Consider the following 66712-nt stretch of genomic DNA (forward strand, 5'->3'; position numbering starts at 1 on the left):
TGGGCTATCTGTGGATGGGGGGGGGCGGGGCAATGGGCTATCTGTGGATGGGGGGGGGGGCGGGCAATGGGCCATCTGTGGATGGGGGGGGGGGCAATGGGCCATCTGTGGATGGGGGGGGGGGGCAATGGGCCATCTGTGGATGGGGGGGGGGGGGCAATGGGCCATCTGTGGATGGGGGGGGGGGGCGGGGCAATGGGCTATCTGTGGATGGGGGGGGGGGGGGGCGGGGCAATGGGCTATCTGTGGATGGGGGAGGGGAGGACAGTCTGTGGATGGGGGCGGGGAGGGGAGGACAGTCTGTGGATGGGGGCGGGGGGGAGGACAGTCTGTGGATGGGGCGGGGAGGGGAGGACAGTCTGTGGATGGGGGCGGGGAGGGGAGGACAGTCTGTGGATGGGGGAGGGGAGGACAGTCTGTGGATGGGGGAGGGGAGGACAGTCTGTGGATGGGGGAGGGGAGGACAGTCTGTGGATGGGGGAGGGGAGGACAGTCTGTGGATGGGGGAGGGGAGGACAGTCTGTGGATGGGGGCGGGGAGGGGAGGACAGTCTGTGGATGGGGGCGGGGAGGGGAGGACAGTCTGTGGATGGGGGCGGAGGGGAGGACAGTCTGTGGATGGGGGCGGAGGGGAGGACAGTCTGTGGATGGGGGCGGAGGGGAGGACAGTCTGTGGATGGGGGCGGAGGGGAGGACAGTCTGTGGATGGGGGCGGAGGGGAGGACAGTCTGTGGATGGGGGCGGAGGGGAGGACAGTCTGTGGATGGGGGCGGAGGGGAGGACAGTCTGTGGATGGGGGCGGAGGGGAGGACAGTCTGTGGATGGGGGCGGAGGGGAGGACAGTCTGTGGATGGGGGCGGAGGGGAGGACAGTCTGTGGATGGGGGCGGAGGGGAGGACAGTCTGTGGATGGGGGCGGAGGGCGGTCTAGTTGACAACCCTGAAGCTCTATTTGGCAGTAATATTGCGGCTCTACCACATGCGGTCTCATCTTGTTCTTCTTGTCTCCAGCCCGGCCGGGAATGTTGGACTTCAAGGGTAAAGCCAAGTGGGACGCCTGGTCGGGGAAGAAGGGTAAGATCTGTCACTATATACACATATATACATCTCGGTGAATACCTGGAGCTGGACCGTCCCTGTAATGAGATGGAAGGGTCTTACCAGATCAGGAGACGTCCGTCTGTCCGAGTCCACACGGATGACTGGTGTGCGGTCAGGCTCGTATTGCTGAATGGCGTCCTCCATGGGACAGGGTGCTGCCTCGCCCTGGGTCTAATCCCTAATGGATTCCCTCTCTAAGGTCCCACTATACGGGGACTCCTCAGGGGAGATCTGTAATCTTAGGCTACTTTCACACTTGTGGCAGGACGGATCAGACATGCTGTTCACCCTGTCGGATCGGTCCTTCCGTTATTTCGCCGTGCCGCCGCTCCGTTCCCATTGACTATAATGGGGACGGGGGCGGAGCTCAGCGCAGTTCGCAGTGAGAGGCCGCTGGACTAAAGTTGGACATGCAGGACTTTTAGTCCAGCGGCCTTTCACCATGCTGCGCCGGAGCTCCGCCCCCGTCCCCATTATAGTCAATGGGGACGGAGCGGCGAAATAGCGGAAGGACCGATCTGACAGGGTGAACAGCATGTCTGATCCGTCCTGCCACAAGTGTGAAAGTAGCCTAAGATTACACCTCTCCCCTGATGAGACCCCGTATAGTGGGACCTTAGAGAGGGAATCCATTAGGGATTTAGGCCCCTTACAGGGACAGGTTCCTGACGGGGTCGCCCCTATCGGGGCGTGGGCTCTACATTTCTGATAGGCAGGGTATAATAGCCCCTATCCCAATACATGGTTTAGGGATTAGACCCAGGGCGAGGCAGCACCCTGTCCCATGGAGGACTCGAGCCTGACCGCACGCCAGTCAGCAATACGAGCCTGACCGCACGCCAGTCAGCAATACGAGCCTGACCGCACGCCAGTCAGCAATACGAGCCTGACCGCACGCCAGTCAGCAATACGAGCCTGACCGCACGCCAGTCAGCAATACGAGCCTGACCGCACGCCAGTCAGCAATACGAGCCTGACCGCACGCCAGTCAGCAATACGAGCCTGACCGCACGCCAGTCAGCAATACGAGCCTGACCGCACGCCATTCATCCGTGTGGACTCGGACAGACGGACGTCTCCTGACCTGGTAAGACCCTTCCATCTCATTACAGGGACGGTCCAGCTCCAGGTATTCACCGAGATGTGTGTGTATATATATATATATATATATATATATATATCATCACTGTTCATTTTGAGCATTTCTAGTGTTTCCCCATAATTTTGAACGCAGCGTAGTAAGTTCGGTTGTAGTTGCGCGATGGTCCTTCCTGCTGTTCTGATATTTGCTGGGGCTTATTAGTTGTATCCAATACAATCTACAACACGGAGACTTTCCTTATCTGGGGGATCGCAGCTCGGTGACGCCATTCCCGTGGATAAAGCGAAGGCGAGGCGCACGTCGGGGGTTGTCGTGTCCCCCGATACCGGGGTCAGTGGGTGTCTGGTGACATCTCATTCGGACGGCCGTATACTGGGGTTCGCTGTCGTCCCGTTCAGATTGCCATTAATGATATTTACTGGGAGATTCCCAAGTTGGAACCACTGTTTTGGACCAAATTGTGTTTGGGACCTTTTTATAATGAAGTTGTCGATCTGTGGGGTCGGTTCCAGTGCTGGCCCGTCAGCTGGTGCTGGATGTACTGGCCCTTTAACATGGGGGGGGGGGGGGGGTTATTGTCGGGTATATACAACTACCTTTATATGCTATTTGCTGACGGCATTGGGGGGGGGGGGGTGTCCTGGTTCTCACCCGCAGATATCAGGTGTTTGTGATATTTGGTCTTGATGTGATTATGTCCCATAAAGCTCCTCTCTGTACGACGCCTGCGCTGTAGTTGGGCTGTAGGTGGTTGCTCTGCTTCCACACGTGACATTTACGCTCCGTTTTACAGCCTTTGTTATTTGCTGTTCTCTCCTTTTTTGCAGGGACCTCCAAGGAGGATGCGCAGGCGCAGTACATCAAGCTGGTGCAGGAGCTGAAGGAGAAATATGGGTGTAACTGAAGGGTTAATGGTGCGGCTGAACGGTTCCTTGTGATAATAAACCGCCATACTTCTATTCTCATGTGTTGTTTATTTATCACTGGATTTAGAAAGAGGCGGGGGGAGGCGATCCCCGGGGGAGGGGGGTGGAGGGCGGGGGGAGGCAATCCCCGGGGGGGGGGGGGGGGCTGGCGATCCCGGGGGGGGGGTTGGAAGGCGATTCCCCCGGGGGAGGGCGGGGGGGAGGCGACCCCCTGGGGGGGGAGGGGGGGGGGGGAGGCGATCCCATGGGGGAGGCGGGGGGGGAGGCGATCCCCTGGGGGGGGGTGGGGTGGAGGGCGGGGGGGGAGGCGATCCCATGGGGGAGGGCGGGGGGGGAGGCGATCCCCTGGGGGGGGGTGGGGTGGAGGGCGGGGGGGGAGGCGATCCCATGGGGGAGGGCGGGGGGGGAGGCGATCCCCTGGGGGGGGGGGGGGGGGAGGGCGGGGGGGGAGGCGATCCCCTGGGGGGGGGCGGGGGGGAGGCGATCCCTGGGGGAGGGCGGGGGGGATGCGATCCCCCCCCCCCGGGGGGGTGGAGGGCGGAGGGAGGCGATCCCCCGGGGGCTGGAGGGGGTGTAATATGTGGTCCAGGAGAGCAGGGGGCGATCTCTCGCTGCTCCGTCGTACGCAGTATCTCCCTGAACGTTACCGTATCTGCCCTGCACCCTCTGACGTTCCTGCTATTTCATACTGATCAGCTCTGGCTGGGAACGATCCTGCTGTTTCCGCAGCGCACAGAATAACCAGCCACTGGCGATATGACCGCGCGCTCTGCACTCTACTATAGTGGATCCGCCGCAGTTATGTGCGGGCACTGGCCTCCACGACTTCGGCGCATCCACTGTCGGTGTAAATCTGCGTCGGCTCCTTGGTGTAGATTTAGATCATTTTCAACACCTAAAACAGGTGAAGGAAATGATCCCGGGCCGCTCCTTTCATCCTCCACGAGGGCAGTGCCATGAGATGATCCATGTCTTCCTGTCCCTTCCCGGTGGGGAGAGGTCATCTGTCATGGAGGTAGATGGTGGCTCCTGGTTAGTTCCTGAGGTGTGAGCCCACCTGATAACCAGACGCACAGGGAGTCCCACCGGATTAGGTTCGGCTCTGGCAGGATACCCCGGAAGAGGCCTGAGGACTTGAGACGAGACCGCCTGCATCCAGGACAGGAAACGGGAGCTTTCATGGAGAGCTCTTAAGGAGGAGCTCTGCCCCTATAGCACCAGTTCCTGCCCTATGGATAGGATGTCTGTGTGCAGAGCTAGGGTCGGGCTGCAGGAGCCCCTGAGGTGTGACATCTATAGGGGTTACCTGGTGCGGCAGAAGACAACACTAGGAGCCGCCTGCTAAGTCTGGGGCCAATCCTTCTGGGTCCTGGGTGTGTTCTGTGGGGCCGGTGGTCCTGGGCAGTCCCAGCATAACCGGGAAGTGATGCTGGATCCTCCTGGCGGTGTGCGGGAGGTCTGGGGCCCTTTCTGCCTTCCTCCCAGCCTGGAGTAACTTGGTGGGGGTGCTTAGCATTTTCTCGGCGTGCTCTGCAGTCCTGCAAAGTCCGGTATTTGGAACGCATGTGGCTCCAGTGAAGGAGCGTTCTGGAAGTAAGGGAGGGACATCCTCTGCTGCAAGGGCCGCATGGGAATGCCGGCAGGGACCCGAACTAGGGTGCGCAGTCAGAATGATCCCAGCCTGCCTGCATTTGTGGATCCACTTATGGAAAACTATCCCTGTCTGGTACCATAGAGGAAGAGGGTAGTCGGCGGGTCATGACGCCAGACCAGTATTCCTGGTGGGGTAAAGTGGGTCAATCCACACCTTTTATTCTATTAGAATAGCAGAGGTCCTAAGAAAGCTACCACTAAATCTAAAGGAAGAGAGTGTTGTATGCAAGAAAAGACTGGCTCCATCTTGGGCGTTCTGTCAGCATTGTGTGAACAAGGTGGTAGAGGAGGAATCCCCGTCACTACTTCAGAGTATCAAAGATATTGTTAAATCTGAAGTTTCAGATTCAATGAAAATGTTTAAAAAGTGCCCCCCCCCCCCCCCAGGGAAGCAGGGTCACTCTGATATAGCATCCGACTGGGAGTCTTCAGACGAGCAAGCAGAAATCCTAGAAGATTCGCACTCTTCCTCGGATGAAGAAACCAGGGGGAGACCTTTTATTTTCCTCTGAGGATGCGGGTTCTCTGCTCAAGGCTATTGGAGCCACTATGAAGGTGGATGAATCTAGGGAGCACAAATCTATTCAGGATATAATGTTTGGTGACCTGGGGCACAGAAGACGGTGTCTTTCTTTCTGGCCTATGACCGCACCCCTGGGGAGACTCTTCCACCTCCTCAGGACAGGAACCAGAAGCTCCTTTTTAAAGGAGGGATCATCCCCTCTATCTCCAGTTCTGTTTCCTGTCCTAAGGGGCAGGAGGGAATCAAATCCGCTGGAAGAAAAGGAAGCAACACGAGCTGCGGGGGCCCCAGCTATTGATGCAGTGTGTGGAGGGTTACACCGTATGGCGTAAGTTCTCCGAGAGCCGCTGCAAAAGTCTGGGCTCCCTTCTCTATCCTTGCCCCTTCCGTCTCTCTTCCCGGTTCCTGAGACTGTCCTGGGCTCATGCAAACCTCTGCGGCCGTGTTCGCATGTTTGGCCGCCGGCCCGTGCGTTTACTTCCGGGCTGCAGCGGTGGGAGGAAGCTCCGTGCCGAGGAGAAAAGCCCAGCCAGCTCACTGATACGGGTGAGACGAGCGTGTACTCTACCTCCATTCGAGCTTGTTGGCTGTGTGATACATGGAGCAGGCTCAGCGAGCAGAACCCTCTGACCACCAATGATACATCGGTACCAGGGTGGGGTAAGAGGGGTTTGACCCCAGCATGAATATTAATTATTTATATGCTCATGGGGTCATTTTTGTTGCTTAGGTATCAAAAGAGTCTTCCAGGAAGACCTCTAGAGTAAAGGAACGGGGATGTGGTGTATGTAAGAAGAAGCTTCCTTCTGCCTGGGAAAACCCCCTATGTCGAGCATGTATCGGCAAGTTAATGGAGGAGGAAGCTCTATCTTTAATGGGCAGCATTAAACAAATGATATGTGAAGTCAGAGAGTCGGTTAGCGGTTTAATAAACCACCGTCCCGGTACTTCTGCTGCGAAGGACTCTCCCTCCAGTGACAGATACTTTCGGGTCTGGAGAAAGGAGAGTAGGGGTCATCAGACGATTCTTCTGAAGACGAGGCCGCAGGGAGACCACTTTTTAATGTGGAGAACACTAGGTCTCTAGTAAAGGCGGTTAGGCCTACAATAGGGTTGGAGGATCAGAAGCCCCAGCATTCAGTGTTTGAAGGGTTAGGCCCCAAGAAGAGGAAGATATTTGACTATTGGTGATTGCCAGAGAATGGACAAGACTGGATAGGAAATTCTTCGTTCCCTCTTCAGTGAAGCGGAAGTATCCGTTCGATGAGGAATTGTCTGCTCCTTGGGATAGAGCCCCAAAGCTGGATGCCCCTGTAGCAAAAATGTCCAAAAAGGCTGTGCTCCCCTCAGAGGACATGGGTTCACTCAAGGACCCAATGGGCAGAGGTTTATTTAAAGAAAAATCGTGAAGCCTCTGCGGCAACTTTTAGACCTGCCATTGCTTCTACATCTGTTGCCAGGTCCCTGAAAGTGTGGATGGGGGAGCTAGAGGCTGACATTAAAGGGGGTACCCCTAGGGAGCAATTACTTTCTTCCTTCCCTATTATAAACCATGCCTTGGATTTTTTAGCTGACGCTTCTGCGGATACCTTGAGGTTTTCTGCTAGGGCCTTATCCAACTCTGCCCGGCAGGCTATTTGGGTAAGGGGCTGGAACGGAGACACCAGTTCCAAGGCAAAATTGTGCACTATCCCTTGTCAGGGAGAATTCTTGTTTGGGCCTGTTCTTGATCATTTATTGGAAAAGGCCTCAGACAAGAAGTGGAGCTTTCCCTCTGATAGTCAGCCACCCAAAAGATCTTTCCGTCCCAGATTTAACAAAGGGTCCTTTAAGGGGAAAGAGAGAGCAAGACAGTTTGCAGGTCCGTGCAAGAAGAATAGGGGATTTCCTTTTTTCCGGGGGCCAAAAAAAAGCAGTCCCAATGACGCCAGGGCACCTGTTGGGGGTCGTCTGTCCCTCTTTGTACATCAATGGCAGAGGATCTCCAACAGCCCCTGGATAAAGTCAGTAATAGGGGAGGGCCTAAAACTAAAATTCCAGAGTGTTCCAGTAGGAAAATTTGTAATTATAGATTTCCGGTCAGATCCCGCAAAACATCCCTGATAGAGAAAAAAGTGCTAGTAAGTGTCCCAGAGCAGGAATTAGAAGAGGGGGGTGTGTGTGTGTGTTTTATTTATTTTTTACTTTTTCTGGTCAAAAAAAACAAATTGCTCGTTTCAGACCATAATAAACTTAGTGTTTGAACCACTTTTAGCAGTACGAGAGATTTCGTATGGAATCCATCAAATCTGTAGTGAACAATCTTTACCTGGACTGCTTCATGGCCACAGTAGACCTGAGAGATGCATACTATCATGTCCCCATTCATCCCAGCCACCAGAGGTTTCTGAGGGTAGCAGTCAAGTTAGAGAAGAAAATTCTGCATCTTCAGTTCCGAGCATTACCCTTCGGGCTCTCTCAGGCTCCGAGGGGCTTTACAAAGATTATTTCAGAAATGATGGCCCACGTCAGGGAGCAGGACATCATCATTATACCATACCTGGACCATTTTCTGCTGGTGGCCTGGTCAGATCAAATTCTCCTGGGTCCGATTGGCTGGTTGAGGGAAGTTCTAGAGAGGCTGGGATGGGAGATGAACCTAGAAAAATCCAGTCTATGCCCAAGCCAGAGATGCAGTTTTCTGGGAATGATTCTGGACTCCACTTCCCAGAAGTGCCTTCTACCCCTGCAGAAAGCCTTACTGATCAGGTCAAGAGTTCAGCTTCTTCATTCGTCTGTCACTCACCATAAGAGAGGCCATATCGATGCTGGGTCTCATGAGCTCCGCTATTCCAGAAGTGGAATGGGCCCAGTACCATTCAAGGTCTCTTCAGCTACAGATCCTGCAACACTGGGACTGGAGTCTCCCCTATCTGGACATGGAGACGTCTGTCCTCCCAGACCCTAGATTCCTTAGGCTGGTGGATGGATTTAAAGAACTTAGAGGGGGGAGTTCCTTGGACCAGGGAGGCGGTTCTCCCCTTAACCACGGATGCGAGCCCCTCCGGTTGGGGAGCCCATGTGGAGTCCCTGCTGTTGCAAAGCAATTGGGATAGCAGATCTTTCCCAGTCACACAATTTCAGTGAGCTGGGTGCGTTCAGGATAGCCTTGATACAGAGTCTTCCGGTCATCAAGGGCAGAAATGTAAAAGTTAATTCGGACAACATGACAGCAGTGGCCTATATCAACCGACCGGGAAGGGCCAAGAGCTCAGGGCCTAATGTCTCTCACTCAGCAGATTTTCAACCTAGCAGAAGCTTCTTTATGATCTTTCTGCGGTTCATCTAAAAGGTTCAGACTATGTGAAAGCAGACTACCTCAGTCGTCATCCGCTATACCAGGGAGAGTGGTCCCTAGATCAGGGGATTTTCAACCAAGTAGCAGCTTTGTGGGGTACTCCGGAGATAGATCTCTTTGCCACCAGGTCAAACAGAAAAGTAGAGGTCGTCTTTTCTCTCTCCGGAGGAACATTTGAGAGCGGTGGATGCTCAGTCTTGGAAGCAGGGTCTTCTGTATGCCTTTCCCCCCCACTAAAGCTGCTTCCAAGGGTCCTCACGAAGATCAGAGAGGAGGCCACGGTAATAGTGATAGCCCCCTTGTGGCCGAGAAGGGTGTGGTTTTCATGGCTACGCAAAATGTCAATAGCAACACCTTTGGATACTTCCAGAATCGCAGGAGCTTCTATTTCAGGGGCCAGTTTTTTTACCCAGAGGTGAGAAATCTGCACCTGACTCCCTGGTTATTGTAAGGGAGTTTTTAAAGAAAAGGGGTCTCTGAGGAAGTAGTAGACACTGTTAGCCGATCGTAAAAGGGTCCCTTCCGAGATCTACCTTTAGGGTTTGGAGGACCTTTTTCAGATTCGCCAAAAAACCTGTGGATGTACTAGAAACGCCCGACATCCTGCTCGTGTTAACTTCCACCCCTCTTGTAGGAAATCTATCAGTTCACCCCTGGATTAAAATATTTGTAACAGCGGTGTCTAAATTATCTCTGGTATGTAAAAATAGTCTCCCCCCCCCCCCCCCCCCCCCCCCCCCTGGGATTTAAACTTGGTCCCCTCTGCTCTCACTTCTGACCCTTTCGAGCCGATTGATAAAATCTCCCCGAAGTTGCTCACCCTTAAGCTTGCCTTCCTTCTGGCCATTACCTTAGCTAGAAGGTTCAGTGAGATCGCTGCCCTCTCGGTTGACCCTTCCTATTTGGTGATCCTGGATGATCGGGTAGTGATTTTGCCTGATCCTTCTTTTTTACCAAAAGTCTCTTCACGTTTTCATCGTTCTCAGGAGATAGTGTTACCTTCCTTCTGTGCTCCCCCAAAGAATAAGGAGGAGTCTGAATTCCACGGTTAGGAGGTGTATCTTGCAATATCTACAGATCACTCGGCCTTCGAGATCCTCCTCACGTCTGTTTCATTTTGTTTCAGGAAGCAAGGAAAGGATCGGCAGCCTCCTCTCAGACTATTGCTAGGTGGATTAGACAGGCCATTTCTTTAGCCTACTCTTCTAAGGCCTCTTGCACACGAACTTGTGCGCCCCGTGGCAATGGGGCAGCGGATCGCAGACCCATTCACTTTAATGAATCCGGCCGTTCCGCAAAAAGATAGGACATGTTCTATCTTTTTGCAGAACGGAAGTACGGGACGAAAGCACTCCGTAGTGCTTCCATTCTGCACCATTCCACATCTCTCAACAGAATGCATACGGAGTACATTCTGTTTTTTTATTTTTTATTATCGCTTTAGCCTATTCCTCAGCGGGGGAAACTCCCTGGGATTTGGTGCTCACTCAACCAGATCCATTTCTACTTCTTGGGCACAGAGGGCTGATGCATCTCTAGAACAAATTTGTAGGGCTGCTGTGTACTTTTTTTCATCAGTACTGGTTAGATTTAGACTAAGGATGCACCTTTTAGTAGAATCTCCCAAAAAGTGACCCCATTTTTGAAACTACGGGATAAGGTGACAAATTTATTGATATTTTGGGGTTCATATGATTTTTTTAATATGCTCTATATTACGCTTTTTGTGAGGCAAAGTAACCAAAAAATGACTGTTCTGGCCCAGTTTTTGTTTTTTTACAATGTTCATCTGATTGGTTAGATCACGATATCTTTATATAGCAGGTCGATACAGACGCGACAATATAAAATATTTCTATTTGCTTTGTTTCACTTTTACATAATAAAGCATTTTGGAAAAAATATCATGGTTTAGTGTTTACATAGTCTGAGAGCCATAGTGTGTGTGACGGACTGAACCGTCACTGGGGCTGCTGGAGAAGCCTGAGGGATAGCCTCCTTCCTACGGACTATGGACCCAGAACTATGGAGACTCCCACTGATTGTGTTAGTGATGGGATTAAGATAGCTGACTCTAGGAGCAGCCGACTTCGGTGTAGATGAGTAGATCACCCTATGATACACTCAGGAGATGATCCCATCACATGTGTCTCCTCTCTCCCTATTCATTCATTATGGAGGGGGGGGGAGATGTCTGTTTGCATGTTGTTCATGGTTGATTGCGTTATGTTGTTAGACTTCTTGAACTGTATATATATTGAGTTGATCTTCAATAAAAAGAGTTCCTGTTTTACCTTCAACATAGAGCCTCGTCTCATGTGTGGGGGAACAGCTATATTTACTCTGGGGATTGCTATCGGTATTATACTCCCCTGGGATTACAACACTGTTCTACCTACTGGAAGTTGGATCCTGGTCTTGGGCCCAGGGTGGGTGGAAGACGGCGAGACCTCAACCAAGCTGCGGCGGTTCGTGGCAGTGGTTATGGTGTGAAGTGGAGTGCTTGGAGCCCTCAGGAAGCACTAGGAGCATCCATCAACATTTTATTTTATTTTTATTTTTTGTTGATTGTCTTAGGCTTCTTTCACACTAGTGGCAGCCTTCTCACCCTCTGGAACAGCCTGCTGGATCCGTGCAGCTGCTAGTGCACCTTCCCGCCAGAGGTCCGCTCTGGCCCCTTTGACTATAATGGGGGCGAGCTGGAGGTCCAGCGGCAGCACAGCAACATGCCAAGAGGTGGCCGGAATACAACTGACATGTCCGCCTCTCAGCATGTTTGCTGCGCTGCCGCTGGACCTCTGGCCTGCCCCATTATAGTCAAAGGGGCCAGAGCGGACCTCCGGTGGCACATGTGCACTAGCAGCAGCACGGATCCAGCAGACTGTTCACCCGCCGGAACAGCCTGCTGGAGAAGGATGCCGCTGATGTGAGTAATTTTATGTAAGGGCTCATTTTTTGTGGGATGAGGTGTTTGGTACTATTTTGGCGTGCACACTACTTTTTGATGGCTTGATCTTGCACTTTTTGCGATGTAAGGTGGCAATTTTGGCACCGTTTTTTTTTATTTTTACTTTAATACATTGGCTTTACAGCGATGTCGGAGGATACAGCGACTGCCGGACACCTTCACTGATCATATGGGTGCCCACCTGATCAGCACAACGTAATAGTATGTCAAATTGCGGGAAGTCACCTCCCGCTACGACGTACTATTACGTCATTGGTCAGGAAGGGGTTAATGAAAGGATCCTGAGGGGAAACTTTCACCCCCAGAACCATTAAATGTAAACTTCCATTTAGTGAGGAGGACGAGACGTTACAGACGTTACCGCCCCAAGGCGAACACATCTTTGACTAAGCTGGAAAAACAGTAACGCTCTTCCTTTTTGAAGACATAAGATCATTAAAAGATCCCATGGACAAGAAGGTAAAGGATTGCCTCATAAGATCTCGGGATGTGGCGGCGGCATTATTTAAACCCAATTTTGCTGCAACCTCGATCGCAGGATCTTTGAAAAAATGGTTGTCAGTTAGAGTCCCTCCTAAAGAACAGTACCCCCTTAGATGTCTTATAGGACTCTCTTCCTTTACTCCTTAAAGCCGGAGATTTTTTTTCTGATGCTCCGCTGCTAGAAGGGCGCTCTGGTTAAAATCCTGGGCAGGCGATCTATCTTCAAAAATGAAATCGGGCAGCATCCCTATCACGGGGAAATGTTATTCAGGCAGAATCTTAAAAAAAAGATCCTTGAAAAAGCTTCCGATACCAAAACATGCTTTCCTACTGGAAAAGGGAAATTTCCATTTGCCTAGTTGTCTCCGTGACGGCAGGTCTGAGATGACCCGGCTCTGCCACTAAAGACCCCCTCCCGCCAAATCCAGTGTGTTTCCTGTCCCTGTCAGGTGTTTGGATGATGGGATGTACAGCAGGAGGTCTGGCATAGCTTAGCGGTACCTGCTATGTCGCCGACACTTGTCATAACTGGGCCCTTAGATCCATTGTCGACTGTGTGGACTTCTCGGTAAGTAGAAACCTGGGTAGCGGGAGCGTGTGGCTAGCGTCACTTCAGTGGAACGCACATCAGTCCTATCGGCAGGAGATCATCATTGGTGGCGGAGGGGCCGTGCTCTGTATTCCTCATCCACATACCGCGGGTATTTATTCCAGCTGAAGTGGGGCGGTTCTGCCAGGTTCTCCTAGTTCCCCCTGAACACTCCGCGTGGAGGACGGTTCAGTAGAGCAGCATCTGCCATCAGATCTCCCTGCTATTGGAGAGATTTTCTCTTTACTCCTAGTTTGATGTTTTTTTACTCTTCTCTATCATTCAGTCTGAGAAAGTGATGGGCCCAAAGTGTAAATCTAAATGTGCCAGAAATTAGTGGGACTCCTCCTATAAGAAGCCGCTTTGTCCTGGCTGTAAGAGTGTTCATGAAAGACATCAAGTCTTTAGATGAGATTCAGTCGGCCATGTCTGGATTATCTGCATCTTTCACGTATCTTCTGATTCTACTATCTCCTCCGAGTCTGATTTTTGGGAAGAAAGAGGAGGAACAGGAGGATTCTTCTTCGGATGAGGAAGAAAATAAGTATTTTTATTTTTTTCTTCAGACAATATAGAGCAATTACTTAAAGGCTATGTACACCTTGGAGTAAAAAAAATAATTATGATTGCATTTCTTATTTTTGGATAAAAATATATATTTTTTTTAATTGGCCTTTATTGAAAATATTGAGCTGTTCAGTCACAAAGGGTTAACAGTTTTTCTAGCTGTGTGACTGGTACTTTCCCTGTGTGCTGTCATCTAAACCCTTCTCTCTCTAAACTGCTGAGCCACATTCTTAACGGTAAGAAGAGGACTGAGCTATAATGAGTGTTTATAATGTCAGAGAGCAGAGATAAGGAGCCCGTCAGCTCCTCAGATGACGGAAAGGACAAAAAAATCCACAGGCAGCTACTACAGCATTTCAGCTCTGTGCAGAAAAAAGGGCTCCAGATTGTTAATAAAGACCAATTGAAAAAAGATTTTTAGCTCAAAATAAGTATAATGCAATAATAATAATAAAAAAAATGCCCCCAAAAGTGTCCATAGTCTTTAAGGCTGTTCGTAGCACTATGGAGAATGAAGATGTTAGTATCTTGTACCGATCTGGGTTTTCTAGGTTTGGTGGTTTGGGTCCTGTTAATGAAAATATTCATAAAATGATTCAAAATGAATGGGACATAAGAACCTTTTTACCTAGAGGACTAAAAAGAAGATAATTAAACTGATGTACAAAATTGATGCTGCAGTTGCTAAGTTAGTCAAAAATACTTCTATTCCCTTGAGGATTCCTCCCAGCTTAAGGATCAAATGAAGAGGAAGGCAGAGGGTATAATTAAGAAGACCTGGGAATCGGCAGCTGCAATCCTGCGTCCTGTGGTTTCCTCTACATGTGTAGATCCCTTTGTCTCTGGATGGATCGGTTAGAGTCCCACCTCGAGGGAACAGATCTTGTCTTTTCCCCTTCTTAAATCTGCAGCAGGGTTTCTAGCAGAGGCTTCTGCTGAGACGGTACGTTTGGCAGCTAGAGCTTCTGGTTTTGCCAGCTCATCTAGGAGAGTATTATGGCTGAGATCATGGAAAGGTGATGTGGCATCTAAGAGTATTGTTTTAGACCTGTCGTTAGGGCTGCAGCTATCGACTATATTTGTAATCGAGTATTCTATCAATTAATTCAACAATTAATCGAGTAATAACAAAAAACTAATTAAAAGAAGGTTTTTCATTATAAAAACTCATCAGCTGTCCCCCCCCCCCCCCCCAGTGCCATCAGCTGCCCCCCCCCCCCGAGTGCCATCAGCTGCCCCCCCCCCCAGTGCCATCAGCTGCCCCCCCCCGAGTGCCATCAGCTGCCCCCCCCCCCAGTGCCATCAGCTGCCCCCCCCCCCAGTGCCATCAGCTGCCCCCCCCCAGTGCCATCAGCTGCCCCCCCCAGTGCCATCAGCTGCCCCCCCCCCAGTGCCATCAGCTGCCCCCTCAGTGTCATAAGCTTCCCTTCTAGTGCAATCAGCTTCCCCCCCTAGTGCCATCATCTGCCTTCCCAGTGTCATAAGCTTCCCTTCTAGTGCAATCAGCTTCCCCCCCCCAGTGCCATCAGCTCCCCATTTTGGAAAGAAGACACCCCAAGGTATTCAATAAGGGGCATGGCGAGTTCATAGAAAAAAAAAATTTTTGGGCACAAGTTAGCGGAAATTGATTTTTTGGGGTTTTTCCTCACAAAGTCTCCCTTTCCGCTAACTTGAGACAAAAATTTCAATCTTTCCTGGACTCAATATGCCCCTCAGCGAATACCTTGGGGTGTCTTCTTTCCAAAATGGGGTCATTTGTGGGGTGTTTGTACTGCCCTGGCATTTGAGGGTCTCCGCAGTCATTACATGTCTGCCCAGCATTAGGAGTTTCTGCTATTCTCCTTATATTCAGCATACGGGTAATGAGATTTTTTTTTTCCGTTAAGCCTCTGGGCTGAAAGAAAAAATGAACGGCACAGATTTCTTCATTCGCATCGATCAATGTGGATGGAAAAATCTCTGCAAAAAAAAAAAAAGGAGGGGAAAGGCGTCTGCCAGGACATAGGAGCTCCGCCCAACATCCATACCCACTTAGCTCGTATGCCCTGGCAAACCAGATTTCTCCATTCACATCAATCGATGTGGATGAATAAATCATTGCCGGGATTTATTTATTTTTTATTTTTTTTATATACAAAGTGTTTGCCAAAGTATATGAACACCGCCACCTCCTCAGCTCATATGCCTCGGCAAACGTATCTTTTACTGCAGAGGAGAAATCTCGTCTTGCAGCGCCGCATACACCGACTTGCGTGTAATCTGACAGCAGCGCAATGCTTCTGTCCGAATGCACATCAGTGCTGCAGCTGGTCGATCGGTTGGTCCACCTAGAACAGTAATGCTCAACCTGCGGCCCTCCATTTGTTGTAAAACTACAACTCCCACAATGCACTTCTGTAGGATGATAGCTGTAGGCTGTCAGGGAATGATGGGAGTTGTAGTTTTGCAACAGCTGGAGGGCCGCAGGTTGAGCATGTCTGACCTAGAAGGTAAAAAAAAAAAAAAAGAAAAAACCAAGCCGCAACGCAATAATTTTATTAACTTTATAATAACTTTTGAACGGAACATATAAACTTTATTTAACTTTTTGAACTGAACGTTAACTTTTTTGTTTGTGTTTTTTTTATTTTTTTTTACCTTTATAGAACAAACCTCTCCTTCCCCATGGGACAATGTGCAAAGCGCAAATCGCCCAAAGATGTGGCGAAGTACGTTATGCACTTTATTCCAGGTGAAAGGAGAGGTTTGCAGCAGCTGTGAGAGAAAGGGCCCTAATAGCCCTGTGTGCCTGTCCTGGTGAGATGTGATCCCTATGCTAAGTGTACCTGTGTGTGGTACTTCCGGAAACACTCTCCATAGCATAGGGCAGGGTGGTCAGGACAGTCAGGACAGAAATAGCGGGTGTCACGCCTTATTCCACTCCTGCTACAGACACAACATCTTTTTCGGGGTGGCGCTTGGGTTGAGGTACCAGGAACGACACTGGGGAAATGTCGCTCGTGTAGACGGCTCACTACACTGGTTAATGGGGCCACGGAACCTTCTGGATAAAGGAGGTTCTCGATGATCTCTTCCTGAAATTTGAGGAAGGATCCTGTTCTCCCAGCCTTACTGTAGAGAACAAAACTATTATATGCAGCCAATTGAATTAAATATACAGACACCTTCTTATACCAGCGTCTGGTGCGTCGGGAAACTAAATACGGAGACAACATCTGGTCATTGAAGTCCACCCCTCCCATGTGAAGGTTATAGTCGTGGACTGAGAGGGGCTTTTCAATGACACGGGTTGCCCTTTCAATTTGGATTGTCGTGTCTGCGTGAATGGAGGAGAGCATGTAAACGTCACGCTTGTCTCTCCATTTCACCGCGAGCAGTTCTTCGTTACACAAGGCAGCCCTCTCCCCCCTTGCAAGACGGGTGGTAACGAGCCGTTGGGGGAAGCCCACGCGACTAGTTCGCGCGGTGCCACAGGCGCAAATCCGTTCTAGAAACAAATGCCTAAAGAGGGCCACACTTGTGTAGAAATTGTCCACATAAAGATGGTACCCCTTGCCGAATAAGGGTGACACCAAGTCCCAGACTGTCTTCCCACTGCTCCCCAGGTAGTCAGGGCAACCGACCGGCTCCAGGGTCTGATCTTTTCCCTCATAGATCCGAAATTTGTGGGTATAGCCTGTGGCCCTTTCACAGAGCTTATACAATTTGACCCCATACCGGGCACGCTTGCTTGGGATGTACTGTTTGAAGCCAAGGCGCCCGGTAAAATGTATTAGGGACTCGTCTACGCAGATGTTTTGCTCTGGGGTATACAAATCTGCAAATTTCTGGTTGAAATGGTCTATGAGGGGCCGAATTGTGTGGAGCCGGTCAAAAGCTGGGTGGCCTCTGGGACGGGAGGTGGTGTTGTCGCTAAAATGCAGGAAACGGAGGATGGCCTCAAATCGTGCCCTGGACATAGCAGCAGAGAACATGGGCATGTGATGAATCGGGTTCGTGGACCAATATGACCGCAATTCATGCTTTTTAGTTAGACCCATGTTGAGGAGAAGGCCCAGAAAAGTTTTTAGATTCGGAAACTTGGACGGGTTTCCACCAGAAAGGCTGGGCATAAGAGCTTCCCGGGTTGGCGGATATAAATTGTGTGGCATACCGGTTGGTCTCTGCCACGACTAAGTCCAAGAGCTCCGCAGTCAAGAACAGCTCAAAAAATCCCAGGGCCGAACCGATTTGAGCCGTCTCAACCCGAACTCCAGACTGGGCGGTGAAAGGGGGAACTACAGGTGCGGCTGAAGTTGGTGACTGCCAATCAGGGTTTGCCAGCACCTCAGGGATTCTAGGGGCTCTACGGGCCTGTCTGTGCGGTGGCTGCGACGGGGTAACTAGTGCACGTGCCACCGTACCAGCTTCAACTGCCCTTCTGGTGCTCGCCACGTCACCATGTTGTACGGCAGTGCTGGTACTAGGTCCAGGAAGGGCTGCGCTGCTGGTGTATGCCTCACCACGTGATCCGGCAGCGACAGCCCCACTCTGCTGCTCTTGAAGCGGATCCTGCATAACCTGTGGTCTAGCGACATGGGGCCGGGTACGCCTGGTGCTGCCAGGGACCTCAGCCTCCTCGTCCGAACTTTGGGTCAGAGAGCCACTGCTTTCCACAGGTTCATATTCTGACCCGCTAGATTCGTCAGATGAGGGTTCCCACTCCTCATCCGACTGGGTCAGAATCCTGTAGGCCTCTTCAGAAGAATACCCCCTGTTTGACATTTGGGCAACTAAATTTAGGGGTATTCCCTGAGACTACCCAAGAAAAAAAGCAAGCCTGTCTTACAAAGGGGAGGCTAGCGAAGTACCGGAGGCCGCTGCGGTTGATAAAAAATATCAAAACTGATTTTTTTATCGCCGCAGTGCGTGTAAAGTGATTGTGCAGTGATCAAAAAAAATAATAATTTTGTCACTGCGGCGGGGCGGGCGTGGGTGAACGCACGTGTGGGCGACCGATCAGGCCTGACGGGCAAACACTGCGTTTTGGGTGGAGGGCGAACTAAAGTGACACTAATACTATTATAGATCTGACCGTGATTAGTTCTGATCACTTACAGATACTATAAAAGTACAAATGCTGATTAGCGATACGCTAATCAGTGACTGCGGTGCGGTGGGCTGGGCGCTAACTGACGCTAACTACCTAACCAAGGGGCCTAAACTATCCCTAAAACCTAACAGTCAATACTAATGGAAAAAGAAAGTGACAGTTTACACTGATCACTTTTTTCCTTTCACTAGGTGATTGACAGGGGCGATCAAGGGGTTAATTGGGGTGCAGGGGGGTGATCTGGGGCTAAGTGTAGTGTTGGTGGCTACTCACAGTGATGTCTGCTCCTCTGCTGGGACCAACCGACCAAAAGGACCAGCAGAGAAGCCATTTAACAGATCATATTTACTAATATAATGTGTTATCTGGCTTCTGATTCGATTTTTAAAAAATCATCAGCCTGCCAGCGACGATCATTGGCTGCCAAGCTGATGACGTGACCCCCTCTAACTTTTGCCGGCCCGCGATGCGCATGCGGGCTTTGAGCAAAATCTCGCGTCTCGCGAGATGACGCGTATATGCGTGACTCTGCGCAGGGCTGCCGCCTCCGGAACGCGATCCTGCGTTAGGCGGTCCGGAGGCGGTTAAGCGTTCCCTTTATTTTTTTGAGCAGTGTACATTTTGAAGTGAGGAAATGACAACCTGAAATCCTTTGTTGTCTTCTTAAGCCTCATGCAGACGTCCGTGGAACGCGGTCCGTGAGATACTGGACTGGCATTGCAGGAGGGCGCGGCGTCATAGCAACCAATGATACTGTGCGCTCCTGCAATGCCAGTCCAGTATCTCACGGACCGCGTTCCACGGACGTCTGCATGAGGCTTTATAGCCTTCTCCTGCTTTGGGGGCCTCAATCATTTTCAGAGTGTTCGGCAGCTGCTTACTAGAAGCCATGGCCGCTGTTCTTGGGGACAAGGCTAGAGGAATGGGGGGATTTATAAAGCTTTGTGGCCTTACCTAACGATGAGTGTGAACAAGCCGAAGCCCTAACAGGATATGGAAGGTCACAGACCTCAGTTATCTGAGCACTCACATCTCCTGAGGTTCACATACTTTTTCAAGATTCTCCTTTACTTTTTTTTTTACTGGTACAAAACCCAAATAATCCACTGATAAGTTGAAAAAGTTCAGAAGTGTCTTTAATCTTTAATTTGGTCTTCTGGAGATCATTTCATCTTCAACTTGCTGAACTGTTCACAGGAAAAGGAATTTTAACAAGGCGTGCTACTGTATATACTACAACTGGCATTATGTATACACTGCAGATGTATATACAGTCACCACTAGGGGGAGCTCCTCACATACAGATGTATATACAGTCACCACTAGAGGGAGCTCCTCACATACAGATGTATATACAGTCACCACTAGAGGGAGCTCCTCACATACAGATGTATATACAGACACCACTAGGGGGAGCTCCTCACATACAGATGTATATACAGTCACCACTAGGGGGAGCTCCTCACATACAGATGTATATACAGTCACCACTAGAGGGAGCTCCTCACATACAGATGTATATACAGTCACCACTAGGGAGAGCTCCTCACATACAGATGTATATACAGTCATCACTAGGGGGAGCTCCTCACATACAGATGTATATACAGTCACCACTAGGGGGAGCTCCTCACATACAGATGTATATACAGTCACCACTAGGAGGAGCTCCTCACATACAGATGTATATACAGTCACCACTAGGGGGAGCTCCTCACATACAGATGTATATACAGTCACCACTAGGGGGAGCTCCTCACATACAGATGTATATACAGTCACCACTAGAGGGAGCTCCTCACATACAGATGTATATACAGTCACCACTAGAGGGAGCTCCTCACATACAGATGTATATACAGTCACCACTAGAGGGAGCTCCTCACATACAGATGTATATACAGCCACCACTAGAGGGAGCTGCTCACATACAGATGTATATACAGTCACCACTAGGGGGAGCTCCTCACATACAGATGTATATACAGCCACCACTAGGGGGAGCTCCTCACATACAGATGTATATACAGCCACCACTAGGGGGAGCTCCTCACATACAGATGTATATACAGTCACCACTAGGGGGAGCTCCTCACATACAGATGTATATACAGTCACCACTAGAGGGAGCTCCTCACATACAGATGTATATACAGTCACCACTAGGGGGAGCTCCTCACATACAGATGTATATACAGTCACCACTAGAGGGAGCTCCTCACATACAGATGTATATACAGCCACCACTAGGGGGAGCGCCTCACATACAGATGTATATACAGACACCACTAGAGGGAGCTCCTCACATACAGATGTATATACAGCCACCACTAGAGGGAGCTCCTCACATACAGATGTATATACAGACACCACTAGGGGGAGCTCCTCACATACAGATGTATATACAGTCACCACTAGAGGGAGCTCCTCACATACAGATGTATATACAGTCACCACTAGGGGGAGCTCCTCACATACAGATGTATATACAGTCACCACTAGGAGGAACTCCTTCTACCTCTCTCTCAGGGTCCATTCACACGTCCGCAAGAATGGGTCCGCAATTTTGCGGACCCATTCATTTTTAATGGAGCCGGAAAAGATGCGGACAGCACACAGTGTGCTGTCTGCGTCCGCACTTCCGTTCCGCAAAAAAAATAAAAACATGTCCTATTCTTGTCTGCAGACACAGACAAGAAAAGGCATTTCTATTAAAATGCCTGGCATGTGCGGTCCGCCGGTGTCCGTGTTTTGCAGATTCGCAATTTGCAGACTGCAAAACACTTGCGGACGTGCAAATGGAGCCTCAGTCAGTGGAGATTAGAGATATATATATATCATATTTTGAAATTCGTTCACGCTTCGTTTGGTGGTAAAAGCAGAATTACGTTATGGATTCCGTTATAATAGAAGTCTATGGGCTGCAAAACAGATCCGTCCCGTTTCCGTTATGCAGAAGAGGACTCTCTGTTTTGCAGCCCATAGACTTCTATTATGACGGAAGGAATAACGGAAAGCCTCTAAAGGCATTCCGTCATAGGATTGCGTTATGGTCCGTGGTTACGGAATCCATAACGTAATTCTGCTTTTACCACCAAATGAAGCGTTAACGAATTTCATAAGCAGAAATTCATTCATCTCTAGCGGAGATATAAATAGTGTTCAGTGCGCTCCCCCTTGTGGTGGTTTCAGGTATATCATGATTACTACATACAATACATGCACAGGTCTCATATGTTACAGGTGTACGGACAGGGGCCAAATGGGGATCTATAGGCTGCTAGGGTAGGTGTCATTGTCAGGCTCATGTTAATTGTCAGCTCTTGGGTCGAGCAGTGACATCTCACACGGCTCCTCCTCCAGTCCCGGGTGAGCTCTCCGGACATGATGGCTTTAGGTGTGCAGGTAATAGGGGGGTCCCGGGGGGTTACATGATCTCTGTGGGAAGGGGGGGGGATGACAGAGGAAGGGTGACCTGATCCCACAGGGTGTGGGGAATCCTGTTGGGGGGGGGGGGGGGGGATCCTGTAGGGGGGTGCCCATCCTGCTGGGGGCAGCCTCCTGTAAGCCATGTTGACCACATCCTACATACGCCTGTGTTTTGGGGTTGACACCCAGGGCCCCTGTAACATCATCCCGGGAACAGCAGCTGAGCCCTATTAATGTACCTCGTCCCTGGGGCCCTCGTTCAGACCCATGGGGTTCACTGGTTGTGTATTGGTACCCCTCCCCAGCACACTCAGGGTTAATGGCTGTCGTTTACAGCCTCAGTGCAGAACAATATCTGCTGGGGAAAGGTCACCCATAAAATAAGCCCAACCCCCGCCCTTTGTACCCTAACCACCCTCCCCAATCACAGCTCCGTCTCACTGATTATATTCACTGACATCAATGCAGCTGCTAGGTTCCATGTACAATACATGGAGGTGTTGCAGGTAAGTACAAAGCAGTGCGGAGGAGGTGGTGGGTGCACAGGTCAGTGCAGTGGAGGAGGCGGCGGGGGCACAGGTCAGTGCAGTGGAGGAGGTGGTGGGTGCACAGGTCAGTGCAGTGGAGGAGGTGGTGGGTGCACAGGTCAGTGCAGTGGAGGAGGCGGAGGGGGCACAGGTCAGTGCAGTGGAGGAGGCGGCGGGGGCACAGGTCAGTGCAGTGGAGGAGGTGGTGGGTGCACAGGTCAGTGCAGTGGAGGAGGTGGTGGGTGCACAGGTCAGTGCAGTGGAGGAGGCGGAGGGGGCACAGGTCAGTGCAGTGGAGGAGGCGGCGGGGGCACAGGTCAGTGCAGTGGAGGAGGTGGTGGGTGCACAGGTCAGTGAAGTGGAGGAGGCGGCGGGGGCACAGGTCAGTGAAGTAGAGGAGGGGGCGGGGGCACAGGTGAGTGCAGTGGAGGAGGCGGCGGCGGCACAGGTCAGTGAAGTGGAGGAGGCGGCGGCGGCACAGGTCACTGCAGTGGAGGAGGCGGCGGGGGCACAGGTCAGTGAAATGGAGGAGGCCACGGGGTGGGGGGGTGCACAGGACAGTGCAGTGGAGGAGGTGGTGGGGGCACATGTCAGTGCAGTGGAGGAGGCGGCGGGGGTGCACAGGTCAGTGCAGTGCAGTGGAGGAGGAGGCACAGGTCAGTGTGGTGGAGGAGGCGGCAGGGGTGTACAGGTCAGATCAGTGGAGGGGGCCTCGGAAGTGTACAGCACAGTGCAGTGGAGGAGGCTGCGGGGGTGCACAGGTCAGTGCAGTGAAGGAGGCAGCGGGGGCACAGGGAATTGTGGTGGAAAAGGAGGCGGCTGGGGTGCAGAGCATTATGTTGGAGTGGGCAGGGGGCAAAGCGCAGTGCGGTGGAGGATGCAGCGGGGGCACAGGGTGGTGTGGTGGGGGTGCGATGGAGGCAGCCAGGGGCACAGTGCAATGCAGTGCGGTGGACGGGGCACAGGGCAGTGCGGTTCAGGCGGGGTGGTCACAGAGCAATGCAGTGCAGGTGGGGCACAGTGCAGTGCACCAGCACAGGGGAGTACGGTGCAGGTGGGGGGGCACAGGGCAGTGCGATGGAGGAGGAAGCAGGTGCACAGGGCAGCGCAGTGTAGGGGGGGCACAGGGCAATGCGGTGCAGGCTGGGGGAGCACAGGGCAGTGCGGTGCAGGCTGGGGGAGCACAGGGCAGTGCAGTGGGCAGCGAGGGCACAGGGCAGCGCAGTGTAGGGGGGGCACAGGGCAGCGCAGTGTAGGGGGGGCACAGGGCAGGGTGGTGCAGGCTGGGGGAGCACAGGGCAGTGCAGTGGGCAGCGAGGGCACAGGGCAGTCAATGCTGATATTCTGTCCTGTAGTTTCCTTCCTAATGACTGACGTTTTGTCTGCAGATGGAGAAGACCTCGATGCCTCGGCCCGGTCCCCGCTCGTTCTTTGAGACCTTCCTCCGGGTCCTGATCACTCTCAGCGCAGGATCGGCAGTGGTCTTGTCGTCCATCTCGGTGTGTGACGGTCACTGGGTCTCCTCGCCCGGGCAGCAGCTTCTAGGTGTGTGGGGCACATGTGGGGCGCAGTCAGCGTGCAGCCCGGACATGAGCAGCATCAGCAGAGCCCTGGTGGGGGTCCGCACACCGCTGACCCTGGCCGTGGTGCTGGCCATCTTTGGGCTAGAGCTGCTGATGGTTTCCCAGTTGTGTGATGACGGACCATCCCCGAGGCGGTGGTGCATGGGCTCCGTGCTGCTCCTCGTCGCCTTCCTCCTCTCTGCGGCCGGAACCCTCACCTACATCTTCCTGCTGAGGGGATTTGCCCCCGCCTTCACCCTCACCTTCTGGTGTCAGTTCTTTGCCACTTTCCTCTTCTTCCTCAATGGCGTCAGCGGCCTGTACCTCCACCACCTGAGCCGCCGCAGGCTGGAGCCGCTACAGCCCAACCACAAGGGACCATAGGGAGACTGTGCGGCCTCTAAACATGGAGGACACAGCGCAGAATGGAGCACATGGTGGATCCACATCATCACAGACTGGATATTTGCCCTATAGGCCCTGTCCCCCCAGGGTGATGAGTGGGGGGCTGTGTGCACTGTATACAGAGATACTGTGATCAGTCTGTACAAAAAGTGAAATAAACCTGTTAATGGGAGCGTGTCCTCGCCCTGTGGGACCATGCCCAGAAGTGCGTCCCTAGTGCCGGGGTGAACCATGCACTTACCGCTGCGGAGCAGCTCGATGTCAGGCAAGGGCCGCACAAAGATGGGTCCTCAGAGCCCCCCAAAAAAACATACAGATCTGAAGCAATGGCCAGAGAGGCATTAACTGGTGTCACGCAGCGATGTGCGGGGGTCAGTGACGCTCCTACCGTGACTGCAGATATGGCGGTCACTGACGGCAGCGGATCTGATGGGGCATTCACCCTCACTTATTATCTTCTCGGCTCCTCTGCCCATCACTGGTAAATACACCACCATCTACTCGCCATTTATGCCGCTCTGGTCACTGCCGCCGCTGGGCCATTTACATCTGAAATCAGGCTGGTCTGTAGTCGCACTGCTATGGGACCTCCTCAGGTGCGATCTTCTGGCAGTTGTAGTTCCCCTGAAGATCAGGTTTCAGGAAAAGCCGATAATGTCCTCGTGCAGCTGGACGGCGACTTCTGCTTTCCAGAAAATTATTTTTAGTGAATTCTACAAAATGATGGGAGTTTGTGTAACAAGGCAGAAAACATGAGTCACACCACCGATACAGCATCACATTATATTATGCAACAGACGAGGCGTCACTCATCAGTGTATATATATATATATACACACAGGGCGGAGGAGAACATAAACTGCTGTATGAAGAAATACTACGGCCGCCACTAGAGGGAGCTCCTCACATACAGATGTATATACAGTCACCACTAGGGGGAGCTCCTCACATACAGATGTATATACAGCCACCAATAGGGGGAGCTCCTCACATACAGATCTATATACAGTCACCACTAGGGGGAGCTCCTCACATACAGATGTATATACAGTCACCAATAGAGGGAGCTCCTCACATACAGATCTATATACAGTCACCACTAGGGGGAGCTCCTCACATACAGATGTGTATACAGACACCACTAGAGGGTGCTCCTCACATACAGATGTATATACAGTCACCACTAGAGGGAGCTCCTCACATACAGATGTATATACAGTCACCACTAGAGGGAGCTCCTCACATACAGATGTATATACAGTCACCACTAGGGGGAGCTCCTCACATACAGATGTATATACAGTCACCACTAGAGGGAGCTCCTCACATACAGATGTATATACAGTCACCACTAGGGGGAGCTCCTCACATACAGATGTATATACAGTCACCACTAGAGGGAGCTCCTCACATACAGATGTATATACAGCCACCACTAGAGGGAGCTCCTCACATACAGATGTATATACAGCCACCACTAGAGGGAGCTCCTCACATACAGATGTATATACAGTCACCACTAGAGGGAGCTCCTCACATACAGATGTATATACAGCCACCACTAGGGGGAGCTCCTCACATACAGTGGTATATACAGCCACTACTAGAGGGAGCTCCTCACATACAGATGTATATACAGCCACCACTAGAGGGAGCTCCTCACATACAGATGTATATACATCCACCACTAGGGGGAGCTCCTCACATACAGATGTATATACAGCCACCACTAGGGGGAGCTCCTCACATACAGATGTATATACATCCACCACTAGGGGGAGCTCCTCACATACAGATGTATATACAGCCACCACTAGGGGGAGCTCCTCACATACAGATGTATATACAGTCACCACTAGGGGGAGCTCCTCACATACAGATGTATATACAGCCACCACTAGAGGGAGCTCCTCACATACAGATGTATATACAGCCACCACTAGGGGGAGCTCCTCACATACAGATGTATATACAGCCACCACTAGAGGGAGCTCCTCACATACAGATGTATATACAGTCACCACTAGGGGGAGCTCCTCACATACAGATGTTTATACAGACACCACTAGGGGGAGCTCCTCACATACAGATGTTTATACAGACACCACTAGGGGGAGCTCCTCACATACAGATGTATATACAGTCACCACTAGGGGGAGCTCCTCACATACAGATGTATATACAGTCACCACTAGGGGGAGCTCCTCACATACAGATGTATATACAGCCACCACTAGAGGGAGCTCCTCACATACAGATGTATATACAGTCACCACTAGGGGGAGCTCCTCACATACAGATGTATATACAGCCACCACTAGAGGGAGCTCCTCACATACAGATGTATATACAGCCACCACTAGGGGGAGCTCCTCACATACAGATGTATATACAGCCACCACTAGAGGGAGCTCCTCACATACAGATGTATATACAGCCACCACTAGGGGGAGCTCCTCACATACAGATGTATATACAGCCACCACTAGGGGGAGCTCCTCACATACAGATGTATATACAGCCACCACTAGAGGGAGCTCCTCACATACAGATTTATATACAGTCACCACTAGGGGGAGCTCCTCACATACAGATGTTTATACAGACACCACTAGGGGGAGCTCCTCACATACAGATGTATATACAGTCACCACTAGGGGGAGCTCCTCACATACAGATGTATATACAGCCACCACTAGGGGGAGCTCCTCACATACAGATGTATATACAGCCACCACTAGAGGGAGCTCCTCACATACAGATGTATATACAGCCACCACTAGAGGGAGCTCCTCACATACAGATGTATATACAGCCACCACTAGGGGGAGCTCCTCACATACAGATGTATATACAGCCACCACTAGAGGGAGCTCCTCACATACAGATGTATATACAGCCACCACTAGAGGGAGCTCCTCACATACAGATGTATATACAGTCACCACTAGAGGGAGCTCCTCACATACAGATGTATATACAGCCACCACTAGAGGGAGCTCCTCACATACAGATGTATATACAGCCACCACTAGGGGGAGCTCCTCACATACAGATGTATATACAGCCACCACTAGAGGGAGCTCCTCACATACAGATGTATATACAGACACCACTAGGGGGAGCTCCTCACATACAGATGTATATACAGTCACCACTAGGGGGAGCTCCTCACATACAGATGTATATACAGTCACCACTAGGGGGAGCTCCTCACATACAGATGTATATACAGCCACCACTAGAGGGAGCTCCTCACATACAGATGTATATACAGTCACCACTAGGGGGAGCTCCTCACATACAGATGTATATACAGCCACCACTAGAGGGAGCTCCTCACATACAGATGTATATACAGCCACCACTAGGGGGAGCTCCTCACATACAGATGTATATACAGCCACCACTAGAGGGAGCTCCTCACATACAGATGTATATACAGCCACCACTAGGGGGAGCTCCTCACATACAGATGTATATACAGCCACCACTAGGGGGAGCTCCTCACATACAGATGTATATACAGCCACCACTAGAGGGAGCTCCTCACATACAGATTTATATACAGTCACCACTAGGGGGAGCTCCTCACATACAGATGTTTATACAGACACCACTAGGGGGAGCTCCTCACATACAGATGTATATACAGTCACCACTAGGGGGAGCTCCTCACATACAGATGTATATACAGCCACCACTAGGGGAGCTCCTCACATACAGATGTATATACAGCCACCACTAGAGGGAGCTCCTCACATACAGATGTATATACAGCCACCACTAGAGGGAGCTCCTCACATACAGATGTATATACAGCCACCACTAGGGGGAGCTCCTCACATACAGATGTATATACAGCCACCACTAGAGGGAGCTCCTCACATACAGATGTATATACAGCCACCACTAGAGGGAGCTCCTCACATACAGATGTATATACAGTCACCACTAGAGGGAGCTCCTCACATACAGATGTTTATTCAGACACCACTAGGGGGAGCTCCTCACATACAGATGTATATACAGTCACCACTAGGGGGAGCTCCTCACATACAGATGTATATACAGTCACCACTAGGGGAAGCTCCTCACATACAGATGTATATACAGCCACCACTAGGGGGAGCTCCTCACATACAGATGTATATACAGCCACCACTAGAGGGAGCTCCTCACATACAGATGTATATACAGTCACCACTAGAGGGAGCTCCTCACATACAGATGTATATACAGCCACCACTAGGGGGAGCTCCTCACATACAGATGTATATACAGTCACCACTAGGGGGAGCTCCTCACATACAGATGTATATACAGCCACCACTAGAGGGAGCTCCTCACATACAGATGTATATACAGCCACCACTAGGGGGAGCTCCTCACATACAGATGTATATACATCCACCACTAGGGGGAGCTCCTCACATACAGATGTATATACAGCCACCACTAGGGGGAGCTCCTCACATACAGATGTATATACAGCCACCACTAGAGGGAGCTCCTCACATACAGATGTATATACAGCCACCACTAGGGGGAGCTCCTCACATACAGATGTATATACAGCCACCACTAGAGGGAGCTCCTCACATACAGATGTATATACAGTCACCACTAGGGGGAGCTCCTCACATACAGATGTTTATACAGACACCACTAGGGGGAGCTCCTCACATACAGATGTTTATACAGACACCACTAGGGGGAGCTCCTCACATACAGATGTATATACAGTCACCACTAGGGGGAGCTCCTCACATACAGATGTATATACAGTCACCACTAGGGGGAGCTCCTCACATACAGATGTATATACAGCCACCACTAGAGGGAGCTCCTCACATACAGATGTATATACAGTCACCACTAGGGGGAGCTCCTCACATACAGATGTATATACAGCCACCACTAGAGGGAGCTCCTCACATACAGATGTATATACAGCCACCACTAGGGGGAGCTCCTCACATACAGATGTATATACAGCCACCACTAGAGGGAGCTCCTCACATACAGATGTATATACAGCCACCACTAGGGGGAGCTCCTCACATACAGATGTATATACAGCCACCACTAGGGGGAGCTCCTCACATACAGATGTATATACAGCCACCACTAGAGGGAGCTCCTCACATACAGATTTATATACAGCCACCACTAGGGGGAGCTCCTCACATACAGATGTTTATACAGACACCACTAGGGGGAGCTCCTCACATACAGATGTATATACAGTCACCACTAGGGGGAGCTCCTCACATACAGATGTATATACAGCCACCACTAGGGGGAGCTCCTCACATACAGATGTATATACAGCCACCACTAGAGGGAGCTCCTCACATACAGATGTATATACAGCCACCACTAGAGGGAGCTCCTCACATACAGATGTATATACAGCCACCACTAGGGGGAGCTCCTCACATACAGATGTATATACAGCCACCACTAGAGGGAGCTCCTCACATACAGATGTATATACAGCCACCACTAGAGGGAGCTCCTCACATACAGATGTATATACAGTCACCACTAGAGGGAGCTCCTCACATACAGATGTATATACAGCCACCACTAGAGGGAGCTCCTCACATACAGATGTATATACAGCCACCACTAGGGGGAGCTCCTCACATACAGATGTATATACAGCCACCACTAGAGGGAGCTCCTCACATACAGATGTATATACAGACACCACTAGGGGGAGCTCCTCACATACAGATGTATATACAGTCACCACTAGGGGGAGCTCCTCACATACAGATGTATATACAGTCACCACTAGGGGGAGCTCCTCACATACAGATGTATATACAGCCACCACTAGAGGGAGCTCCTCACATACAGATGTATATACAGTCACCACTAGGGGGAGCTCCTCACATACAGATGTATATACAGCCACCACTAGAGGGAGCTCCTCACATACAGATGTATATACAGCCACCACTAGGGGGAGCTCCTCACATACAGATGTATATACAGCCACCACTAGAGGGAGCTCCTCACATACAGATGTATATACAGCCACCACTAGGGGGAGCTCCTCACATACAGATGTATATACAGCCACCACTAGGGGGAGCTCCTCACATACAGATGTATATACAGCCACCACTAGGGGGAGCTCCTCACATACAGATGTATATACAGCCACCACTAGAGGGAGCTCCTCACATACAGATGTATATACAGCCACCACTAGAGGGAGCTCCTCACATACAGATGTATATACAGTCACCACTAGAGGGAGCTCCTCACATACAGATGTTTATACAGACACCACTAGGGGGAGCTCCTCACATACAGATGTATATACAGTCACCACTAGGGGGAGCTCCTCACATACAGATGTATATACAGTCACCACTAGGGGAAGCTCCTCACATACAGATGTATATACAGCCACCACTAGGGGGAGCTCCTCACATACAGATGTATATACAGCCACCACTAGAGGGAGCTCCTCACATACAGATGTATATACAGTCACCACTAGAGGGAGCTCCTCACATACAGATGTATATACAGCCACCACTAGAGGGAGCTCCTCACATACAGATGTATATACAGTCACCACTAGAGGGAGCTCCTCACATACAGATGTATATACAGCCACCACTAGAGGGAGCTCCTCACATACAGATGTATATACAGCCACCACTAGAGGGAGCTCCTCACATACAGATGTATATACAGCCACCACTAGAGGGAGCTCCTCACATACAGATGTATATACAGTCACCACTAGAGGGAGCTTCTCGCATACAGATGTATATACAGTCACCACTAGAGGGAGCTCCTCACATACAGATGTATATATGGCTGCCCCAGTTGTGGCTGTAAGTACATCTGTATGTGGTCTCCTATGTCATGGGGGCGTGACATCTCAGGACAGACTTGATTAAACCGTCATACTGTAAGCAGGGGTGTCATGGCTGTAAGCACGCCCCAGAACATGGATACAGGAAGTACGATGGTGATGATAGTGATGTGACACCCCCAGGATCCTTCACTGTCATGTGACCTGCACTGGTGGCCATGTGACGCGCTGTTGTCCAGCACCCCTGGACCCCCGGCCTATGATGTGGTGGGGCCCAATCTCAGGAATCTCTGTATAAATCCTCAGACAAGCGCCCCTCCCCCACCTCAGTCATTATAAGTCTCAGTCTATGGGGAAATCCTGTCATCTGGTCGGTCACACAGTGACAAGCTGACGGATCCTGCCGATCGGCCATCAGATGAGGCTGGTCATAGGGGCGGAGCTGTTCCTCGCCTCCCGCTGGCTGCTCCGGCTGACCTGGACCACCTGTGTCAGGACGCTGCCGCCATTACTGACCATCGAGTGCTTGTTCTGCCGCAGCCAGAAGTATTTCCGTAGGTGATATCTGCCCCACTTCCTCCGGACCTCGAACTGCACCTGGAGGGCAAAAATCAGCAGCCGTCACACCCCGGGACATATCGTGACATGCGGCCACACCCACGACATCCCGTGATATATATCGTGACATGCGGCCACGCCCCACGACATCCCGTGATATATATCGTGACATGCGGCCACGCCCCACGACATCCCGTGATATATATTGTGACATGCGGCCACACCCACGACATCCCGTGATATATATCGTGACATGTGGCCACGCCCCACAACATCCCTTTATATATATCGTGACATGCGGCCACGCCCCACGACACCCAGTGAAATATATCGTGACATACGGCCATGCCCCACGACATCCCGTGATATAAATCGTGACAAGCGGCCACGCCCCACGACATCCCGTGAAATATATCGTGACATGTGGCCACGCCCCACGACATCCCGTGATATATATCGTGACATGCGGCCACACCCACGACATCCCATGATATATATCGTGACAAGCGGCCACGCCCCACGACATCCCGTGAAATATATTGTGACATGCGGCCACGCCCCACGACATCCCGTGAAATATATCGTGAAATGCGGCCACGACATCCCGTGAAATATATCATGACATACGGCCATGCCCACGACATCCCGTGATATATATCGTGACATGCGGCCACGCCCCACAACATCCCGTGAAATATATCGTGACATGTGGCCACTCCCCACGACATCCCATGATATATATCGTGACATGTGGCCACGCCCCACGACATCCTGTGATATATATTCTGACATGCGGCCACACCCACGACATCCCGTGATATATATCGTGACAAGCTGCCACGCCCCACGACATCCCGTGAAATATATCGTGACATGCGGCCACGCCCCACGACATCCCGTGAAATATATCGTGGCATGCGGCCACGTCATCCCGTGAAATATATCGTGACATGCGGCCACGCCCCACGACATCCCGTGAAATATATCGTGAAATGCGGCCACGACATCCTGTGAAATATATCGTGACATGCGGCCACGCCCCACGACATCCCGTGAAATATATAGTGAAATGCGGCCACGACATCCCGTGAAATATATCGTGACATACAGCCATGCCCACGACATCCCGTGATATATATCGTGACATGCGGCCACGCCCCACAACATCCCGTGAAATATATTGTGACATGCGGCCACGCCCCACGACATCCCGTGATATATATCGTGACATGCGGCCACGCCCCACGACATCCTGTGATATATATTCTGACATGCGGCCACACCCACGACATCCCGTGATATATATCGTGACAAGCTGCCACGCCCCACGTCATCCCGTGAAATATATCGTGACATGCGGCCACGCCCCACGACATCCCGTGAAATATATCGTGACATGCGGCCACGTCATCCCGTGAAATATATCGTGACATGCGGCCACGCCCCACGACATCCCGTGAAATATATCGTGACATGCGGCCACGACCCACGATATGATACAATGTGACGTTAGGTCACTGTTCTATCATAACTCGCTGGTTTTCACTCCTGCGGTAACTGAACTGCACCATTACTTAGCTCCTCCTACTTTGGATAATGCGCCATTACTTAGCTCCTCCTACTTTGGATAATGCGCCATTACTTAGCTCCTCCCCTTTTGGATAATGCCATATTACTTAGCTCCTCCCCCTTTGGATATCCTGTCCAGAGATAGTAGACAGGACGACTTACTTCACCGTTCAGGAAGCAGTAGAGGACGGCGACCACAAAGCCCTGCAAGAAAGAGCAAACGTCAGAACCTCCTCCACCAGAACCCCGCCCCTCCACCAGAACACCCCCTCACATAACCCCGCCCCTCCTCCAGCAGAACCCCCCCTCACAGAACCACGTCCCTCCTCCAGCAGAATCCCGCCCATCCTCCACCAGAACCCTGCACCTTTTTCCCCAAGAAACCCTGCTCACAGAACCCCGCTGCTCCTCCACCGGAAGCCCCCTCACAGAACCCCGCCCCTCCACCTGAAATCCCACTCACATAACCCCACCCCTCCTCCAGCAGAACCCCGCCCCTCCTCCAGTAGAACCCCGCCCCTCGACCAGAAGCCCCCTCACATAACCCCGCCCCTCCACCAGAACCCCCACTCACATAACCCCGCCCCTCCTCCACCAGAACCCCCACTCACAGAACCCCACCCCTCCTTCACCAGACTCTCCCTCATAGAACCCCGCCCCTCCTCCACCAGACCCCGCCCCTCCTCCACCAGACCCCGCCCCCCTCAATCTAATATCCTGCGCACAGAGAGGGACCCCCCGTTAGGCCCCACCAATGGTGGACACAGATGACATCAGCCTCCACTCCTCTGCACAGCAGTCCTCTCAGTATAATCTTCCACAGAGACGCCGTTATCACTCCGGACCCTCACGTTTGGACTCACCTGGAAAGAGCCAAGCGCCAGCTCGAAGGAATAAGCGTATCTCCACCGTGCCGCTGCTCACATCCTCCGGGAAGAATGCGAAGATGATGTAATGGACCCCCGAAGAGCGGGATGAGGAGAGGGTAGACCTGGCCAATCTCCTGCAGAGACAGGAAACATGAGCGCCCGGGGCCCCTCAGCCTGACTGAGATATAACCCGGGGCCCCCTCAGCCTGACTGAGATATAACCCGGGGCCCCTCAGCCTGGCTGACGCATAACACGGGGCCCATCAGAATGACTGATGCATAACATGGGGCCCCTAAGCCTGACTGAACCATAACAAGGGGCCCCCTCAGCCTGACTGACGCATAACACGGGGCCCCTTCAGCCTGACTGACGCATAACACGGGGCCCCTCAGCCTGACTGACTGACGCATAACACGGGGCCTCTCAGCCTGACTGATGCATAACCCGGGGCCCCTCAGCCTGACTGAGATATAACCCGGGGCCCCTCAGCCTGACTGACGCATATACCCGGGGCCCTCAGCCTGACTGACGCATAACACGGGGCCCCTCAGGACGGCTGTGCTCACTTGTACTGGTGGAGGTCGCTCCCCGGGGGCCGCGCGGTGCGGAGCTTTTTCACCAGAATCCGGATGATTCTCACAAACAGAATGAAGTTGATCTGGAGGAGACAGGAGGGCGAGACATCAGAGAGAGAGAGCGCGGAGGGGCGAGACATCAGAGAGAGAGAGAGAGCGTGGAGGGTCGAGACATCAGAAGAGAGAGCGCGGAGGGGCGAGACATCAGAGAGAGAGAGAGAGCGTGGAGGGTCGAGACATCAGAGAGAGAGAGCGTGGAGGGGCGAGACATCAGAGAGAGAGAGCCCGGAGGGGCGAGACATCAGAGAGAGAGAGCGTGGAGGGTCGAGACATCAGAGAGAAAGAGCGCGGAGGGCGAGACATCAGAGAGAGAGAGCGTGGAGGGGCGAGACATCAGAGAGAGAGAGCGTTTTGGAGGGGCGAGACATCAGAGGAGAGAGAGCCAGGTGGCGGCGAGACATCAGAGAGAGAGAGCGCGGAGTGGCCGAGAATCAGAGAGAGAGAGCGCGGAGTGGCGAAGACATCAGAGAGAGAGAGCGCGGAAGTGGCGAGACATCAGAGAGAGAGAGCGCGGAAGAGTGGCGAGACATCAGAGAGAGAGCGCGGAAGTGGCGAGACATCAGAGAGAGAGCGTGGAGGGGCGAGACATCAAGAGAGAGAGGTGCGGAAGGGGCGAGACATCAGAGAGAGGGCGAAGAGGGGGAGACATCATAGAGGAGGGGCGGAGACATCAGAGAAAGAGCACAGAGGGGCGAGACATCAGAGAGAGAGAGCGCGGAGGGGCGAGACCTCAGAGAGAGAGCGCGGGGGGGCGAGACATCAGAGAGAGAGAGCGCGGAGGGGCGAGACATCAGAGAGAGAGAGCGCGGAGGGGCGAGACATCAGAGAGAGAGCGCGGAGGGGCGAGACATCAGAGAAAGAGCGCGGAGGGGCGAGACATCAGAGAGAGAGAGCGCGGAGGGGCGAGACATCAGAGAGAGAGAGCGCGGAGGGGCGAGACATCAGAGAGAGAGCGCGGAGGGGCGAGACAGAGAGAGAGAGCGCGGAGGGGCGAGACATCAGAGAGAGCGCGGAGGGGCGAGTCATCAGAGAGAGAGCGCGGAGGGGCGAGACATCAGAGAGAGAGCGCGGAGGGGCGAGACATCAGAGAGAGAGAGCGCGGAGGGGCGAGACATCAGAGAGAGAGAGCGCGGAGGGGCGAGAGACATAGAGAGAGAGAGAGCGCGGAGGGGCGAGACATCAGAGAGAGAGAAAGCGCAGAGGGGCGAGACATCAGAGAGAGAGAGCGCGGAGGGGCGAGACATCAGAGAGAGAGAGCGTGGAGGGCGAGACATCAGAGAGAGAGAGCCCGGAGGGGCGAGACATCAGAGAGAGAGAGCGCGGAGGGGCGAGACATTAGAGAGAGAGAGCGCGGAAGTGGCGAGACATCAGAGAGAGAGAGCGCGGAGTGGCGAGACATCAGAGAGAGAGCGTGGAGGGGCGAGAAATCAGAGAGAGAGCGCGGAGGGGTGAGACATCAAAGAGAGAGGGCGGAGGGGCGAGACATCAGAGAGAGGGCGCGGAGGGGGCGAGACATCAGAGAGGAGGGGCGAGACATCAGAGAAAGAGCACAGAGGGCGAGACATCAGAGAGAGAGAGCGGGAGGGGCGAGACTCAGAGAGAGAGAGCGGAGGGCGAGACATCAGAGAGAGAGCGTGGAGGTCGAGACATCAGAGAGAAAGAGCGCGGAGGGGCGAGACATCAGAGAGAGAGAGAGAGCGTGGAGGGGCGAGACATCAGAGAGAGAGAGCGCGGAGGGGGCGAGACATCAGAGAGAGAGAAAGAGCACAGAGGGGCGAGACAATCAGAGAGAGAGAGCGCGGAGGGGCGAGACCATCAGAGAGAGAGAGCGTGGAGGGGCGAGACATCAGAGAGAGAGAGCCCGGAGGGGCGAGACATCAGAGAGAGAGAGCGCGGAGGGGCGAGACATCAGAGAGAGCGCGGAGGGGCGAGACCTCGAGAGAGAGAGAGCGCGGAGGGGCGAGACATCAGAGAGAGAGAGCGCCTGCCCCCCCCCTCCCCAGTACGTACACAGGAGAGGGGTCGGGGGAACCTACAAATATGGAGAGGATGATGGGGCCGCCGGATGATCCACCAGACGCTGGGGTCGGAGTTAATGTTCCAGCAGCTGAAAGAGAAGAAGCTGAATCAGAAGCAGCGAACTGCCGAGGCTGCACCACTGAGACCCCGACAAGACTGCCCCTCTGATCTGTCCGGAGGGGAGGGGTCACAGAGGATGTACCAGAGGGGAGGGGTCACAGAGGATGTAACAGAGGGGAGGGGTCACAGGTGATGTAACAGAGGAGGGGGTCACAGAGGATGTAACAGAGGGGAGGGGTCACAGAGGATGTAACAGAGGGGGGGGTCACAGAGGATGTAACAGAGGGGAGGGGTCACAGGGGATGTAACAGAGGGGAGGGGTCACAGGTGATGTAACAGAGGGGAGGGGTCACAGGTGATGTAACAGAGGGGAGGGGTCACAGGTGATGTAACAGAGGGGGGGGTCACAGAGGATGTAACAAGGGGAGGGGTCACAGAGGACGTAACAGAGGGGAGGGGTCACAGAGGGGAGGGGTCACAGAGGATGTAAAAGGGGAGGGGTCACAGGTGACGTAACAGAGGGGAGGGGTCACAGAGACGTAACAGAGGGGAGGGGTCACAGGGATGTAACAGAGGGGAGGGGTCACAGGTGACGTAACAGAGGGGAGGGGTCACAGAGGACGTAACAGAGGGGAGGGGTCACAGAGGATGTAACAGAGGGGAGGGGTCACAGAGGACGTAACAGAGGGGAGGGGTCACAGAGGACGTAACAGAGGGAGGGGTCACAGAGGACGTAACAGAGGGGAGGGGTCACAGGGGACGTAACAGAGGGGAGGGGTCACAGAGGACGTAACAGAGGGGAGGGGTCACAGAGGACGTAACAGAGGGGAGGGGTCACAGAGGACGTAACAGAGGGGAGGGGTCACAGGTGATGTAACAGAGGGGAGGGGTCACAGAGGATGTAACAGAGGGGAGGGGTCACAGAGGACGTAACAGAGGGGAGGGGTCACAGAGGATGTAACAGAGGGGAGGGGTCACAGGTGATGTAACAGAGGGGAGGGGTCACAGGGGATGTAACAGAGGGGAGGGGTCACAGGTGATGTAACAGAGGGGAGGGGTCACAGGTGATGTAACAGAGGGGAGGGGTCACAGAGGATGTAACAGAGGGGAGGGGTCACAGGTGATGTAACAGAGGGGAGGGGTCACAGGTGATGTAACAGAGGGGAGGGGTCACAGGTGATGTAACAGAGGGGAGGGGTCACAGAGGATGTAACAGAGGGGAGGGGTCACAGAGGACGTAACAGAGGGGAGGGGTCACAGGTGATGTAACAGAGGGGAGGGGTCACAGGTGACGTAACAGAGGGGAGGGGTCACAGGTGACGTAACAGAGGGGAGGGGTCACAGAGGACGTAACAGAGTGGAGGGGTCACAGAGGACGGTAACAGAGGGGAGGCGGTCACAGGTGATGTAACAGAGGGGAGGGTGAGTCACAGCGTGATGTAACAGCGGGCGAGCGGGTCCACAGGTGATGTAACAGAGGGGAGCGAGGTCCACAGGTGATGCAACAGAGGGGAGGAGGTCACAGGTGATGCAACAGAGGGAGGGGTCCAGGTGATGTAACAGATGAGGCAGGGGTCACTGAGGATGTAACAGAGGGGAGGGGTCACAGGTGATGTAACAGAGGGGAGGGTTCACAGGTGATGCAACAGAGGGGACGGGGTCACAGGTGATGTAACAGAGGGGAGGGGTCACAGGTGATGTAACAAGAGAGGAGGGGTCACAGGTGATGTAACAGAGGGAGGGGTCACAGGTGAAGTAACAGAGGGGAGGGGTCCACAGAGAGGAGGGGTCACAGGTGATGTAACAGAGGGAGGGGTCACAGGTGATGTAACAGAGAGGAGGGGTCACAGGTGATGTAACAGAGGGGAGGGGTCACAGGTGATGTAACAGAGAGGAGGGGTCACAGGTGATGTAACAGAGGGGAGGGGTCACAGGTGATGTAACAGAGAGGAGGGGTCACAGGTGATGTAACAGAGAGGAGGGGTCACAGGTGATGTAACAGAGGGGAGGGGTCACAGGTGATGTAACAGAGGGGAGGGGTCACAGGTGATGTAACAGAGAGGAGGGGTCACAGGTGATGTAACAGAGGGAGGGGTCACAGGTGATGTAACAGAGGGGAGGGGTCAGAGGTGATGTAACAGAGGGGAGGGGTCACAGGTGATGTAACAGAGGGAGGGGTCACAGGTGATGTAACAGAGGGGAGGGGTCACAGGTGATGTAACAGAGGGGAGGGGTCACAGGTGATGTAACAGAGGGGAGGGGTCACAGGGGATGTAACAGAGGGGAGGGGTCACAGGTGATGTAACAGAGGGGAGGGGTCACAGGTGATGTAACAGAGGGGAGGGGTCACAGGTGATGTAACAGAGGGGAGGGGTCACAGGTGATGTAACAGAGGGGAGGGGTCACAGGTGATGTAACAGAGGGGAGGGGTCACAGGTGATGTAACAGAGGGGAGGGGTCACAGGTGATGTAACAGAGGGGAGGGGTCACAGGTGATGTAATGGGGGGCTCTTCTTACCCCGTGTTCTCGTACAGCTGTCGGCACACGGACCAGGCGATGATGAAGACCAGAGGGGAGCCTGTAATACACGGAGCAGGATCAGTCGGGGTTCCGGGGCTCAGCCCTCGCCCGCCGCCCCCCGCACTCACCCCACCCGAGGGCGATGTACCAGCAGAAATACTTCCACTCGGAGAAGAAGGAGACGACGAGCAGTGTGTGCAGGTAGAGCCCCTCCACCAGCAGCCAGCTGTAATTGGCCATGATGCAGTACTGGAAGAAGATCAGGACGTAGTGACAGTCCTTCTGCGGAGAGAACGGGGGACAGAGTGAACCCCCAGACTCCACACCGAGCCTGGCTGCAGGGGTCTGGAGGACAGTGTGTACACTACGTGTGCGCCTCCTATCTGTCTGTACAGCGCTCAGACTGAGGAGGACGATGGCGGGGGACAGAACGTGCGGACCCTCACCAGGTAGACGCTGCAGTGCTTGACATCATCTGCAGAAAAGAGCACGGCGTCCTTGATGAAGATGGACATGGCGCGCAGAATGAAGGAAGAGAAGAGGTTCATGTGGATGTAATTCCGAGTACAGCGCAGCCGCCTGCAACAGGAAAGTAAGAATTATGCTACATACCGCCATACACTGCTCCGTGACCAATATACTGCTATATACCACCATACACTGCTGCATGACCAACATACTGCTATATACCGCCATACACTGCTCCGTGACCAATATACTGCTATATACCGCCATACACTGCTCCATGACCAACATACTGCTATATACCGCCATGCACTGCTGCATGACCAACATACTACTATATACTGCTATATACTGCTCCATGACCAACATACTACTATATACCGCCATACACTGCTCCATGACCAACATACTGTTATATACCGCCATACACTGCTCCATGACCAACATACTGGTATATCCTGCTATACACTGCTGCATGACCAACATGCTGCTATATATCGCTATACACTGCTCCGTGACCAATATACTGCTCCGTGACCAAAATACCGCTATACACTGCTCCATGACCAACATACTGCTATATACCGCTATATACTGCTCCATGACCAACATACTGCTATATACCGCCATACACTGCTCCATGACCAACATACTGGTATATCCTGCTATACACTGCTGCATGACCAACATACTGCTATATACCGCTATACACTGCTCCATGACCAACATACTGCTATATACCGCCATACACTGCTCCATGACCAACATACTGGTATATCCTGCTATACACTGCTGCATGACCAACATACTGCTATATATCGCTATACACTGCTCCATGACCAAAATACCGCTATACACTGCTCCATGACCAACATACTGCTATATACCGCTATACACTGCTCCATGACCAACATACTGCTATATACCGCTATACACTGCTCCATGACCAACATACTGCTATATACCGCTATACACTGCTCCATGACCAACATACTGCTATATACCGCCATACACTGCTCCATGACCAACATACTGGTATATCCTGCTATACACTGCTGCATGACCAACATACTGCTATATATCGCTATACACTGCTCCGTGACCAAAATACCGCTATACACTGCTCCATGACCAACATACTGCTATATACCGCTATACACTGCTCCATGACCAACATACTGCTATATACTACTCCATGACCAACATACTGCTATATACCGCTATACACTGCTCCGTGACCAATATACTGCTATATACCACCATACACTGCTGCATGACCAACATACTGCTATATACCGCCATACACTGCTCCGTGACCAATATACTGCTATATACCACCATACACTGCTGCATGACCAACATACTGCTATATACTGCTCCATGACCAACATACTACTATATACCGCTATATACTGCTCCATGACCAACATACTGCTATATACTGCTATATACTGCTCCATGACCAACATACTACTATATACCGCTATATACTGCTCCATGACCAACATACTACTATATACTGCTATATACTGCTCCATGACCAACATACTACTATATACCGCTATACACTGCTCCATGACCAACATACTACTATATACCGCTATATACTGCTCCATGACCAACATACTACTATATACTGCTATATACTGCTCCATGACCAACATACTACTATATACCGCTATACACTGCTCCATGACCAACATACTACTATATACCGCTATACACTGCTCCATGACCAACATACTACTATATACCGCTATACACTGCTCCATGACCAACATACTACTATATACCGCTATATACTGCTCCATGACCAACATACTGCTATATACCGCTATACACTGCTCCATGACCAACATACTACTATATACCGCTATATACTGCTCCATGACCAACATACTGCTATATACTGCTCCATGACCAACATACTACTATATACCGCTATATACTGCTCCATGACCAACATACTACTATATACCGCTATATACTGCTCCATGACCAACATACTGCTAAATACCACTATATACTGCTCCATGACCAACATACTACTATATACTGCTATATACTACTCCATGACCAATATACTATATACCGGTATGTACTGTCCGTGATCAATATACTGCGCTATGACCAACAAGGCTTTATAGACGTACCCGTTACACACATCAGACATGTATCACTCCCATCATCTCCATCACCAGGAGCTCACAATTTAAAGCGCTGCTCACCTGAATGACAGGAGGAGGAGGATGGCGAGGAGCAGAGCGCCGAGCGACGTCCCATATCCCACAGTGTACAGGGTCTTCAGGTGCATGTAATACTCCTGCTGTAACACAAGAAGAGCGCAGCTCTGCAGTATACAGGGAGTGTAGTGATGCAGGATATTACAGGTGTAGTATACAGGGGGTGTGTAGTGATGCGGTATATTACAGGTGTAGTATACGGGGGGGTGTAGTGATGCAGTATATTACAGGTGTAGTATATAGAGGTGTAGTGATGCGGTATATTACAGGTGCAGTATATAGAGGTGTAGTGATGCGGTATATTACAGGTGTAGTATACAGGGGGTGTAGGGATGCAGTATATTACAGGTATAGTATATAGAGGTGTAGTGATGCGGTATATTACAGGTGTAGTATATAGAGGTGTAGTGATGCGGTATATTACAGGTGTAGTATACAGGGGGTGTAGTGATGCGGTATATTACAGGTGTAGTATACAGGGGGGGTGTAGTGATGCGGTATATTACAGGTATAGTATATAGAGGTGTAGGGATGCGGTATATTACAGGTGTAGTATATAGGAGGTGTAGTGATGCGGTATATTACAGGTATAGTATATAGAGGTGTAGTGATCCGGTATATACAGGTATAGTATATAGAGGTGTAGTGATGCGGTATATTACAGGTATAGTATATAGAGGTGTAGGGATGCGGTATTTTACAGGTGTAGTATATAGAGGTGTAGGGATGCGGTATATTACAGGTGTAGTATATAGAGGTGTAGGGATGCGGTATATTACAGGTATAGTATATAGAGGTGTAGTGATGCGGTATATTACAGGTATAGTATACAGGGGGTGTAGTGATGCGGTATATTACAGGTGCAGTATATAGAGGTGTAGTGATGCGGTATATTACAGGTATAGTATATAGAGGTGTAGTGATGCGGTATATTACAGGTGCAGTATATAGGGGGTGTAGTGATGCGGTATATTACAGGTATAGTATATAGAGGTGTAGTGATGCGGTATATTACAGGTATAGTATACAGGGGGTGTAGTGATGCGGTATATTACAGGTGCAGTATATAGGGGGTGTAGTGATGCGGTATATTACAGGTGCAGTATATAGGGGGTGTAGTGATGCGGTATATTACAGGTGTAGTATACAGGGGGTGTAGTGATGTGGTATATTACAGGTGTAGTATACAGGGGGTGTAGTGATGCGGTATATTACAGGTATAGTATATAGAGGTGTAGGGATGCGGTATATTACAGGTATAGTATATAGAGGTGTAGTGATGCGGTATATTACAGGTGTAGTATATAGAGGTGTAGGGATGCGGTATATTACAGGTATAGTATATAGAGGTGTAGAGATGTGGTATATTACAGGTGCAGTATATAGAAGTGTAGGGATGAGGTATATTACAGGTGTAGTATATAGAGGTGTAGGGATGCGGTATATTACAGGTATAGTATATAGAGGTGTAGTGATGCGGTATATTACAGGTATAGTATATAGAGGTGTAGTGATGCGGTATATTACAGGTATAGTATACAGGGGGTGTAGTGATGCGGTATATTACAGGTGCAGTATATAGGGGGTGTAGTGATGCGGTATATTACAGGTGTAGTATACAGGGGGTGTAGTGATGCGGTATATTACAGGTGTAGTATACAGGGGGTGTAGTGATGCGGTATATTACAGGTGCAGTATATAGGGGGTGTAGGGATGCGGTATATTACAGGTGTAGTATATAGAGGTGTAGGGATGCGGTATATTACAGGTGCAGTATATAGAGGTGTAGGGATGCGGTATATTACAGGTGCAGTATATAGGGGGTGTAGTGATGCGGTATATTACAGGTGTAGTATACAGGGGGTGTAGTGATGTGGTATATTACAGGTGTAGTATATAGGGGGTGTAGTGATGCGGTATATTACAGGTGCAGTATATAGGGGGTGTAGGGATGCGGTATATTACAGGTGTAGTATATAGAGGTGTAGGGATGCGGTATATTACAGGTGTAGTATATAGAGGTGTAGTGATGGGGTATATTACAGGTGTAGTATACAGGGGGTGTAGTGATGCGGTATATTACAGGTGTAGTATACAGGGGGTGTAGTGATGTGGTATATTACAGGTGCAGTATATAGGGGTGTAGTGATGCGGTATATTACAGGTGTAGTATACAGGGGGTGTAGTGATGCGGTATATTACAGGTGTAGTATATAGGGGGTGTAGTGATGCGGTATATTACAGGTGTAGTATATAGAGGTGTAGGGATGCGGTATATTACAGGTGTAGTATACAGGGGGTGTAGTGATGCGGTATATTACAGGTGTAGTATAGAGGTGTAGTGATGCAGTATATTACAGGTGTAGTATACAGGGGGTGTAGTGATGTGGTATATTACAGGTGTAGTATATAGAGGTGTAGGGATGCAGTATATTACAGGTGTAGTACACAGGGGGTGTAGAGATGTGGTATATTACAGGTGTAGTATATAGGGTGTGTAGTGATGCGGTATATTACAGGTGTAGTATATAGAGGTGTAGGGATGCGGTATATTACAGGTGCAGTATATAGGGGGTGTAGTGATGCGGTATATTACAGGTGTAGTACACAGGGGGTGTAGAGTGTGGTATATTACAGGTATAGTATATAGAGGTGTAGAGATGCGGTATATTACAGGTGCAGTATATAGGGGGTGTAGTGATGCGGTATATTACAGGTGTAGTACACAGGGGGTGTAGAGATGTGGTATATTACAGGTATAGTATATAGAGGTGTAGAGATGCGGTATATTACAGGTGTAGTATATAGAAGTGTAGGGATGCGGTATATTACAGGTGCAGTATATAGAGGTGTAGGGATGCGGTATATTACAGGTGCAGTATATAGGGGTGTAGTGATGCGGTATATTACAGGTGTAGTACACAGGGGGTGTAGAGATGTGGTATATTACAGGTGCAGTATTCAGGGGTGTAGTGATGCGGAATATTACAGGTGTAGTTATGAGGTAGTTTGAGCACCAGGGGGCAGTCACACATTGGGAGTGGCTTTCTATTCCTCCAGCTCCCAGTTTGACTCTATGGATCCATTTGCGATTGTGGCCGGAGATTCTGACCTGCGACCTTCTCCGGGGCGGCCATACTGTAGGGATAAAGGGCAGCACCCACACTTACCATATGCTCATACTCCGTGTCGTTGATATTGTACGCGCAGGCTACGTCCACCGGGGGAAGGTCGCCGACCAGCCGACCTCTGTACAGTTCCGATTCACCTCACCTGATACAGAGTACAAAAATACTAGACTGAGGAGAAGATGACATACCCGCACATCCACACGCTTCGTACCGATCGATCACACATCCACACGCCTCGTACCGATCGATCACACATCCACACGCCTCGTACCGATCGATCACACAGCCACACGCCTCGTACCGATCAATGACACATCCACACGCCTCGTACCGATCGATCACACATCCACACGCCTCGTACCGATCGATCACACATCCACACGCCTCCTACCGATCGATCACACATCCACACGCCTCATACCGATCGATCACACATCCACACGCCTCGTACCTATCGATCACACATCCACACGCCTCGTACCGATCGATCACACAGCCACACGCCTCGTACCGATCGATCACACATCCACACGCCTCCTACCGATCGATCACACATCCACACGCCTCGTACCGATCGATCACACATCCACACGCCTCCTACCGATCGATCACACATCCACACGCCTCCTACAGATCGATCACACATCCACACGCCTCGTACCGATCGATCACACATCCACACGCTGCTGACCAACTGATCACACATCCAATTGTCAGGGACCGATCGTACATCCACACACTGTGCACCAAGCTATCGTACATCAAGATGCCGATCAATCGCAAATCCACGCTCGGCCACCAGCCAAGTTCCTAACGATGTGCTGCTCGCAGCATTAATTAATGCCAGGAGCACCGAGTACTTATGCACCTGACCAACAGGCGAAGGTCTCTCCTGGCCTGGAACAGGGGTACTGTGAAATCTGGACATTTGCCCATTTCCTCTATGCAAAGTTATAAACATCTTACTTTATTTCACTTTAAAGGGTTAACTTGCATTGTTTATTACTGTGTAACTGCATTTTATATGCATGTTGTGATATATATATTGTTCATCTGAACTGTCTTTACACAGCACTATGGAAAGGGTTAATGAACACAGAGACTTTTGGGACTTTCTAGCTGAAAATGAGAAGCTGGTAATTTTTCACAGTTAAGGCTACTTTCACACTGGCATTTAGTTTTTTTCTGAGATCCGTTCAGGGCTCAGCGGTCCAAAACGGATGCATTCTGAATGGAAAAGGATCCGCTCAGAATGCATCAGTTTGCCTCCGTTCCGCCTTCATTCCGCTCTGGAGGTTTTTGGAAGGCAGATTTCACTGGGATAATTTTAAGTTTAGAGTAGAATCTCCAAAAATGTGACCCCATTTTGGAAACTACAGGATAATGTGGCAGTTTTGTTGGTATTATTTTAGGGTACATATCATTTTTGGTTGCTCTATATGACACTTTTTGTGAGCCAAGGTAACAAAAAATAGCTGTTTTGGCACGGTTTTTATTTTTTGTTCATCTGACAGGTTAGATCAGGTGGTATTTTTATAGACATTACACTTTTTGTGGAGTAAATTGACAAAAAATTGCTTTTTTAACACTTTTTATTTTATCTTTTTTAAGGTGTTCCCCTGAAGGGTTAGGTCATGTGATATCTTTATAGAGCAGATTGTTACGGACGCGGCGATACCTAAGGCTACTTTCACACTAGCGTTCGGGGCTCCGCTTGTGAGTTCCGTTTGAAGGCTCTCACAAGCGGCCCCGAACGGATCCGTACTGCCCCAATGCATTCTCAGTGGACGCGGATCCGCTCAGAATGCATCAGTTTGGCACCGTTTGTCCTCCGCTCCGCTCAGCAGGCGGACACCTGAACGCAGCTTGCAGCGTTCAGGTGTCCGCCTGGCCGTGCGGAGGCGAGCGGATCGGTCCAGACTTACACTGCAAGTCAATGGGGACGGATCCGTTTGAAGTTGACACAATATGGCTCATTTTCAAACGGATCCGTCTCCCATTGACTTTCAATGTAAAGTCAAAACGGATCCGTTTGCATTATCATGAACAAAAAAAATATATATTTTTTTTTTTCATGGTAATGCAAACGGATCCGTTCTGAACGGATCTAAGCGTTTGCATTATAGGTGCAGATCCGTCTGTGCAGATACCAGACGGATCCACACCTAACGCAGGTGTGAAAGTAGCCTAATATGTATACATTTTATTTTTTTATTTTTACATTTAACACAATAGAAACATTTTTGAAAAAAAAAAAAAAATCACATTTTAGCGTCTCCATAGTCTGAGAGCCATAGTTTTATTTTTATTTTTGGGGCGATTGACTTAGGCAGGGGCTCATTTTTTGCGGGATGAGGTGACGGGTTGATTGGTATTATTGGGGGGTATACGCCTTTTTGATCGCTTGGTGTTGCACTTTTAGTGATGTAAGGTGTTCATCTGAGGGGTTAGGTCATGTGATATTTTTATAGAGCCGTTCGATACGGACGAGGCAATACCAAATATGTCTACTTTTCTTTTTTTTCCTATTTTTTACAAAAAATTTTAACTTTATTTTGAGAAAAGGACGCTTTTTTTTTTTTACTTTAAACTTTTAATTTTTTTGTAAAACTTTTGTTTCATTTTTTTTGTCCACTCTGGGACTTCAGGTTCTGGGGGTCTGATCCCTTTTACAATACTTCTGTATTTTGATGCATTGGATGTAGGTGTATTACCAGTGAAATACAGGGGGCTGGATCTCACAGGCTCTCACTGATGGCAGCCACGATGCCTAAGGAAGGCGGGGACCAATGGCCACCTCGCACCTGGCATGATCTCGCACGTGCCACGGTCAGCGCTGACCACGGCAGTCCGAGGGTTAATGCACTGACATCAGTGTTTTCACTGATGCCGGCGCATATAGCAGGGGTCCGGCTATCAGTGACTGCCAGTCCCCTGCTGCTGATTTGGCAGGTGCAGCTCCTGCACCCGCCGATCAGCCCGCCGTACATGTACGGCGCTGGTCCTTAAGTCACGTCCTCCAGAGCCATACATGTACGGCGCTGGTCCTTAAGTCACGTCCTCCAGAGCCATACATGTACGGCGCTGGTCCTTAAGTCACGTCCTCCAGAGCCATACATGTACGGCGCTGGTCCTTAAGTCACGTCCTCCAGAGCCATACATGTACGGCGCTGGTCCTTAAGTCACGTCCTCCAGAGCCGTACATGTACGGCGCTGGTCCTTAAGTCACGTCCTCCAGAGCCATACATGTACGGCGCTGGTCCTTAAGTCACGTCCTCCAGAGCCATACATGTACGGCGCTGGTCCTTAAGTCACGTCCTCCAGAGCCGTACATGTACGGCGCTGGTCCTTAAGTCACGTCCTCCAGAGCCGTACATGTACGGCGCTGGTCCTTAAGTCACGTCCTCCAGAGCCATACATGTACGGCGCTGGTCCTTAAGTCACGTCCTCCAGAGCCGTACATGTACGGCGCTGGTCCTTAAGTCACGTCCTCCAGAGCCGTACATGTACGGCGCTGGTCCTTAAGTCACGTCCTCCAGAGCCATACATGTACGGCGCTGGTCCTTAATCACCTCAGCCCCTATAGCTTAAACACCCTTAATGACCAGGCCACTTTTTACACTTCTGACCTACACTACTTTCACCGTTTATTGCTCGGTCATGCAACTTACCACCCAAATGAATTTTACCTCCTTTTCTTCTCACTAATAGAGCTTTCATTTGGTGGTATTTCATTGCTGCTGACATTTTTACTTTTTTTGTTATTAATCGAAATTTAACGATTTTTTTGCAAAAAAATGACATTTTTCACTTTCAGTTGTAAAATTTTGCAAAAAAAAACGACATCCATATATTTTCTCTAAATTTATTGTTCTACATGTCTTTAATAAAAAAAAAATGTTTGGGTAAAAAAAAAAAATGGTTTGGGGTAAAAGTTATAGCGTTTACAAACTATGGTACAAAAATGTGAATTTCCGCTTTTTGAAGCAGCTCTGACTTTCTGAGCACCTGTCATGTTTCCTGAGGTTCTACAATGCCCAGACAGTACAAACACCCCACAAATGACCCCATTTCGGAAAGTAGACACCCTAAGGTATTCGCTGATGGGCATAGTGAGTTCATGGAAGTTTTTATTTTTTGTCACAAGTTAGCGGAAAAATGATGATTTTATTTTTTTTTTTCTTTCAAAGTCTCATATTCCACTAACTTGTGACAAAAAATAAAAAATTCTAGGAACTCGCCATGCCCCTCACGGAATACCTTGGGGTGTCTTCTTTCTAAAATGGGTTCACTTGTGGGGTAGTTATACTGCCCTGGCAATTTAGGGGCCCTAATGTGTGGGAAGTATTTTGAAATCAAAATGTGTAAAAAATGCCCTGTGAAATCCTAAAGGTGCTCTTTGGAATGTGTGCCCCTTTGCCCACCTAGGCTGCAAAAAAGTGTCACACATCTGGTATTGCCGTACTCAGGAGAAGTTAGGCAATGTGTTTTGGGGTGTCATTTTACATATACCCATGCTGGGTGAGATAAATATCTCGGCAAAAGACAACTTTTCCTATTTTTTTATACAAAGTTGGCATTTGACCAAGATATTTATCTCACCCAGCATGGGTATATGTAAAATGACACCCCAAAACACATTGCCCAACTTCTCCTGAGTACGGAGATACCAGATGTGTGACACTTTTTTGCAGCCTAGGTGGGCAAAGGGGCCCAAATTCCTTTTTAGGAGGGCATTTTTAGACATTTATATTCCAGACTTCTTCTCACGCTTTTGGGCCTCTAGAATGCCAGGGCAGTATAAATACCCCACATGTGACCCCATTTTGGAAAGAAGACACCCCAAGGTATTCAATGAGGGGCATGGCGAGTTCATAGAAATATATTTTTTTGGCACAAGTTAGCGGAAATTGATTTTTTTTTGTTTTTTCTCACAAAGTCTCCTTTTCCGCTAGCTTGGGACAAAAATTGGGGTATTTATACTGCCCTGGCATTCTAGGGGCCCTAAAGCGTGAGAAGAAGTCTGGAATATAAATGTCTAAAAAGTTTTACGCATTTGGATTCCGTGAGGGGTATGGTGAGTTCATGTGAGATTTAATTTTTTGACACAAGTTAGTGGAATATGAGACTTTGTAAGAAAAAATAATAATAATAATTTCCGCTAGCTTGGGACAAAAAAATGTCTGAATGGAGAATACAGGGGGGTGATCAATGCGTTTTGCGGATCCGATCCATGTAACCGTGGATCCGTAAAAAACATACGGACGTCTGAATGGAGCCTTACAGGGGGGTGACCAATGACAGGGGGGTGATCAGGGAGTCTATATGGGGTGATCACCCCCCTGTCATTGATCACCCCCTTGTAAGGCTCCATTCAGACGTCTGTATGTTTTTTACGGATCCACGGATACATGGATCGGATCCGCAAAACACATACGGACATCTGAATAGAGCCTTACAGGGGGTGAGCAATGACAGGGGGGTGATCAATGACAGGGGGTGATCAGGGAGTCTATATGGGGTGATCACCCCCCTGTAAGGCTCCATTCAGATGTCCGTATGTGTTTTGCGGATCCGATCCATGTATCCGTGGATCCGTAAAAAACATACGGACGTCTGAATGGAGCCTTACAAGGGGGTGATCAATGACAGGGGGGTGATCAATGACAGGGGGGTGATCAGGGAGTCTATATGGGGTGATCAGGGGTTAATAAGTGACAGGGGGGGGGGTGTAGTGTAGTGGTGTTTGGTGCTACTTATTACTGAGCTGCCTGTGTCCTCTGGTGGTCGATCCAAGCAAAAGGGACCACCAGAGGACCAGGTAGCAGGTATATTAGACGCTGTTTTGATAACAGCGTCTAATATACCTGTTAGGGGTTAAAAAAATCGCATCTCCAGCCTGCCAGCGAACGATCGCCGCTGGCAGGCTGGAGATCCACTCGCTTACCTTCCGATCCTGTGAACGCGCGCGCCTGTGTGCCCGCGTTCACAGGAAATCTCGCGTCTCGCGAGATGACGCGTATATGCGTGACTGTGCGCAGAGCTTCTGCCTCCGGAACGCGATGCTGCGTTAGGCGGTCCGGAGGCGGTTAAGTCACGTCCTCCAGAGCCGTACAGCGCGGGTCCTTAAGGGGTTAAAGAAGAGCATGTTTTGGAGGAAAAATCATTGTTTACCACCAAAAACAGACAGACTGGCCTTGTGGCTGTCCGGTTTAGCTCTGCTGTTATGTCTGGAAACTTGTTTTTGTCTGGAAAACCTGCTGTGTCATTACCACTGAGTGTCATTGAAGCATCTCCACCTATCCCTTGGTTGAACTTGATGGACTTATGTCTTTTTTCAACTTAACTATGTAAATGAAGTAAATGAGAGACGGAAAGTGTAACATTGTATCTGTTTGTGCTGAGCTTCTCCACTCCATCCCCCACTAGAAGGTTCTAGTTCAGCCAGAAACTGTATAGGAGAGCAGTCAGAGCACCTAGTGTTCTGCAGTTAGGAAACAGTGCTTGGAAGAGGAGACTCTGCCCGACAACTGAGTGATCAGAGGAAGACGCTGAGATGGGGACGCTGAGCCACAAACCATGGATCACCAGCCCTGTGACCAAGGAGCCACCTGGAATACTGAGCTACAGACCGTGGGCCTCCAGCCTTTAACCAGAGTACCAGCCTTCTGAGAGAGAGAGACAACTATCTCAGGCCTTTCCTCCGCATCAAACCCTTCTTCTGCCAGGGAGGAGGCTGGAGAAGCCGGCCCTATGCCTCGTCTCAGGGAGGAGGCTGGAGAAGCCGGCCCTATGCCTCGTCTCAGGGAGGAGGCTGGAGAAGCCGGCCCTATGCCTCGTCTCAGGGAGGAGGCTGGAGAAGCCGGCCCTATGCCTCGTCTCAGGGAGGAGGCTGGAGAAGCCGGCCCTATGACTCGTCTCAGGGAGGAGGCTGGAGAAGCCGGCCCTATGCCTCGTCTCAGGGAGGAGGCTGGAGAAGCCGGCCCTATGCCTCGTCTCAGGGAGGAGGCTGGAGAAGCCGGCCCTATGCCTCGTCTCAGGGAGGAGGCTGGAGAAGCCGGCCCTATGCCTCGTCTCAGAGAGGAGGCTGGAGAAGCCAGCCCTATGCCTCGTCTCAGGGAGGAGGCTGGAGAAGCCGGCCCTATGTCTCGCCTGGATTATTTTGCACCAGAATTTCTCCAGTAAAAGACCCTGGTTACTGCAGAGCCTGACTCTCTGGAATTATTTCCCATTAGGGTACACCATGCCTTACCATCCCTTGCGTAGAGCAGCAACACGTGGTGACAACTTGACGGTGACCGGGGGACCCAGCGTAGCCACCGCACATCACTTTTCTAAGGAAGGTAATATAGGCTCACATACAGATGTGGTGGCTGTATATACATCTGTATGTGAGGAGCTCCCTCTAGTGGTGGCTGTATATACATCTGTATGTGAGGAGCTCCCTCTAGTGGTGACTGTATATACATCTGTATGTGAGGGGCTCCCCCTAGTGGTGGCTGTATATACTCTGTATGCGAGGAGCTTCCCCTAGTGGTGGCTGTATATACATCTGTATGTGAGGAGCTCCCTCTAGTGGTGCTGTATATACATCTGTATGTGAGGCGCTCCCTCTATTGGTGGACTGTATATACATCTGTATGTGAGGAGCTCCCTCTAGTAGTGGCTGTATATACATCTGTATGTGAGGAGCTCCCTCTAGTGGTGGCTGTATATACATCTGTATGTGAGGAGCTCCCCCTAGTGGTGGCTGTATATACATCTGTATGTGAGGAGCTCCCCCCTAGTGGTGGCTGTATATACATCTGTATGTGAGGAGCTCCCTTAGTGGTGACTGTATATACATCTTTATGTGAGGGGCTCCTTCTATTGGTGACTGTTTATACATCTGTATGTGAGGAGCTCCCTCTAGTGGTGACTGTATATACATCTGTATGTGAGGAGCTCCCTCTAGTGGAGGCTGTATATACATCTGTATGTGAGGAGCTCCCTCTAGTGGTGACTGTATATACATCTGTATGTGAGGAGCTCCCTCTAGTGGTGACTGTATATACATCTGTATGTGAGGAGCTCCCTCTAGTGGTGTCTGTATATACATCTGTATGTGAGGAGCTCCCTCTTGTGGTGGCTGTATATACATCTGTATGTGAGGAGCTCCCTCTAGTGGTGGCTGTATATACATCTGTATGTGAGGAGCTCCCTCTTGTGGTGGCTGTATATACATCTGTATGTGAGGAGCTCCCTCTAGTGGTGTCTGTATATACATCTGTATGTGAGGAGCTCCCTCTAGTGGTGACTGTATATACATCTGTATGTGAGGAGCCCCCTAGTGGTGGCTGTATATACATCTGTATGTGAGGAGCTCCCCTAGTGGTGACTGTATATACATCTGTATGTAAGGAGCTCCTCTAGTAGTGTCTGTATATACATCTGTATGTGAGGAGCCCCCTAGTGGTGTCTGTATTACATCTGTATGTGAGGAGCTCCCTCTAGTGGTGACTGTATATACATCTGTATGTGAGGAGCCCCCCTAGTGGTGACTGTATATACATCTGTGTGTAAGGAGCTCCCCCTACTGGAGGCTATATATACATCTGTATGTGAGTAGCTCCCTCTAGTGGTGACTGTATTATATCTGTATGTGAGGAGCTCCCTCTAGTGGTGTCTGTATATAGATTATATGTGAGGAGCTCCCCCTAGTGGTGACTGTATATACATCTGTATGTGAGGAGCTCCCCTAGTGGTGTCTGTATATACATCTGTATGTGAGGAGCTCCCCTAGTGGTGACTGTATATACATCTGTATGTGAGGAGCTCCCCCTAGTGGTGGCTGTATATACAGCTGTATGTGAGTAGCTCCCTCTAGTGGTGACTGTATATATATCTGTATGTGAGGAGCTCCCTCTAGTGGTGTCTGTATAGACGTTATATGTGAGGAGCTCCCCTAGTGGTGACTGTATATACATCTGTATGTGAGGAGCTCCCCTAGTGGTGTCTGTATATACATCTGTATGTGAGGAGCTCCCCTAGTGGTGACTGTATATACATCTGTATGTGAGGAGCTCCCCCTAGTGGTGACTGTATATAAATCTGTATGTGAGGAGCTCCCCCTAGTGGTGGCGGTATATACATCTGTATGTGAGGAGCTCCCTCTAGTGGTGGCTGTATATACATCTATATGTGAGGGCTCCTTCTATTGGTGACTGTTATACATCTGTATGTGAGGAGCTCCCTCTAGTGGAGGCTGTATATACATCTGTATGTGAGGAGCTCCCTCTAGTGGTGACTGTATATACATCTGTATGTGAGGAGCTCCCTTAGTGGTGACTGTATATACATCTGTATGTGAGAAGCCCCTTGTGGTGGCTGTATATACATCTGTATGTGAGGAGCTCCCTCTTGTGGTGGCTGTATATACATCTGTATGTGAGAAGCTCCCTCTTGTGGTGGCTGTATATACATCTGTATGTGAGGAGCTCCCTCTTGTGGTGGCTGTATATACATCTGTATGTGAGGAGCTCCCTCTAGTGGTGTCTGTATATACATCTGTATGTGAGGAGCTCCCTCTAGTGGTGACTGTATATACATCTGTATGTGAGGAGCTCCCTCTTGTGGTGGCTGTATATACATCTGTATGTGAGGAGCTCCCTCTAGTGGTGGCTGTATATACATCTGTATGTGAGGAGCTCCCTCTAGTGGTGTCTGTATATACATCTGTATGTGAGGAGCTCCCTCTAGTGGTGACTGTATATACATCTGTATGTGAGGAGCTCCCTCTAGTGGTGGCTGTATATACATCTGTATGTGAGGAGCTCCCCTAGTGGTGTCTGTATATACATCTGTATGTGAGGAGCTCCCCCTAGTGGTGTCTGTATATACATCTGTATTTGAGGAGCTCCCTCTAGTGGTGACTGTATATACATCTGTATGTGAGGAGCCCCCCTAGTGGTGACTGTATATACATCTGTATGTGAGGAGCTCCCCTAGTGGTGGCTGTATATACATCTGTATGTGAGGAGCTCCCTCTAGTGGTGACTGTATATACATCTGTATGTGAGGAGCTCTCTAGTGGTGGCTGTATATACATCTGTATGTGAGGAGCACCCCTAGTGGTGACTGTATATACATCTGTATGTGAGGAGCTCCCCTAGTGGTGTCTGTATATACATCTGTATGTGAGGAGCTCCCCCTAGTGGTGACTGTATATACATCTGTATGTGAGGAGCTCCCCCTAGTGGTGGCTGTATATACAGCTGTATGTGAGGAGCTCCCCCTAGTGGTGACTGTATATACATCTGTATGTGAGGAGCTCCCTCTAGTGGTGGCTGTATATACATCTGTATGTGAGGAGCACCCTCTAGTGGTGACTGTATATACAGCTGTATGTGAGGAGGCACCCTCTAGTGGTGTCTGTATATACATCTGTATGTGAGGAGCTCCCTTTAGTGGTGACTGTATACATCTGTATGTGAGGAGCACCCTCTAGTGGTGACTGTATATACATCTGTATGTGAGGAGCTCCCTCTAGTTGGGCTGTATATACTTCTGTATGTGAGGAGCTCCCTCTAGTGGTGCTGTATATACATCTGTATGTGAGGAGCCCCCCTAGTGGTGACTGTATATCATCTGTATGTGAGGAGCTCCCTCTAGTGGTGACTGTATATATATCTGTATGTGAGGAGCTCCCTCTAGTGGTGCTGTATAGACATTATATGTGAGGAGCTCCCCTAGTGGTGACTGTATATACATTTGTATGTGAGGAGCTCCCCCTAGTGGTGTCTGTATATACATCTGTATGTGAGGAGCTCCCCCTAGTGGTGACTGTATATACATCTGTATGTGAGGAGCACCCTCTAGTGGTGGCTGTATATACATCTGTATGTGAAGAGCTCCCCCTAGTGGGGCTGTATATACATCTGTGAGGAGCACCCTCTTTGGTGACTGTATATACATCTGTATGTGAGGAGCTCCCCCTATATATACATCTGTATGTGAGGAGCTCCCTCTAGTGTGGCTGTATATACATCTGTATGTGAGGGCTCCTCTAGTGGTGACTGTTTATACATCTGTATGTGAGGAGCTCCCTCTAGTGGAGGCTGTATATACATCTGTATGTGAGGAGCTCCCTCTATTGGTGACTGTATATACATCTGTATGTGAGGAGCTCCCTCTAGTAGTGGCTGTATATACATCTGCATGTGAGGAGCTCCCCTAGTGGTGGCTGTATATACAGCTGTATGTGAGGAGCTCCCCTAGTGGTGACTGTATATACATCTGTATGTGAGGAGCTCCCTCTAGTGGTGGCTGTATATACATCTGTATGTGAGGAGCACCCTCTAGTGGTGACTGTATATACAGCTGTATGTGAGGAGCACCCTCTAGTGGTGTCTGTATATACATCTGTATGTGAGGAGTTCCCTAGTGGTGACTGTATATACATCTGTATGTGAGGAGCACCCTCTAGTGGTGGCTGTATATACATCTGTATGTGAAGAGCTCCCCTAGTGGTGGCTGTATATACATCTGTATGTGAGGAGCTTCCTCTAGTGGTGGCTGTATATACATCTGTATGTGAGGAGCTCCCCCTAGTGGTGCTGTATACATCTGTATGTGAAGAGCTCCCCCTAGTGGTGGCTGTATATACATCTGTATGTGAGGAGCTTCCTCTAGTGGTGGCTGTATATACATCTGTATGTGAGGAGCTCCCCCTAGTGGTGGCTGTATATACATCTGTATGTGAGGAGCTCCCCTAGTGGTGGCTGTATATACATCTGTGAGGAGCTTCCTCTAGTGGTGGCTGTATATACATCTGTATGTGAGGAGCTCCCCCTAGTGGTGGCTGTATATACATCTGTATGTGAGGAGCACCCTCTAGTGGTGTCTGTATATACATCTGTATGTGAGGAGCTCCCCTAGTGGTGGCTGTATATACATCTGTATGTGAAGAGCTCCCCCTAGTGGTGGCTGTATATACATCTGTGAGGGAGCTTCCTCTAGTGGTGGCTGTATATACATCTGTATGTGAGGAGCTCCCTAGTGGTGGCTGTTATACATCTGTATGTGAGGCGCTCCTTCTATTGGTGACTGTATATACATCTGTATGTGAGGAGCTCCCTCTAGTGGTGGCTGTTTATACATCTGTATGTGAGGAGCTCCCTCTAGTGGTGGTTGTATATACATCTGTATGTGAGGAGCTCCCTCTAGTGGTGGCTGTATATACATTTGTATGTGAAGCGCTCCTTCTATTGGTGGCTGTATATACATCTGTATGTGAGGAGCTCCCTCTAGTGGTGACTGTATATACATCTGTATGTGAGGAGCTCCCTCTAGTGGTGACTGTATATATACATCTGTATGTGAGGAGCTCCCCTAGTGGTGGCTGTATATACATCTGTATGTGAGGAGCTCCCTCTAGTGGTGACTGTATATACATCTGTATGTGAGGAGCTCCCTCTAGTGGTGGCTGTATATACATCTGTATGAGAAGGAGCTCCAACTAGTGGTGGCTGTATATACATGTATGTGAGGAGCACCCTCTAGTGGTGTCTGTATTACATCTGTATGTGAGGAGCTCCCCCTAGTGGTGACTGTATATACATCTGTATGTGAAGAGCACCCCTAGTGGTGGCTGTATATACATCTATATGTGAGGAGCTCCTTAGTGGTGGCTGTATATACATCTGTATGTGAGGAGCTCCCCTAGTGGTGGCTGTATATACATCTGTATGTGAGGAGCCCTCTAGTGGTGGCTGTATATACATCTGTATGTGAGAGCTCCCCCTAGTGGTGGCTGTATATACATCTGTATGTGAGGCGCTCCTTCTATTGGTGACTGTATATACATCTGTATGTGAGGAGCTCCCTCTAGTGGTGACTGTATATACATCTGTATGTGAGGAGCTCCCTCTAGTGGTGACTGTATATACATCTGTATGTGAGAGCTCCCTCTTGTGGTGGCTGTATATACATCTGTATGTGAGGAGCTCCCTCTTGTGGTGGCTGTATATACATCTGTATGTGAGGAGCTCCCTCTAGTGGTGTCTGTATATACATCTGTATGTGAGGAGCTCCTCTAGTGGTGACTGTATATACATCTGTATGTGAGGAGCTCCCCTAGTGGTGCTGTATATACATCTGTATGTGAGGAGCTCCCCTAGTGGTGACTGTATATACATCTGTATGTGAGGAGCTCCCCCTAGTAGTGTCTGTATATACATCTGTATGTGAGGAGCTCCCCTAGTGGTGTCTGTATATACATCTGTATGTGAGGAGCTCCCTCTAGTGGTGACTGTATATACATCTGTATGTGAGGAGCTCCCTCTTGTGTGGCTGTATATACATCTGTATGTGAGGAGCTCCTCCTAGTGGTGTCTGTATATACATCTGTATGTGAGGAGCTCCCTCTAGTGGTGGCTGTATATACATCTGTATGTGAGGAGCTCCTCCTAGTGGTGTCTGTATATACATCTGTATGTGAGGAGCTCCCTCTAGTGGTGGCTGTATATACATCTGTATGTGAGGAGCTCCCTCTAGTGGTGGCTGTATATACATCTGTATGTGAGGAGCCCCCCTAGTGGTGACTGTATATACATCTGTATGTGAGGAGCTCCCTCTAGTGGTGACTGTATATATCTGTATGTGAGGAGCCCCCTAGTGGTGTCTGTATAGACATTATATGTGAGGAGCTCCCCCTAGTGGTGACTGTATATACATCTGTAGTGAGGAGCTCCCCTAGTGGTGTCTGTATATACATCTGTATGTGAGGAGCTCCCCCTAGTGGTGACAGTATATACATCTGTATGTGAGGAGCACCCTCTAGTGGTGGCTGTATATACATCTGTATGTGAGAGCTCCCCTAGTGGTGGCTGTATATACATCTGTGAGGAGCACCCTCTATTGGTGACTGTATATACATCTGTATGTGAGGAGCTCCCTCTAGTAGTGGCTGTATATACATCTGTATGTGAGGAGCTCCCTCTAGTGGTGGCTGTATATACATCTGTATGTGAGGGGCTCCTTCTATGGTGACTGTTTATACATCTGTATGTGAGGAGCTCCCTCTAGTGGAGGCTGGTATGTGAGGAGCTCCCTCTATTGGTGACTGTATATACATCTGTATGTGAGGAGCTCCCTCTAGTAGTGGCTGTATATACATCTGCATGTGAGGAGCTCCCCTAGTGGTGGCTGTTATATACAGCTGTATGTGAGGAGCTCCCCCTAGTGGTGACTGTATATACATCTGTATGTGAGGAGCTCCCTCTAGTGGTGGCTGTATATACATCTGTATGTGAGGAGCACCCTCTAGTGGTGACTGTATATACAGCTGTATGTGAGGAGCACCCTCTAGTGGTGTCTGTATATACATCTGTATGTGAGGAGCTCCCTCTAGTGGTGGCTGTATATACATCTGTATGTGAGGAGCTCCCCCTAGTGGTGGCTGTATATACATCTGTATGTGAGGAGCTCCCCCTAGTGGTGGCTGTATATACATCTGTGAGGAGCTTCCTCTAGTGGTGGCTGTATATACATCTGTATGTGAGGAGCTCCCCCTAGTGGTGGCTGTATATACATCTGTATGTGAGGGCACCCTCTAGTGGTTGCTGTATATACATCTGTATGTGAGGAGCTCCCCCTAGTGGTGGCTGTATATACATCTGTATGTGAAGAGCTCCCCCTAGTGGTGGCTGTATATACATCTGTGAGGAGCTTCCTCTAGTGGTGGCTGTATATACATCTGTATGTGAGGAGCTCCTCTAGTGGTGGCTGTATATACATCTGTATGTGAGGAGCACCCTCTAGTGGTGTCTGTATATACATCTGTATGTGAGGAGCTCCCCCTAGTGGTGGCTGTATATACATCTGTATGTGAAGAGCTCCCCCTAGTGGTGGCTGTATATACATCTGTGAGGAGCTCCTCTAGTGGTGGCTGTATATACATCTGTATGTGAGGAGCTCCCTCTATTGGTGACTGTATATACATCTGTATGTGAGGAGCTCCCTCTGTGGTGGCTGTATATACATCTGTATGTGAGGAGCTCCCGCTAGTGGTGGTTGTATATACATCTGTATGTGAGGAGCTCCCTCTAGTGTGTGACTGTATATACATCTGTATGTGAGGAGCTCCCTCTAGTGGTGTCTGTATATACATCTGTATGTGAGGAGCTCCCCTAGTGGTGTCTGTATATACATCTGTATGTGAGGAGCTCCCTCTAGTGGTGACTGTATATACATCTGTATGTGAGGAGCTCCCTCTAGTGTGGCTGTATATACATCTGTATGTGAGGAGCTCCCTCTAGTGGTGGCTGTATATACATCTGTATGTGAGGAGCTCCCTTAGTGGTGACTGTATATAGATCTGTATGTGAGGAGCTCCCTCTAGTGGTGGCTGTATATACATTGTATGTGAAGCGCTCCTCTATTGGTGACTGTTATACATCTGTATGTGAGGAGCTCCCTCTAGTGGTGGCTGTATATACATCTGTATGTGAGGAGCTCCCTCTAGTGGTGACTGTATATACATCTGTATGTGAGGAGCTCCCCCTAGTGGTGGCTGTATATACAGCTGTATGTGAGGAGCTCCCTCTAGTGGTGACTGTATATACATCTGTATGTGAGGAGCTCCCTCTAGTGGTGGCTGTATATACATCTGTATGAGAAGAGGAGCTCCTAGTGGTGGCTGTATATACATCTGTATGTGAGGAGCACCCTCTAGTGGTGCTGTATATACATCTGTATGTGAGGAGCTCCCCCTAGTGGTGACTGTATATACATCTGTATGTGAAGAGCTCCCCCTAGTGGTGGCTGTATATACATCTATATGTGAGGAGCTCTAGTGGTGGCTGTATATACATCTGTATGTGAGGAGCTCCCCCTAGTGGTGACTGTATATACATCTGTATGTGAGGAGCACCCTCTAGTGGTGGCTGTATATACATCTGTATGTGAAGAGCTCCCCCTAGTGGTGGCTGTATATACATCTGTATGTGAGGTGCCCCCCTAGTGGTGACTGTATATACATCTGTATGTGAGGAGCTCCCCCTAGTGGTGGCTGTATATACATCTGTATGTGGGAGCTCCCTCTAGTGGTGACTTTATATACATCTGTATGTGAGAAGCTCCCTCTTGTGGTGCTGTATATACATCTGTATGTGAGGAGCTCCCTTGTGGTGCTGTATATACATCTGTATGTGAGGAGCTCCTCTAGTGGTGCTGTATATACATCTGTATGTGAGGAGCTCCCTCTAGTGGTGACTGTATATACATCTGTATGTGAGGAGCTCCCCTAGTGGTGGCTGTATATACATCTGTATGTGAGGAGCTCCCCTAGTGGTGACTGTATATACATCTGTATGTGAGGAGCTCCTCCTAGTAGTGCTGTATATACATCTGTATGTGAGGAGCTCCCCTAGTGGTGTCTGTATATACATCTGTATGTGAGGAGCTCCCTCTAGTGGTGTCTGTATATACATCTGTATGTGAGGAGCTCCCTCTGTGGTGGCTGTATATACATCTGTATGTGAGGAGCTCCTCTAGTGGTCTGTATATACATCTGTATGTGAGGAGCTCCCTTAGTGGTGGCTGTATATACATCTGTATGTGAGGAGCTCCTCCTAGTGGTGTCTGTATATACATCTGTATGTGAGGAGTCCCTCTAGTGGTGCTGTATATACTTCTGTATGTGAGGAGCTCCCTCTAGTGGTGCTGTATATACATCTGTATGTGAGGAGCCCCCCTAGTGGTGACTGTAATACATCTGTATGTGAGGAGCCCTCTAGTGGTGACTGTATATACATCTGTATGTGAGGAGCTCCCCTAGTGGTGTCTGTATATACATTATATGTGAGGAGTCCCCTAGTGGTGACTGTATATACATCTGTATGTGAGGAGCTCCCCCTAGTGGTGTCTGTATATACATCTGTATGTGAGGAGCTCCCCTAGTGGTGACTGTATATACATCTGTATGTGAGGAGCACCCTCTAGTGGTGGCTGTATATACATCTGTATGTGAAGAGCTCCCCTAGTGGTGGCTGTATATACATCTGTGAGGAGCACCCTCTATTGGTGACTGTATATACATCTGTATGTGAGGAGCTCCCTCTAGTAGTGGCTGTATATACATCTGTATGTGAGGAGCTCCCTCTAGTGGGCTGTATATACATCTGTATGTGAGGGGCTCCTTCTATGGTGACTGTTTATACATCTGTATGTGAGGAGCTCCCTCTAGTGGAGGCTGTATATACATCTGTATGTGAGGAGCTCCCTCTAGTGGTGACTGTATATACATCTGTATGTGAGGAGCTCCCTCTAGTAGTGGCTGTATATACATCTGCATGTGAGGAGCTCCCCCTAGTGGTGGCTGTATATACAGCTGTATGTGAGGAGCTGTATGTGAGGAGCTCCCTCTAGTGGTGGCTGTATATACATCTGTATGTGAGGAGCACCCTCTAGTGGTGGACTGTATATACAGCTGTATGTGAGGAGCACCCTCTAGTGGTGTCTGTATATACATCTGTATGTGAGGAGCTTCCTCTAGTGGTGGCTGTATATACATCTGTATGTGAGGAGCTCCCCCTAGTGGTGGCTGTATATACATCTGTATGTGAGGAGCTCCCCCTAGTGGTGGCTGTATATACATCTGTGAGGAGCTCCCCCTAGTGGTGGCTGTATATACATCTGTATGTGAGGAGCTCCCCCTAGTGGTGGCTGTATATACATCTGTTGTGAGGAGCACCCTCTAGTGGTGTCTGTATATACATCTGTATGTGAGGAGCTCCCCCTAGTGGTGGCTGTATATACATCTGTATGTGAAGAGCTCCCCCTAGTGGTGGCTGTATATACATCTATGTGAGCTTCCTCTAGTGGTGGCTGTATATACATCTGTATGTGAGGAGCTCCCTCTAGTGGTGGCTGTATATACATCTGTATGTGAGGAGCACCCTCTAGTGGGGCTGTATATACATCTGTATGTGAGGAGCTCCCCCTAGTGGTGGCTGTATATACATCTGTATGTGAGAGCTCCCTCTAGTGGTGGCTATATACATCTGTGAGGAGCTCCTCTAGTGGTGGCTGTATATACATCTGTATGTGAGGAGCTCCCTCATTGGTGACTGTATATACATCTGTATGTGAGGAGCTCCTCTCGTGGTGTGTATATACATCTGTATGTGAGGAGCTCCCCTGTGGTGTTGTATATACATCTGTATGTGAGGAGCTCCCTCTAGTGGTGACTGTATATACATCTGTATGTGAGGAGCTCCCCTAGTGGTGTCTGTATATACATCTGTATGTGAGGAGCTCCCTCTAGTGGTGCTGTATATACATCTGTATGTGAGGAGCTCCCTCTAGTGGTGACTGTATATACATCTGTATGTGAGGAGCTCCCTCTAGTGGTGTACTGTATATACATCTGTATGTGAGGAGCTCCCTCTAGTGGTGGCTGTATATACATCTGTATGTGAGGAGCTCCCTCTAGTGGTGACTGTATATACATCTGTATGTGAGGAGCTCCCCTAGTGGTGACTGTATATACATCTGTATGTGAGGAGCTCCCTCTAGTGGTGGCTGTATATACATCTGTATGTGAGGAGCTCCCCCTAGTGGTGACTGTATATACATCTGTATGTGAGGAGCTCCCTCTAGTGGTGACTGTATATACATCTGTATGTGAGGAGCTCCCCTAGTGGTGGCTGTATATACATCTGTATGTGAAGAGCTCCCTCTAGTGGTGACTGTATATACATCTGTATGTGAGGAGCACCTCTAGTGGTGGCTGTATATACATCTGTATGTGAGAGCTCCCTCTAGTGGTGGCTGTATATACATCTGTATGTGAGGAGCTCCTCCTAGTGGTGTCTGTATATACATCTGTATGTGAGGAGCTCCCTCTAGTGGTGGCTGTATATACATCTGTATGTGAGGAGCTCCCTCTAGTGGTGGCTGTATATACATCTGTATGTGAGGTGCCCCCCTAGTGGTGACTGTATATACATCTGTATGTGAGGAGCCCCTCTAGTGGTGGCTGTATATACATCTGTATGTGAGGAGCCTCTAGTGGTGACTGTATATATCTGTATGTGAGGAGCTCCCTCTAGTGGTGGCTGTATATACATCTGTATGTGAGGAGCACCCTCTAGTGGTGACTGTATATACATCTGTATGTGAGGAGAGCACCCTCTAGTGGTGTCTGTATATACATCTGTATGTGAGGAGCTCCCCTAGTGGTGACTGTATATACATCTGTATGTGAGGAGCACCCTCTAGTGGTGGCTGTATATACATCTGTATGTGAGGAGCTCCCTCTAGTGGTGACTGTATATACATCTGTATGTGAGGAGCCCCCTCTAGTGGGCTGTATATACATCTGTATGTGAGGAGCTCCCTTAGTGGTGGCTGTATATACATCTGTATGTGAGGAGCCCCCTAGTGGTGACTGTATATACATCTGTATGTGAGGAGCTCCCCTAGTGGGGACTGTATATACATCTGTATGTGAGGAGCACCCTCTAGTGGTGGCTGTATATACATCTGTATGTGAAGAGCTCCCTCTAGTGGTGACTGTATATACATCTGTATGTGAGGAGCTCCCTCTAGTGGTGGCTGTAATACATCTGTATGTGAAGAGCTCCCTCTAGTGGTGGCTGTATATACATCTGTATGTGAGGAGCTCCCTCTAGTGGTGCTGTATATATATCTGTATGTGAGGAGCTCCCTCTAGTGGTGGCTGTATATACATCTGTATGTGAGGAGCTCCCTAGTGGTGGCTGTATATACATCTGTATGTGAGGAGCTCCCTCTAGTGGCTGTATATACATCTGTATGTGAGGAGCTCCCCTAGTGGTGGCTGTATATACATCTGTATGTGAGGACTCCCCTAGTGGTGGCTGTATATACATCTGTATGTGAGGAGCACCCTCTAGTGGTGGCTGTATATACATCTGTATGTGAGGAGCTCCCCCTAGTGGTGGCTGTATATACATCTGTATGTGAGGCGCTCCTCTAGTGGTGACTGTATATACATCTGTATGTGAGGAGCTCCCTCGTAGTGGCTGTATATACATCTGTATGTGAGGAGCTCCCTCTAGTGGTGACTGTATATACATCTGTATGTGAGGAGTTCCCTCTAGTGGTGACTGTATATACATCTGTATGTGAGGAGCTCCCTCTGTGGGCTGTATATACATCTGTATGTGAGGAGCTCCCTCTTAGTGGTGGCTGCATATACATCTGTATGTGAGGAGCTCCCCTTAGTGGTGTCTGTATATACATCTGTATGTGAGGAGCTCCCTCTAGTGGTGACTGTATATACATGTATGTGAGGAGCTCCCCCTAGTGGTGGCTGTATATACATCTGTATGTGAGGAGCCCCCTAGTGGTGACTGTATATACATCTGTATGTGAGGAGCTCCTCCTGTAGTGTCTGTATATACATCTGTATGTGGAGCTCCTCTAGTGGTGACTGTATATCTGTATGTGAGGAGCTCCCTAGTGGTGGCTGTATATACATCTGTATGTGAGGAGCTCCCCCTAGTGGTGACTGTATATACATCTGTATGTGAGGACCCTCCTAGTGTGTCTGTATATACATCTGTATGTGAGGAGCTCCCCTAGTGGTGTCTGTATATACATCTGTATGTGAGGAGCTCCCTCTAGTGGTGACTGTATATACATCTGTATGTGAGGAGCTCTTGTGGTGGCTGTATATACATCTGTATGTGAGGAGCTCCCTCCTAGTGGTGTCTGTATATACATCTGTATGTGAGGAGCTCCCTTAGTGGTGGACTGTATATACTTCTGTATGTGAGGAGCTCCCTCTAGTGGTGGCTGTATATACATCTGTATGTGAGGAGCCCCCCTAGTGGTGATGTATTACATCTGTATGTGAGGAGCTCCCTCTAGTGGTGACTGTATATACATTATGTGAGGAGCTCCCCCTAGTGGTGACTGTATATACATCTGTATGTGAGGAGCTCCCCTAGTGGTGTCTGTATATACATCTGTATGTGAGGAGCTCCCCTAGTGGTGATGTATATACATCTGTATATGTGAGGACCCCTCTAGTGGTGACTGTATATACATCTGTATGTGAGGAGCTCCTCCTAGTAGTGTCTGTATATACATCTGTATGTGAGGAGCTCCCCCTAGTGGTGTCTGTATATACATCTGTATGTGAGGAGCTCCCTCTAGTGGTGCTGTATATACATTTGTATGTGAGGAGCTCCCTCTTGTGGTGGCTGTATATACATCTGTATGTGAGGAGCTCCTCTAGTGGTGACTGTATATACATCTGTATGTGAGGAGCTCCCTCTAGTGGTGGACTGTATATACTTCTGTATGTGAGGAGCTCCTCTAGTGGTGCTGTATATACATCTGTATGTGAGGAGCCCCCTAGTGGTGACTGTATATACATCTGTATGTGAGGAGCTCCCCTAGTGGTGACTGTATATACATTATATGTGAGGAGCTCCCCTAGTGGTGACTGTATATACATCGTATGTGAGGAGCTCCTATTGGTGTCTGTATATACATTGATGTGAGG

At 49.9% G+C, this 66712-nt stretch overlaps 3 protein-coding genes across 3 annotated transcripts in view; 2 read left to right on the forward strand and 1 right to left on the reverse strand.

Annotated features, from left to right (window-relative positions):
* DBI (diazepam binding inhibitor, acyl-CoA binding protein) overlaps window positions 1-3166 on the forward strand; it is a 5804-nt gene extending 2638 nt beyond the window's left edge. The window contains exons 3-4 of the mRNA XM_040413076.1: window positions 1010-1072; window positions 3029-3166. Coding sequence (XP_040269010.1) covers window positions 1010-1072; window positions 3029-3105 — 140 coding nt within the window. The 3' untranslated portion in view covers window positions 3106-3166. The remainder of the gene's footprint in view (window positions 1-1009; window positions 1073-3028) is intronic.
* A 20189-nt stretch (window positions 3167-23355) lies between these two features.
* TMEM37 (transmembrane protein 37) lies at window positions 23356-24361 on the forward strand. The gene has a single exon (XM_040413077.1). It carries the CDS (start codon window positions 23684-23686, stop codon window positions 24239-24241), a length of 558 nt encoding a protein of 185 aa, XP_040269011.1. The 5' UTR covers window positions 23356-23683; the 3' UTR covers window positions 24242-24361.
* A 7159-nt stretch (window positions 24362-31520) lies between these two features.
* SCTR (secretin receptor) lies at window positions 31521-45234 on the reverse strand. The gene is given in 12 exon segments (XM_040413079.1): window positions 31521-31703; window positions 33396-33437; window positions 34097-34126; window positions 34128-34236; window positions 34670-34761; window positions 36775-36798; window positions 36800-36845; window positions 39336-39396; window positions 39467-39620; window positions 39785-39917; window positions 42032-42126; window positions 45217-45234. Coding segments are annotated over 12 exon segments (972 nt in total). The 5' UTR covers window positions 45220-45234.
* Window positions 45235-66712: the final 21478 nt, after the last annotated feature.

The sequence above is a fragment of the Bufo bufo genome (genome assembly GCF_905171765.1).
Source record: "Bufo bufo chromosome 7 unlocalized genomic scaffold, aBufBuf1.1 SUPER_7_unloc_5, whole genome shotgun sequence".
Taxonomy (NCBI): Eukaryota; Metazoa; Chordata; class Amphibia; order Anura; family Bufonidae; genus Bufo; species Bufo bufo.

Coding starts and splice junctions, on each gene's coding strand:
- TMEM37 (XM_040413077.1), top strand. CDS start 23,684: ATGGAGAAGACCTCGATGCCTCGGCCCGGTCCCCGCTCGTTCTTTGAG.